The 64,983-nt window shown below is 32.7% G+C and overlaps 5 protein-coding genes and 2 pseudogenes across 6 annotated transcripts in view; 3 read left to right on the top strand and 4 right to left on the bottom strand.

Moving 5' to 3' along the window:
• The window catches only part of LOC129876545 (uridine nucleosidase 1-like), a 3,624-nt gene extending 861 nt beyond the window's left edge, over window positions 1-2,763 (bottom strand). The window contains exons 1-6 of one of the 2 annotated variants that reach the window (XM_055952003.1): window positions 2,573-2,761; window positions 1,266-1,381; window positions 1,108-1,167; window positions 748-930; window positions 558-662; window positions 1-70 (exon numbers count right to left, since the gene is read on the bottom strand). The exon at window positions 1-70 is cut by the window's left edge and continues 27 nt beyond it. In XM_055952003.1, the coding sequence (XP_055807978.1) occupies window positions 1-70; window positions 558-662; window positions 748-930; window positions 1,108-1,167; window positions 1,266-1,381; window positions 2,573-2,654 (616 nt within the window). In that variant the 5' untranslated portion in view covers window positions 2,655-2,761. Of the gene's footprint in view, window positions 71-557; window positions 663-747; window positions 931-1,107; window positions 1,168-1,265; window positions 1,382-2,572 lie in introns of both variants that reach the window. The other variant, XM_055952004.1, reaches the window with a different exon arrangement.
• A 4,694-nt stretch (window positions 2,764-7,457) lies between these two features.
• On the bottom strand, window positions 7,458-8,630 carry LOC129876867 (uncharacterized). Its single transcript, XM_055952347.1, has one exon. It carries the CDS (start codon window positions 8,628-8,630, stop codon window positions 7,458-7,460), a length of 1,173 nt encoding a protein of 390 aa, XP_055808322.1.
• Window positions 8,631-28,154: 19,524 nt separating this feature from the next.
• Window positions 28,155-29,695, top strand: LOC129877426 (anthocyanidin 3-O-glucosyltransferase-like). Its single transcript, XM_055952923.1, has one exon. It carries the CDS (start codon window positions 28,226-28,228, stop codon window positions 29,570-29,572), a length of 1,347 nt encoding a protein of 448 aa, XP_055808898.1. The 5' UTR covers window positions 28,155-28,225; the 3' UTR covers window positions 29,573-29,695.
• Window positions 29,696-30,599: 904 nt separating this feature from the next.
• On the bottom strand, window positions 30,600-32,387 carry LOC129876870 (protein ATAF2-like; annotated as a pseudogene).
• A 3,127-nt stretch (window positions 32,388-35,514) lies between these two features.
• On the top strand, window positions 35,515-36,612 carry LOC129876347 (zinc finger A20 and AN1 domain-containing stress-associated protein 4-like). Its single transcript, XM_055951758.1, has one exon. The coding sequence runs from the start codon at window positions 35,860-35,862 to the stop codon at window positions 36,331-36,333; it is 474 nt and encodes a 157-aa protein (XP_055807733.1). The 5' UTR covers window positions 35,515-35,859; the 3' UTR covers window positions 36,334-36,612.
• Window positions 36,613-46,571: 9,959 nt separating this feature from the next.
• Window positions 46,572-47,051, top strand: LOC129877194 (uncharacterized). Its single transcript, XM_055952676.1, has one exon. The coding sequence runs from the start codon at window positions 46,614-46,616 to the stop codon at window positions 46,926-46,928; it is 315 nt and encodes a 104-aa protein (XP_055808651.1). The 5' UTR covers window positions 46,572-46,613; the 3' UTR covers window positions 46,929-47,051.
• Window positions 47,052-54,006: 6,955 nt separating this feature from the next.
• LOC129876872 (E3 ubiquitin-protein ligase UPL5-like) lies at window positions 54,007-55,325 on the bottom strand (annotated as a pseudogene).
• Window positions 55,326-64,983: the final 9,658 nt, after the last annotated feature.

Here is a 64,983-nt window from a genome sequence, read left to right on the forward strand (position 1 = left end):
TGATGCCAACAACATCAATATTTGCTCCTGAGGTGAATACAATATCTGCAGCTTCTGGATCCCCATATATCTGCATCGTCGAAAACTTTCTAAATGAGATAATCAAATCATACAACTATTTCCGATCTCTCAGTAGAAAAATACTAATTACACTTTCCCACAGACTGATTCTGCATTTGTTTGTAAATGCCAAAAGTGTTGATCAGAGAAAGATGAAACAACTCCAATCGATATTTCATTAAGTATTCTCCAAATGTCATGCCTAAACATTCCACATTCTCAAATTATAAGGAGAAAACTGTGGGGGTCTAGGGAGGGTAGAGTGTACGTAGACCTTTCCCTCACCTCAGAGGTAAAGAGGATGTTTCCAATACACCCTTGGCTCAAGGAAAGCTGAAAATATGCTAAGAAAAAATAATATTATTTTGGAATAGTCCTACACAGAGATATTAGGGGCTAAACAACCATTAAACATATAAACATGCACATTGTCGATATCAGTGTATCATTATACTGATTTCTATGAAGTCAAATCAAAGAGAAAGAAGATCACACACATTTGCTTCTGCAGCGGGATTAACATTTCCCAAAGAAAAGAAGGAACCGCCAAGTATTACCACCCTCTTCACCTTGCTTGCAAAGTTTGAGTCTCGTTTAGCAGCCTAAACCGAAACATAACAATAAAAATGTTGCCAATTCAAGTAATGAGAACTCGAGAAATAAGAAACTTTTGATATTACAACTTACCAGAGCTAGATTTGTCAGTGGTCCTAGTGCAAGTATAGATACTTCACCAGGATATTCAGATACTTTATCCACCAGAAATTCAAATGCAGATTTCTTGATTTTTTTAGAATTTGGAGAAGGTAAGAATAAGTTGCCTAATCCATCTGAACCATGAACAAAGTCTGCAACATGTGGTTCTCCTCTCTACATAATAATATCCAACACACGAGAAAAACATGGACGAGAAATGAAATCAATGGATAAACTCAATAGAATGACATGAAGAGCTCCTGTAGCAAATAATAAGCCCAGAAATTTCTCGAGTATTAACCATCTATTTCTTCGATAACTTAAGTAAACCTTGAAGTTACAAATAATTACCTTCAGAGGTTCAAGGCTGCCTTCTGCCACCGGGATATCTGGATATCCTGCAGTCTCACACTATCCTTTTGCAAATTAAAAAAAAAAGTGATCGATCAAGAGTTTGTTCTAGAAAACATCAAAATGCTGAAATTCTAGATAAGTGAAAACATAGATACCAAAATTAATGCATTTCGTGTAGCATCTTTCGTAGTAGCATTTCCAAATATGGTAGTTAAGCCTAATATCTCAACTTCTGGAGTCTGGAATGCCATTAATATCGCCATGCTGTCATCTAGATATCAACAAAACTCAATTAGATCGATGAGAACACGTGGAACAGGACTACTGTAATCGGCCAAATAAACCACAACCACAATCCAACCAGATCAAAATTAATCCCAAAAGTGACAAAAGCTTCACATTTCAGACAGTGGACAAGTTATTCTCACCATTTTACAGAATAGAAATAAAAGAGTATCTTGAAAGTTATCTAAATTCAGATATCTCCTGATATATATTAAAAAGGCATATAGTTTCTATTTTTTCTAGGATGAAGTGAGTACATTTTCAACATCAAAGTTAGCAAACAAGAACTTCTCCTAAAATTGTTGGCAAACAATTACAGAAATCATAAACAACATTTAGTCAAAAGAGTCATAAATCTGTTGTCTTGTTAAATTGGGTCTTAGGCTTAACTCACATCCCAAAAGCTAGCTCAAAGGGAGAAAGATTGTCCAAGCCTTATAAGGAGTCCACTAGAACTTTTGTCATTTTTCAACTCTCCACCTCACGCCTAGTGCTTAGCATATGGTGCATGGGCAATTTTTAATTTCGGGGCCCAATATTGGGTGAGACGGATCCAGCTCTGATATCATGTTAAATTAGGTCTTAGGTCAAACTCACACTCTAAACGCTTAGCTCAAAGGGAAGAGGATAAGCCTTATAAGGAGTCTACTTGTCTCATTAACCCGTCTCATTAACCCGACTCATTAACCACCGATGTGGAACTTTTGTTTTGTGGTTCTTCAACATGTCCAATTTTGGTAATTGCCTAACATGTCTGCAATATCTCTTTTCTTTACGAAGGCAAAAGCACATCTCTTTACATACATATTATCAAATGTTTGATACTAAAATGGACTATATGGATGGAACCCTCCGAATTTAAGAAGGATCAGTAAAGATCATAGTATAAATAACGAAAATAAACGATTGTTCTTGCAGTGTTAACTTTTTCAAGCATCACTTTAGAGAGATGCAGAGAGCCCCACAATATATGAACTGATCATCTCTGTATCAGAAAATCTCATGGATAAATATTTTTTTAACTTATGTTGCTGGAACTCTTCGAAAATATTTAATCCTTTTGGAGGATCCAACACGAGTAGAGGCTTCGAACAATATACCTCAAATTTGTTATTTACCTCAAATTTTGCTCAGAAATGCTAAAGAACAGAACTTTAAACAGATTGAAAAATCTTACCAATGCCAGGATCAGTATCTATGATGATTTTTTCACGGTATTTAGTCACCAATCCATCAGGCAAACTACCAGAAATCGACATCTTTGTCTTGTTGAGTACTCCACAGATTACAAAAAGAAAGATTGAAATTATTACTAATAAGAAAATGAAGGAACTTTGAAAAATGAGTAATCTTTAGTGCCTCCAAACAATAAAAGACAGCTCTCACGATGAGCTGAATATTTTATAACTCTATTCTTTTATTCCCCACTAATCAGTGGTGACAGAGTTAGGAATTTAGCGGGATTCAAAATATGAACAATAAATAAATACATGAAGTTGAATTATAAAAATATAGTGCGTAAACAAATGGCTTGGTTTTACTGGCAGCTTAGCTCCCAAGTTGAAATTTAAAATTTAAAAATTTGAATTTTTGAAATTATAATATTTTAAATTTTGAAGTTGTGTTTTAGACAAGTTTTTACTTGATTTTAAAAATAAAAAATTATAAGTGAAAAGTACAATTTCTCTTAAAAACTTATCATTTTCAAAATTTAATTCTAAATTTATGATTAAACGTTAATTGAGTATTCTAATTTTATTCACTTATGAATATGTATGATATGTAATTAAATTTTCAGTGAAGTGGTGTCGGTTGACACATTTATCTAAGGGGTGTATTGAAAACTTACATATAATAGATAAGTAAAAATAAAAAATTGTGTATATCCTTGATGGCTTGATTACTTCGTATATTTATTTTTATATTTTGATATCCTTAATAAAATTTTTAGTTCCATTAAAAATAAAAAATTATGTGTATACCGCTTGATTACTTCTCATATTTACTTTTATATTTTGACATTTTTGAATAAAACTTCTAGTTCCATCATTAAATGTATACTATACACTATAGTCTTTATCTTCAGACAACTAGTCAAGTCAAAAGTATTGTAAAATAAATTAACTTGGCAAAATAAAAAGATGAAAATAAAGAGGAGAACGAAAGGTGAAAATAAATTATCTTCAGAGGATTGCCGTGTATGTATTATATTATGTATTCATTATTCATTGTGCATAAATTAGTGCACATTATATAGGCAAATAAAGTAGGCAATTTGAGAGACATCCAATACCTAACACTCCCCCTTGGAAGTTAAAAAAAAATATTATAGTTAAAGAATAAATATATTCTGAACTTTCATAGATGTTGTGCCTCGTTAAAATCTTACTTAGAAAAAACTCAGTAGGAAAAAACCTAGTGAAGGAAAAAGAGTACACACATCTGGTAATACGTCTTGAGTGTTGCTTCATTAAAAACCTTGCCAGAAAAACCCAGTGGAACAAAAACCTTGGTTAAGGGAAAAAGAGTGCAGCGCTTATTTTACTCCCCCTGATGAAAACTTCATTTGATATTTTGGAGACGACGCATTCCAATCTTATTTCTTAGTTTCTCAAAGTTGATGTTGGTAATGTCTTTGTGAATAAATCTGCAAGATTATTACTTGAATGAACTTGTTGTACATCAATATCACCATTCTTCTGAAGATCATGTGTGAAGAATAATTTTGGTGAAATATGTTTCTTTCTATCTCCTTTTATGAAGCCATCTTTCAATTGGGTCATGCATGCAACATTGTCTTCGAATATAACTGTGGGTACTTTGACATCACTTTCCAGGCCACATCTTTCTTTGATGAATTGTATCATCAATCTTAGTCACACACATTCTCTACTTGCTTTATGAATTGTTATTATCTCTACATGATTTGAAGAAGTGGCAACCACGATATAGATGTACCACCACATGTAAATAAATAGCTTGTCTGCGATCGACCTTTATGGGGATCAGACAAATATCCCGCATCTTCTTAACCAATCAATTGTGACATGGATTCATTTGAATAAAAATAATCTCATATCAATGATCCCTCGGAGGTATCTGAATATATGCTTAATTCTATTTCAGTGTCTGCGCATTGGAAAAGAACTAAATCTTGCTAACAAGTTTATTGAGAAAGCTATATCTGATATAGAATTGTTGGCAAGATACATTAATGCACCAATTGCACTAAGGTATGATATTTCAGCACCAACAAGCTCTCTATCATTTTCATGAGGTCGAAATAGATCTTTATTAATATCAAAAGATCTCACAACCATTGGGTACTCAATAGATGTGCTTTATCCATATAAAACCTCTTTAAAATATTTTTACTATATGTTGATTGATGGACAAATATCTCATTTGTAAAATATTCAACTTGTAGACCAAGACAAAATTTTGTCTTTCCGAGGTTTTTCATTTCAAACTCCTTTTTCAGATATTTTACTGCCTTGGAAAGTTCTTCCGGAGTTCCAATAATATTCAAATCATCAACATATACTGCTATTATGACAAATTCAGATACAGACCTTCTCATAAAGACACAAGGGCAAATTGGATCATTTTTATATCCTTCTTTTAGCAAATATTCGCTATGACGATTGTACCACATGCGCCCTGATTGTTTCAACCCATATAAGGATTTCTGAATCTTTATTGAGCAAGTTTCTCGAGAATCCTTGTATGTTTCAGGCATTTTGAACCCTTTGGAAATTTTCATAAAAATATCGTAGTCCAATGAGCCATATAAATAGGCAGTGACCACATCCATTAGGTTCATTTCAAGCTTTTCAAGAACCGCCAAATTCATAAGATACCTGAAGGTAATTGTATCCACCACAGGAGAATATGTTTCCATATAGTCAATGTTAGGCCTCTACGAAAAATCTTGGGCTACAAGTTATGCTTTATATCTTACGACTTCACCTTTTTCATTTTGTTTATGCACAAAAATCCATTTGTACCTTACTGGCTTGACATGTTCAGGTGTTTGGATTATTGATCCAAAAACTTTACGTTTTTCAAGTGAAGTTAACTCTACTTGAATTACATCCTTCCATTTTGGCCAATCATTTCTCTTTCTGCATTCATCGACAGATTTTGGTTCAAGATCCTTATCTTATTGCATTATTTCAATGAAAATATTATAAACAATAATATTATCGACCACAATATCATTTCGGTTCCACCATTTTCCTGTCGAGACATAATTTATTGAGATTTCTTCATTCTCATTATTTTTAGTTACTTGGATTTGCTTGGTGGTATCACCATTTGGTTTCTGGGCTCTTCTTGAGCACTTGCCTCCAAACTATGATCATCTTGATCATTTATTCCTCTCCTTTTCTGAGGATTTTTATCTTTGGAATCAATTGGTCTTCCACGTTTTAAGCGTGGCCTAGACTCATTTGCCTGAACATGTTGTCCTACCGGGACATCAACTCGAACTTGAGCATTAGCAACTGGGATATGCGATTTAGTAACCCATGAAAGGTTAGTAAATGCATCCGGCAGTTGATTTACAATGTTATGTAAATAAATCATCTTTTGAACTTCTTGCTCATATTGATTTGTTCGATGATCTAAATGAGATAGTGATAATGAATTTTGATCTATCTCATTTTTCAATTGCTTATGTGCTTCCTCTAATATTGGGTATACTGATTCATCTAAATGACAATTAGCGAATCTTGCCGTAAATAAATCTCTTATCATAGGTTTCAAATATTTTATAATAGAAGGAGATTCATACCCAATATATATTCCCAACCTTCTTTGGGACCCATCTTTGTGCGGTGTGGTGAGCAATTAGGACATATACCTCACACCCAAATATTCTAAGATGGAATATATTTGGCTTCCTTCCAAACGTCAACTGTAATGGGAAAATCCATAAAAATTTATTGGCCTTATGCGCACAAGTGCATACAAAATAGCATGCCCCCACACTGAAAGAGAAGGTTTTGTCCTCATTAGCAATAGTCTAGCTATCAATTAAAGGCGTTTAATCAATTATTCTGCTAAACCATTTTGAGTATGGACATGAGCGACCGGATGCTCAACTTTTATTCCAACCAACATAAAATAATCATTAAAGGATTGAGATTTAAATTCACCAGCATTATCAAGACAAATTGTCTTTATTGCATAATCTGGAAATTGTGCTCTTAATCTTATAATTTGAGCTAAAAATCTCGCAAAAGCAATGTTGCGAATTGAGAATAAGCATACATGTGACCATATTATAGATTCATCTATCAAGATCATATAATATTTAAATGGTCCACATGAAGGGTGAATTGACCCACATATATCCCCCTATATACATTCCAGAAATGCAGAGGATTTAATCACAACCTTAGTTGTTGATGGTTTAATAATCAGTTTTCCTTGGGAATAAGCAACACAAGGAAAATTGAATTAGTATCACAAGAGAAATACCAAGAAAGAGGAGAAATAGTAGAGAGAAAAATGAGAAAAAACTTTGTATTCCTTAATTTTTGTGTGTTTATATCCATCAAATTACAATGCCTTTTATAGGCCTTAAAAGGGTATTATGGCATTCATAAATTATTTATAACACTTTCCCTTAGATACCTATGTAAAATAAAAGTTCTAGTGAAAGAATAAATATATATAGTTATTCTAATACGCATTGATTGTTACCTCATTAAAAATCTTACAAGAAAAATCCAGTGGGACAAAATCTCGTAAGAAAAAAAAAGTACAGCGTGTATTAACTACCTATTATGAAACATCAATCCAAAGACTTGAATCTTCGCATTTCAAGCTTGTGCACCATCTTCTTGAAGGTTGCATTTGGTAGAGACTTGGTGAATAAATCAACTACATTTTCACTCGAACAAATCTGTTGCACGTTGATATCACCATTTTTTTTGGTAACTAATAGTTTTTATTAATCACCAAGAGATATTTACATAATTATAACAAACTAAATCACAGTTTGTTATCCAACAAGAAATAAAACTCAAAGCAAGACCTCAAACCTACAATTAGTTTCAGAAGAGGAGAGATTGTTGTAGTTGAGTACTAATCGCCAAAGGATCTCTCAAAGTGCACATATATGCTATTTCCTTAGTTATCTCTTCATAGTTTTTTCTTTTTTCTTCAAAAGTTCTCTGGTTTCTTTCCATCCATATTGCATAAGAGCACTCAACATATATTAATTTGAAGAGTTGTGCATTATGAGACTTGCCTTTAGATTGTTTCAGAGTCCATTCCAAATGCATATCCCATGTATCAGCGTGAAAGAGTGGCCATTTAATCAAATTAAGCAGTTTCTTCCAAATAGCTCTAGTAAATTCACATTGAGTAAACAGATGCTTTCTATTTTCCAGCTCTTGTTGACAGAGTTTGCATTGTTGGTTGACATCCATTCCCCAAGAGGTTAATCTGTCTATAGTTGGGAGTTTATTCTGCAGCATGATCCACATTGTAACAATAGCCTTTGGTCTTGCACTGTTGTTAAACATCATATTTTTCCAGGGGGCTGTTGGTCTATTACCCAGCAAATGCACATAAAAATTTGCAGTAGTTGGTGAGTCTCTTTGAGTGTGTATCTGTTCTAGTATCACTCTAGCTGCAAGTATCTTCCTAATCATCCATGAAGCCTGTTGAGGTATAGAAACATTAAAGACAATATGGGATTTTATATAATAAGAATGGATCCATCTAATCCATAGTTTATCAGTTTTATGAGCAAGATCCCAATAGGTCTTAGCAATAGCAACTTGGTTCCATAGGTGTATGTTGATGAGCCTCATTCCTCCAGCAGACTTAGGTAAGCACATCTTCTCCCATGCTATCAGTGCTCTCTTGGTGATGGTGTTGGTACTTGACCATATGAAGCTCCTACAATAAGCCTCAATGAGTTTAAGGACTTTTGTAGGTATAATGAATAATTGGGACCAGTAAGCTTGGATTCCAAAGAGAACTGATTGAACTAATTGCATTCTTCCTGCATACGAAAGTTTCTTGGCAGTCCAGGAGGTAATTCGAGCTATAATTTTATTCACTAGAGGTGTCCATTGCATAAGAGATAACTTTTTAGTGGATAAAGGAATACCAAGATACTTGAAAGGGAACTCCCCATAGTTAAACTGGAACTGATGCAGTATGGTCTCCTTCATCTGATCAGTGACTCCACCAAAATAAATAAAACTCTTATTCATATTTGCTTACAGTACAGAAGCTAGGGAGAACTTGTGGAAACATTGATATATGGTCCCTATTGAGTGCTGATACCCTCTACAGAACAAGAGTAAGTCATCTGCAAAACATAGATGCTTTATTCTCAATTTTGCACATTTAGGATGAAACTTGAATCTTCCATTGTCTTTGACTTCATCTAGGCATCTGCTCAAGTACTCCATAGATATAGCAAATAGATAAGGGGAGATGGGGTCCCCCTGTCTAAGTCCTCTTGCAGCATTAAAAAGAGGAGTGGGTTCTCCATTTATCAAAATTGTATAGTTCATAGTGTGCAAACACTCAAGTATCCAGTCAATGAATTTCCTAGGGAAGCAGAGATTTTCTAGCATTTGTTCCAAGAATACCTATTCCATAGAATCATAAGCTTTTTGCAGGTCTATTTTGATCATACACCTTGGAGAGATGTGTTTCCTAGAATAAGCTTTAACAAGCTCATTTGCTAGGATGATGTTATCTGCAAGTTTCTTTCCTGGAATAAAACCTGATTGTGCTTCACTGATAATATATGTCATAATCCTCTGCAGTCTGGTAGCTAGCACTTTAGCAATGATTTTGTATAAAATGGTGCAGCAAGCTATAGGCCTATACTCTTTAATATTTATTGGACTAGCAGTTTTTGGGATTAGAGTGACCATAGTGCAATTGACTGGTCGATAGAGTTTTCTAGAAATAAAGAACTCTTTGATGGCTATCAGTATCTCATCTTTGGTGATGCTCCAAGTCTTCTTATAAAAATAGGCATTGTATCCATCTACTCCAGGTGATTTATCATCCCCAATAGAAGCTAATGCATTCCAGATTTCTTCATCTGTAATATCTCTACATAATTTAGCTCCTTGTTCATAAGTGAGTGTAGCTTCTCTCCTCATAGTCTTCTTATCAACAACTTGTAATTTTGTACTGCTAGATCCCATGAGAGCTTTATAGAACTGAGTGACTTCCTCCTTAATAGCTGCTGGTGTTTTGAGGCTTATTCCATTGAGCGAAGTGAGTTCTAGCATCATTTTCTTATTCGTTCTCTCCTTGATCATTGCTGAAAAATACTTGTTATTGTTGTCTCCAAGCTTTATCCATTTAGCTCTAGATTTTTGTCTGAGTGCACTTTCTTCCACTAGGTTCCATTTCTCAATATTCATCAGTGCTTGCCTTTCTTTGCTAAGAAGTTCATCTGTGCATTGTTGATTAATCTGCTTCTGTGTTTGGATTAGTTCAAGTCTAGCTTCAGTTATTCTAGTGGAGATGTTTTGGAATTCCTCTTTGTTTAAAGTTTTGGTGAAATGTGCTTCATTCTATCTTCTTTTATGAATCCTCCCTTTAGTTGTGCTATGCATGCTGCATTATCTTCATATATAATTGTAGTTGTTTTGTCACATATCAAACTATATTTTTCTCAAATGATATGTGTCATGGACCTCAACCACAAACATTCTCGGCTTGCTTCATAAATAGCTATTATCTCAGCATGATTTGATGAAGTGGCCATGATAAACTGCTTTATAGATCTCCAAGATATGGCAGCACCCCACATATGAACACATAGCCTGTTTGAGATTGAGTTTTGTGTGGGTCAGATAAATACCCTGCATCAGCATAATCAACAAGATTGGGACTACAATTATAAGGATAAAATAAGCCCATATCGATAGTCCCTTTCAGATACAGTAATATGTGTTTGATCTCATTCCAATGCCTACTAGTAGGAGCAAAACTATATCTTGCAAACAAATTAACCGAAAAGGATATGTCGGGCCTTGTAGTGTTAGCAATATATATTAGTGCACCAATTGCACTAAGATATGGTACTTCAGGATCAAGAATTTTCTCATTCTTTTCTTGAGGTCGGAATGGATCCTTATTCATATCAAGTGATCGAACAACCATCGGAGTGATTAATGGATGTGTTTCATTCATATAAAAAAATTCAACACTTTTTCTATGTAGGCAGATTGATGGACAAAAATACGATTTGTCAAATGCTCAATTTGTAAACCAAGATGCATATCAAGTCTCTCGTGGACCGTGAAACTAATGAGATAACGCAATGTTATTGCATCCATAACTTGTGAGTATGTCTCCTCATAATCTACACCAGGCCTTTGGGAAAATCTTTGTGCAACAAGACGTGCTTTGTACCTTTGTGTTTCATTTTTCTCATTTTTCTTCCTAAAAAGACCCATTTATAACCAACATGTTTAACACCATCAGGTGTTTGAACTATAGGTCCAAAAACCTCACGCTTGACAAGTGAATTCAATTCTGATTGAATTGTTTCTTGCCATTTTGGCCAATCATTTCTTTGTCGATATTCTACAATAGATTGAGTTTCAAGATCCTCACTATCTTGTATGATTCTTGTCGCAATATTGTATGCAAAAACATAATCGACTATTCTTTCTAATTGATTCAAATTTTCTTCAGTATCAATTGAATTTATGGATAGTTCCTTATTTTTTTGAGTCTCAAAATCATTGATTCCTTCAAGGATATCAGAATTATTCACAACTTGAATTTCCATAAAAGATTCTTTCATAGTTTCATCTTGATCTTTTCTTTTTCTTTTTCTAGGATTTTGATCCTTAGAACCTAATGGCCTACCACGTTTCAAACATTCTTTTGACTCATTAGCTATGCCATTAGTAGATGGTACTACAGGAACATCAATCCTAATTGGGACATTATCTGCAGAAATATATGATTGAGTAATCCTTTTCAAATCTGTAAATGCATCTGGCATTTGATTTGTAATTTTTTGCAGGTGAATAATTTTTTGCACTTCTATCTCACAAATAGAAGTATGTGGTTCAAGATGAGACAATGATGGATTTTTCCACAAAATTTCTCTTTTTCTTTCACTATTTTCTCTCCCTAATTTTGAGAAAAGTGTCTCATCAAACCGATAATCTGCAAATCGAGCAGTAAACATATATTCATTTAATGGTTCAAGGTAGCAAATAATGGAGGGCGATTCAAACCCAACATATATTCCTAGCCTTCTTTGGGGCCCCATTTTAGTGCGATGTGGTTGTGCTACAGACATATATACAGCACAATCAAAAATTCTTAAATGGGACATATTAGGTTCTTGACCCAAAACCAATTGTAATGGAGAAAACATATGATAATTAATCGGCTTGAGACAAATAAGTGTTACAGCATGCAAAATTGCATGACCCCACACAGAAGTGGGCAACCTAGTTTTCATAAGCAATGTTCTTGTTATCAACTGCAGCCGTTTAATTAATGACTCGGCAAGACCATTTTGCGTGTGAACATGAGCTACAGGATGTTCTACTCTTATCCCAATCGATAAGCAATAGTCATTAAATGATTGGGATGAAAACTCTACAGCATTATCAAGGCGAATTGTTCTAATTTGATTATCGGGGAAATATGCCCGTAATTGTATAATTTGTGACAACAATTTTGTAAGTGTCAAGTTACGAGATGACAATAGACACACATGATACTATCTAGAAGAAGTATCTATTAGTACCATAAAATATCTAAATGACCCACTAGGTGGGTGAATAAGTCCACAAATATCCCCATGTATACATTCCAAGAACGCAGGAACTCAATCGCAACTTTAGTTGGTGATGGCCTCACAATTAACTTGCTTTGATAACAAGCAGTACAAGAAAATTTACCATTTGAAAAAATCTTTAGGTTCTTTAATAGGTGCCCATTTGAATTTTCAATAATTCGTCTTATCATTATAGATTCACGATGTCCCAAACGATCGTGCCAAAGTACAAAAACATTGGAATTAGTAAACTTTTGATTTACTATAGAATGTGCCTCAATTACACTAATCTTTGTCCAATACAATCCAGAAGATAAGGCCAAGAACCTTTCTATAACACATTTATGCCTGAAGACATTTTTTATTATACCCAGATATTCAAGATCTATTTCATCAATTGTCTTGATATGATAACCATTTTCACGGATATATTTAAAACTCAATAGGTTTCTCCAAAACAGAGGAGAAAACATAGCATTATTTATTATAAGTTTAGTTCCCCTGGGCAAAATTATAATGGCTTTTTCGAAGTCCTCAATCAAATTAGCACTACTAGAAATCGTAGTGACATTTATACTGCCTATAATTAAATGATAAAAATATTTCTCGTTTTTAAATATCGTATGCATTGTACCAGAATCAATCAAGCAAATGTCTTCATAATTATTTTAAAAATTATCCATATCTTCAAAAAGAATGAAATAAAACTTTATTAATACTTTATTTCAAAGTAAAAGCTAGATAATATAATAATATATAAAAATGATGATAATTATATATGTGGATACCCAAGGCACAATGATTAGGTCAAGCAAAACAATATTATTTTCAATTCATTTTTGAAGCCCTGGGTACCAAGCAATCCGTTTAGATCTATTTCAGTTGTTGAGGACCCCGGAGATAGTATTTCTCAAATGTCGATCGATGTGACAATTATGCCTGCTTGACAAAGCCTTTTTCATTCAGTCTCCCAATAAACGAAAAAGAATTTCTGGTGACATGAAAGTTGTGCTCGACGCTCTCTTTCCTATTCCACTGCGCTAAGTGGTCTTTCCCTTTCTTGCTGGATAATTACTATGGAAAAAGAGGACGACTACTCCTAGTCTCTGGTCAATCCATGCTGATGCTAGAAGATCTATTTCCGCCGCCCACCCGAAAGAGACGAGGAAGACTAACCATCATCCTGCTCGAACCTTATATATATATATTAGTCATCATAACAAACTTAAAGTCTTGATTAATTTTTTATCGCAATAGTATATATAAAATCATTACTCCATTTTATTGTAATAAAGAGAATCAAATAATAGACAAATTAGTAGTAACAAATCAATACCACACTTTGCTAAATCATGTATAAAGAAAAGTGAGGAAAGTAAATCCTATCCAAAAAATGATAAATAAAGTGGAGGGGAGACAAAATTTATCAATAATGTGATAAATAAAATAAGTGGACAAATCTTATCAAAAGACTTTAATAAAGTTGAGGGAATAAATTTTATCAAAAAAAATATATTCCATTATTATAAAGAAATATCCATTATCATAAAGAAATTTCCATTATCATAAAAAAATATTTCCATTATCATAAAGAAATTTCCATTATCATGAATAAATTTCCATTATCATAAAAAAAATATTTCCATTATCATAAAAAAAATTCATTATAAAAAAATCTATTATTATTAGTGAAAATTTGTAGATTGCTATCTTTAGCATTATTTTATGTCTATTACTAAAAAGTAAGTTTGTAGTAATGCATGAACAAATATTTATTTAATATATATATATAAATTTTAATATATGTGGACAAGAACAAACATTTATATAATTTATTTCTCAACAGTACAAAAACAACAAACATTAATAATATTATCATTAACAAATATTAACATGATCATTAAATTATCTCATATTCACAGAACCATCACCAATCACATGATCTATCTTTCCTTCAGGGTGGGCAAAGAAATCTGCCACATCCAAGTGTGTGAAGGTATCATGATTTTCGGCCATAAATTATCTTCAGGATTTTTATCCTTCTTTCTTAATGATGCCTGATAAATTTCAACCAAATGTTTGGAGTACGACAATCACCTTTATAGTGGCTCCTTCCGCCACATTGAAAACAGTTTGTTCTAACTGCTTCATATTTTTCATCTTTTTCTTTTTCCTTTTTATATTAATTTTTCTTTGGTGCATAGTTAACACCAGGAAAAGAATTTCTTTCTTGGTCATAATTACGGCCATGACCACATCCACGTCCACATCCATAACTAGGACCATGACCTTTTCCACGTCTAGTGTGGTGGGAGTACACCTCATTCAGTTCAGGAAGTGGTGTAGATCCAGTAGGTCGATTCTCATAATTTTTCATTAACAAATCATTATTTTGTTCAGCCACAAGAAGATGAGAAATCAGTTCATAATACTTTTTGAAACTTTTCTCTCAATATTGCTGTTGTAGAAGCACATTCGACGCATGAAATGTAGAGAATGTTTTTTCTATCATATCAATATCACTAATCGTATCTCCACATAGTTTCAATTGAGAAGTAATTCTGAACATGGCAGAATTGTATTTATAAATTGACTTAAAGTCTTGTAGCATTAAATACATCCAATCATATCATGCCTTTGGATGTATGACCATTTTCAAGTGGTCATATCTTTCTTTCAAGTTATTCCACAGAATGAGTGGATCTTTGATTGTGAGATATTCAATTTTCAAAATTTCGTCAATATGATGACGTAAGAATATCATTGATTTAGCACAATCTTGTTTTGATGCTTTATTTTCAAGTTTAATAGTGTCTCCGAGACCCATTGCATCCAAATAGATTTCATCATCTAGTACCCATGAAAGATAGTTCTTGCTTGAGCTTTGAAGGGCAACGAACTCATGTTTAATCAGATTGGCCATAATAAATAGAATGAAAATTATAATACCTTAGCCTTCAAATTTTGAGACAATAGAGTCTCGTGCTAATAATGTGTTATAAAGTAAAGATTAAATACTAAAATCGAATTAGTATCACAAGAGAAAAATCAAGAAAGGGGAGAAATAGTAGAGAGAAAAATGAGAGAAAACTTTGTATTTCTTAATTTTTATGTGTTTATATCCATCAAATTACAATGTCTATTATAGGTATAAAAAGGATATTATGGACATTCATAAATTGTTTACAATCATTTAAAGATTTTTTCACTCATAATTTCTCACAAATATCACGTGGATGCACGTGCATGCCATTTGTTCACATAAAAAAAAATATTTTTTCATTAATAGTTGAACATTATTTATACAAATAAAATCTCAAGAAACTTTCAAATAAATTAACAAAATAGCAAATGTTTTGATGCTAAAAAAACAATTTCTTTGTAGCATTAGCTAGTAAAATTCACAAATAACCACTTTTTTTAGCCTTTTGTAATTGGAAAATAGACATTAAGAGCTTCAAACTCCATAAGTGATATGAAACTCGAAATACTATTTGACTATCTTTAAAAGATAAGTTGAAATATGATTGCGGAGTCTCAATCCAGTTAATGGGCCAACCACTAGTCCAGACCGCTCAGATATATTTGGTTGTAGATGTAAAGAACAAGGCCCAGTACACCTGAGCCTAGTCCAATGTAGTAACAATATTGGGCTAGTTATGGGCCATCATTAACGGGCTCCTCTGTGAGAGTTCACAGCCCTAACTGATCCACTTGCCATATTTATCGTATACCGTCCACCAAAAAGTCAGGAATTATATACTATATATTATGTAATGCATAATTAGTATATATTTTTAATATATTTAACTAGCAATTGCAATTTGGGATAAATTCAAAAATGGCCTCTAAAATGGTTGGTTTTGAATTTTTGGATTAATTAAGTAAGTGAAAGTTAGTTGGACAAAATTACCGTCCAAACAAACAGTTTCTGAAAGTTATTTTTATAAATAAGCAGTTAAGTGTTTGGATAAAAGTGCTTAAATGAAGAAAATGATGTGAATTTTAGGGTTAAAAGAATAAAAAGGGTAGCTTGGGAATTTAGTTAAAATATAAGGGATATAAAAGTAATTTATATGGTCAAAGAAAATGACTTTAAGCACTTAGGAAAAAAAGTTAGGAATCCTAAATTTTCATTTTTGACTGACTTTAAGAACTTTATGGCTTAAAGTTAGCATTAGACAAATACGTCCAAAAGCTAAAAATGGGCTCGAATTTTGTATTGTAGAATTTTTTTAAAAAAAATCATCATCATAAATTTTAGCTACAATCACCAATAAAAGAGATAATTTACATTTATATTGTTTATATTAATTACTATGAAATTTGTGTTTCTTTAACTTATGTTGTAATTATTATACCATAAGAATCTTTTAAGATTTATCATTATTTTAGTTGATTCATTCATATGTTGATGTGACGTGCTTTGGCCATCCACCACTAAAATTTAGTTCAAAAATCAAAAAATGTTATAAACTAACTAACTTGACAATTTTATAAAGGAAGAAGAGCAAGAGAATATATATATTAAAAGTATTAATATAGAGAGAGTAGTAATATGAAGAGAGTAATAGTAATTCTCTTTTTTATGTGTGTTTTTACATTGAAGTATAAGGCTATATTTATAGCCATATATACAAGTGGAGGAAAATATTAGTGGACAATTTATCCACTTAAAAAGTAAATGGACTATCCATCATTGTAAAGTGGACAACCATTTTACTTGGTTGATAATACTCCCCCGTGGATGTCCACGAGAAATGTGTCTCATTAAAACTTTACAAAAAAAGTAATATACATTGTTATTCTGAACATCTATAGATGTTGTGTCTCGTTAAAACCTTATTAGGAAAAAACCAGTGGGAAAAAGCCTAATGAAGGAAAAAGAGTACACACATCTGATAATACGCCTTGAGTGCTGCCTCATTAAAAACCTTATCAGGAAAACCCAGTGGGACAAAACCTTGACTAAGGAAAAAAGAGTACAGCGCGTATTTTGCTCTCCCTGATGAAAATATCATTTAATATCTCGAAGACGATGCATTCTAATTTTGTATCTCATTTTTTCAAAAGTTGAAGTTGGTAATGCTTTGGTGAACATATCCGTCAAATTGTCACTTGAACGAATTTGTTGGACATCTATTTCACCTTTCTTTTGAAGATCATGAGTGAAAAAGAATTTTGGTGAAATATGTTTTATTCTGTCTCCTTTGATGTATCCTCCATTCAGTTGAGCTATACATGCAGCATTGTCTTCATACAATATTGTTGGAGCGTCTTTTATCAAAGAAAGGCCACATGTTTCTTGAATGTGTTGAGTTATTGATCTTAACCAAACACGTTCTCGACTTGCTTCATCAATGACTATTATCTCTACATGATTTGAGGAAGTGGCAACCATAGTTTGCTTTGTTGAACGCCATGATATAGTTGTACCACAACATATAAATAAATAGCCTATCTGCGACCGACCTTTATGGAGATCAGATAAATATCCCGCATCTGCATAACTGATCAATTGTGACGTGGAATCATTTGAGTAAAACAATCCATATCAATGGTACCTCGAAGATATCTGAATATATGCTTAATTCCATTCCAGTGTCTTCGCGTTGGGGAAGAACTAAATCTTGCTAACAAGTTTACTGAGAAAGCTATATCTGGTCTAGAATTGTTGGCAAGATACATTAATGCACCAATTGCACTAAGATATGGTATTTCAGCACCAACAAGCTCTTCATCATTTTCATGAGGTCGAAATGGATTTTTATTAATATCAAGAGATCTCACAACCATTGGGGTACTCAATAGATGTGCTTTATCCATATAAAACCTCTTTAAAATATTTTCAGTATATGTTGACTGATGGACAAATATCCCATTTAGAAAATGTTCAATTTGTAGACCAAGACAAAATTTTGTATTTCCAAGGTCTTTCCTTTCAAACTCCTGTTTTAGATATTTTACTGCCTTTGAAAGTTCTTCCGGAGTTCCAATAATATTAAAATCATCAACATATAATGCTATTATGACAAATTCAGATTCAGACCTTTTCATAAATACACAAGGGCAAATTAGATCATTTCTGTATCCTTCTTTTAGCAAATATTCGCTAAGACGATTGTACCATATTCGCCCTGATTGTTTCAACCCGTACAAGGATTTCTGAAGCTTTATTGAGCAATTTTTTTAGAATCCTTGTATGCTTCAGGCACTTTGAACCCTTCGGGAATTTTCATAAAAATATCGTGGTCCAATGAGCCATATAAATAAGCAGTGACCATGTACATTAAGTGCATTTCAAGCTCTTCATGAACTGCCAAATTCATTAGATACCTGAAGGTAATTGTATCCACCACAGGAGAATATGTTTCCATATAGTCAATGTTAGGCCTCTACGAAAAACTTTGGGCTACAAGTCATGCTTTATATCTTACAACTTCACCTTTTTCATTTCGTTTACGCACAAAAACCCATTTGTGCCCTACTGGCTTGACACCTTCAGGTGTTCGGACTATTGATCCAAAAACTTCACGGTTTTCAAGTGAAGTTAACTCTGCTTGAATTGCATCCTTCCATCTTGGCCAATTATTTCTCTGTCTGCATTCATCGACAGATTTTGGTTCAAGATCCTTATCTTGTTGCATTATTTCAATGGCAATATTATAAGCAAAAATATTATCGACCACAATATCATTTCGGTTCCACCATTTTCCTGTCGAGACATAACTTATTGAGATTTCTTCATTCTCATTATTTTCAGGTACTTGGACCTCCTGGGTGGTATCACCATTTGTTGTGTCTCTGGGCTCTTCTTGAGCACTCGCCTCCAAATTATGATCATCTTGATCATTTATTCCTCTCCTTTTCTGAGGATTTTTATCTTTGGAATCAATTGGTCTTCCACGTTTTAAGCGTGGCCTAGACTCATTTGCCTGAACATGTTGTCCTACCGGGACATCAACTCGAACTTGAGCATTAACAACTGGGATATGCGATTTAGTAACCCATGGAAGGTTAGTAAATGCATCCGGCAGTTGATTTGCAATATTATGTAAATAAATCATCTTTTGAACTTCTTGCTCATATTGATTTGTTCGATGATCTAAATGAGATAGTGACAATGAATTCCAATCTATCTCATTTTTCAACTGCTTATGTTCTCCCCCTAATGTTGGGTACACGATTCATCAAAATGACAATCAGCGAATCTTGTCGTAAATAAATCTTCAGTCATAGGTTCCAAATATTTTATAATAGAAGGAGATTCATACCCAACATATATTCCCAACCTTCTTTGGGGACCCATTTTTGTGCGGTGCGGTGGAGCAATTGGGACATATACCGCACAACCAAATATTCTAAGATGAGATATATTTGGCTCCCTTCCAAACGCCAACTGTAATGAGGAAAATTCATGATAATTTATTGTTCTTATGCGCACAAGTGTTACTGCATGCAAAATAGCATGCCCCCATATTGAAATAGGAAGTTTTGTCCTTATTAGCAATGGTCTAGCTATTGTTATGCCTTATTTTTAATCGAGGTTAGATAAAGCACAACATACAGACTCTAAAAGGATTAATTATTGTATAGAGTCGCCACCTAATTTATTAAGGAAAATAAGGAAAACCTATTTGATGCATGACCTGTATGACTCACGTTTCAATCTGCGAAAAACCAATTTAGATTCTAGGTAAGGGTTTACATTATTCCAAAGGAAAGGTGTTAGGCATCCTTCGAAACCACAAAATGTGGTACCCAACTAGACTTAATTCATCAAAAAGGGAGGAGATAAAATTATTATTTGCAAATATAACAAACATATATATAAAAATATATACACTAAAATTGTATAAGAATATATCTATAAAAAAAAATATGTACTAAGTAAGTAAAGTATATTATCACCAATTATGTGTAGAAAAATATGAGAAAGGTATATGTATATAAAAAAGGTAGTTTTTATGCAATATTAAAAGAATAGCCATTTATTCATATGAACAAAAAACTCTTTTATCATATGAAAAGAAAAATAATTTTAAATATCATTTGCAGCAAAATATCTCCGAATACATGTATAGACACTTGGTAAAATATTAATAATAAATAAATTATTATCAAAATAATTTTAAAATATGTGTGTATATATACTACAAAAAATAGAATTCTATTTTATAGTAAGCTCAGAGGCATAACTGTAATAAGTGTTACATTCCTATTAGAACGTCATTGTGATTCGTAAAAAAATTAATTCAATTGTTCAAAAGAGATTTTAAAAGAAAATAGTTTAATTTAAGGAGTCATCATAATTTTAGGATAATTAGAAACCAATCAATTATTTAAAAATGTCTACAAATTCAATGGATCCTAAGTAAGGGGTTCAAGTTATTTCAAAGGAAAGGTATCAGCATCCTTCTAAATCCACAACTGCAGGTCCCAGCTAAACTCAGTTTTTAAATTGAGGAGATGAAAATATTGCGCAAATATATAATGAAATATACATAAAAAATAAATTAAAACAATAATATAAGGAACGGCTTAATGTTTGCCTAACGTCAATAATATACACAATAATAAATTAAATATATTATTCGAACTTAATTCGAATAGCTTTCTCAGGAAGCAATTCTGAGTACCTGTAAAAGACTTAATAGAAGTGTTAGTAAGGAATAAATATGATGATGATAATAATAATAATAATAATAATAATAACTAAAAATAAAATTCGTCTTATAAACATGGAAGACCTTGGAAATCGACGGTAATTTCTTCATCGACCTATTAGGTGTAATCTCTATTTAATATGATGAATTACAATAATAATTAAAAATAATAAAATTATTTCAATAAAATGGCGTGAAAGCCACGACAACCAATAATTGATGAAACAATCGACATAATAGAGACAACATATAAGATATTTGAGAAGTAAAACAATAATTGAGTAATTAATAACATAATAAGAAATACACTAGATAAAAGATGTAAAATTCAAACCAACAACAATAATTCAACAAAAATAGTAACATAAATAAAATAACAAAAGAAAAAAAATAACTAGTGAATATTTACATCATCAAGCACCAACACCCACAAAAATAAAGGTACAATATGACAAAAAAAAATAAGTGAGAAGATTTTATCAATTAACTTAAACACATGATAATATAAAAAATAAAATAGTAATACTAAAGTTAATGACAAGTGAATCAACCTAACTTTAGTATATCCTACATAGTCAAAAAGAATAAAAACAAAAATATCAACATCCATTAAATAAGAAATCATGTATTAAAGAAAATAAATTATTACTAATCATCAATTATAATCCTTTGATGAATAAATATAGTCAAAACAAATGAAGTTAAACTATTAGCAAAAGTAGTCAAACAAAGTTAAAAATAGATACAAGATAACTATAAATAAATAAAATATACACTAATCATCAATTATAATCCACCAACAAACAAAAGTGATGAATAAATATAGCCAAAACAAATGAACTTAAACTATTAACAAAAGTAGTCAAATAAAAATAAAATAATAATTTTCACTCAACAAACAATAGATATCACTAATAGAGAGATATAATGAAGACAACAACAATAAAGTAAAAAAAATAATAGAAAAAAAATCACAATAATTATATCTATCATAAAATAAAGTAGATCAAAACTATCATATCTTTTAAATAATCAATTAAAATAATCCAAAGCAAACATATATGACAATAGATATCACTAATAAAGAGATATAATGGAGACAACAATAATAAAGTAAAAAAAATAATAGAAACACATCACAATAATTATATCTATCATAAAACAAAGTAGATCTATAAACAAAAAAAAAAGTAAAATAACAATGAAAAAAAATAAAAAAACAAAGGAGAGATAGAGTTGTGTTACTTGTTAGTTTCTTACCGAATTTACCATCGCGATAGCTATTTGTTGTTTCCCGAAGATGGAGCCACCCCGGAGGTTATTGATTTAACACTATTGGACTTTGTTTTAACTTGCAAAATATAACGTCTAATATAAACTTAAACTAAAATTTCCGTCTTTTTAAAATGGGGAGGCCTCGAAAATCGACGGAAAGATTTTTTTTATTGGCCAATTACAATTTGAACTATATATAAATTTGAAGTAATATTTCATATTATCACTTAAGGCTATACAACAACAACAACAACAACAACAACAAACAACAACACTTAAGGCTATCAAAACAGTAAATCCGACCAAAAATGTACCTCATGTTATACCTAAACTTTGAAAACTGGACTTTATGTCCTTCATGAAAGTTGTAGATATATGTCTTAAGCTTGCAAAAAGAAAAGAATCATCACAAAATACATTTTGTACAAAAATATATGATCAAAATACTAGCGGTTGTACATGCTGGAATTTTAAATAAAAAATCTGGACAAAACTTGTCCTATGTTGCGTCTTTTTTTTTTGACCCAATAACAGCAGATCTAGGCTCCAACATAAATATAAAAGTTGTAGGTACGTGTTTCATATTTCCAAAACATATTTATTTACTAAAAACAAAGATCTATACAATGAGATACGTCAAAATTACTAACAACTATGCAGTTTCAAAAAATCGAATTTGATTTACTTACCACAGGAGAGGAGTTGCTTTGTTCTAGATGAAAGGACAAGCTTCTTTTGAGACTTTTTGAGAGAGAAAAAGAGAAGATAATGGAGAAAGTGGTGTATTTTTTAGGAATAAAAAGAGAAGAGAATGGAGAGAGTGGTGTGTTTGTGAGGGAGGAAAAGAGAAGATAATAGAGAGAGTAGTATGTGTTAGTCTTCTTTTGAAAGAAGAAAAAAAAACAAGATTGTCTTCTTTTTTCTTTAGGTAGGATTAGTCAAAAGGAGATGGATGATTGGAATCAATATTCTAAATTAATAACCAATGAAGTAAATAATAAAATTATTTATATAATAATAACAATAATAAAATTTTAAATATTATACCAAATGTAAGCTCAAATATACAATAAATAATAATTTAAAGAATACACATTTAATTAAATAGCAATCAAAAAATGGGTTATAGGTCGGTCAAAATTAGATGTCAACACTAATTTACGAAATAATTAATTAAAATAAAATATGTTTGAGATTATTTTTGAATACTGATAAAAAGTAATAAATTATTATATATAACTATATATATCATTCAAAAATTATAAAATGACAAAGTTATTTTAAAGTATTTAAAATATATTTTTTTGGATTTTTAAAAGATTAATTATTTCAAATTGTTTAAAATTGGAGAAGCTCGATGATTAATTTGCATTGTGGAGGATCGATGTCAACATGGATAAGAATCCTATTATTTACGAAACTAAGAATGCTTATTCATAAATTATAAAAAAAATGAAAAAACAAATTCATGAAAATGCTAAAAATAAGGATAATTATAAATAAATAAAAAAAACTAAAAAAAATGTGTAAAAAGAAATATTATATTTTGTGTTCTTTAACGATCAAGTAGCCTGAAGACATTAATTTTGAGTACAGAGAGCCAAAATTGGGTGTCAACAGCTATCAATTGGAAGCGTTTAATCAATGATTCTGCTAGACCATTTTGAGTATGGACATGATCGACCGAATGCTCAACTTTTATTCCAACCGACATATAATAATCATTAAATGATTGAGATGTAAATTCACCAGCATTATCTAGACGAATTGTCTTTATTGCATAATCTGGAAATTGTGCTCTTAACCTTATAATTTGAGCTAACAATCTCACAAAAGCCATGTTGCGAGTTGATAATAAGCACACATGTGACCATCTTGTAGATGCATCTATCAAGACCATATAATAATTAAATGGTCCACATGAAGGGTGAATTTGGCCCACATATATAACCTTGTATACGTTCCAGAAACGCAGGGGATTCAATCCCAACCTTAGTTGCTGATGGTTTGATAATCAGTTTTCCTTGAGAACAAGCAACATAAGAGAATTCCTTAGATTGAAGAATCTTCTGATTCTTCAAACTGTGTCCATGTGAATTCTCAATAATTTTGCGCATCATATTATAACCGGGATGGACCAACCGGTCATGCCAAATGATAAAATCATTAGAATTAGTAAACTTTTTGTTTACTATGACTGTGATTCAACAGTACCAATATTTGTATGGTACAACCCAGAAGAAAGTGCAGGTAATTTTTTGTACATAATTTTCTTCTCCATATTTATTGTAGTAATATAAAGGTATTCAACCTTTCCTTCATTGGCAGTCTCAATATGATAGCCATTTTGGCGAATAACCTTGAAACTTAACAAGTTTCTTTGAGACTTATTACAATATAATGCATTATCAATTACCAATATCGTTCCTCCAGATAGTAATAAGGCCGCTTTTCCAGAACCTTCAATCAATTTTGTACTACCAGATATTGTATTGACAGAGGCCTCTTTCATAATTAAATGACAGAAATATTTCTTTTCTTTCAATATCGTATGAGTTGTGGCACTATCCAAATGGCACATATCTCCATTATTCATCTTGAATCAAATTGAAGATTGAGAAATTTATTTATCTTCATAAAATAAAAATATATTGTAAGAAATAAAATAAGTAGCAATTTTGCTAGAAAAACATAAGTCCCTTTTTAAAAAAAAGTTAAATTATGGTAATTTAGAATTTAAAAAAATTTATAGGATTCATAAGTCCCTAACGTACCAAATTATAAGTATTGACAAACTGAGGTGTAACACGTTAATAATAAACATAATTTTATATAAATTAATAATTACTAGTGAATTAATTTAATGAACTTAGAATTCAAAAAGTTTATGACAAAATATACTTATTAACCTTAAATAAATATTATACATAAGTATTAAAGACAAATATAAAATAAATAAAATTATAAAACATTAATATAATATTATTCATCATGTATAGATAATTTATTTATTGGCAAAAATATTACAATCATTATATAATATTAATGTCTAAAACATTAACAAGAATAAATAATTAGTATAATGATATTAAATAAAGCGAATATTATTTTTAGTAACAATATGATATTAAGATTAAATAATAGTACACCAATAGTAATTAATTACAATATTGTAATAAATAACAATATACAATTATCATAAAAATGTGGCCCTGATTTTATTTATTTATTTATTTCAAATACATAAACGTAAAAACACGATGATTCAAAGTACATAAAAATCACAACATATTGAAAAACATGAAATTAAACATCAATTAAGATCCTTAAAAAAATCTTCAACCTCCAAATGAGTAATATCATTGAGGTCATTAAAATCATCATTCCTCAAGGCCAGATTTGCTTCAATATTATCATTATGCAAATGCCTTGCCTCAACATTATTTTCGAACGCCAAGTGTGACTCTATTCGAGCATTAGAAGAAGAGGCACCACCTCTATTTGACTTTCTTTTGAAAGAATTTAGATAAAGCCTTAAAAAATGCTCAGGCGTCCGACATTCATTTTTTCAGTGGTCTTTCATGCCATAACGATGACAGTTACTTTTTGAAGGGCCATTTTGAGAACTGATATTGTTCTCCCTTTTATGTTGACCACCACCACGACGATTATTAAATCGTCTTCTGTCATTGCCACGTCCACGCACATTATTGTGGCCATAATTTTTATTTTGTCTTCTTTCAGACTGGCCATGTGCTTTTACCATATTTACCTCCGGTAACGGAGCAGTTCCAGTGGGACGGGCTTCATGATTTTTCATTAAAAGGGCATTATGTTGCTCAGCCACCAGAAGGCATGAGATCAATTCAGAATATTTTTTAAAACCCTTTTCACGATATTGCTGCTGTAATATTACATTAGAGGCATGAAAAATAGTTAGTGTCTTTTCTAACATGTCCTTATCATTTATAGTTTCCCCACATAATTTTAATTGGGAAGTTATTCTAAATACAGCAAAATTATACTCAATTACGGTTTTAAAATTTTGAAACCGTAAGTGCATCCACTCATAACGAGCCCTTGGCAATACCGTTGCCCTGAGGTGGTCATACCTCCCTTTTAAGTCTTTCCACAATTCAAGTGGATCTTTCACTGTCAAGTATTTCATTTTCAGGCTTTCATCTAGATGATGACGAAGGAAAATCATAGCCTTTGTTTTATCTTGACTTGATGCTGTATTTCCTTCAATTATAGCATCACCAAGACCCTTAGCGGTAAGGTGAATTTCAGCATCAAGTACCCATGACAAATAATTTTTGCCAGAAATATCAAGTGCCACAAATTCCAATTTTGACAAGTTTGACATGATGAAAATTAATTTGAAAGTAACAAAGACAACTTAAAAATTAAATTTCTTTAGTAGATATAACTGATATAGAAGTTAATTTTCTGAAAAATTAGAGCTTCGTGCTGATAACGTGTTATAAACTAACTAACTTGACAATTTTATAAAGGAAGAAGAGCAAGAGAATATATATATATATATATATATAGAAAGTATTAATATAGAGAGAGTAGTAATATGGAGAGAGTAATAGTAATTCTCTTCTTTTATGTGTGTTTTTACATTGAAGTATAAGGCTATATTTATAGCCATATATACAAGTGAAGGAAAATATTAATGGGCAATTTACCCACTTAAAAAGTAAATGGACTATTCACCATTGTAAAGTGGACAATCATTTTACTTGGTTGATAATAAAGAAAAGTAACTTTGCCTATGATTCACATTTGAATACTATCTTATTATATATATATATATATATATAATTTATGAAATACTCTATGAATTCAAGAACTTAAAAAAACAATTTATATCCCATGGACAGTATTTTATATTAATTCATCGTGTTCAACTTATGATATACTCTATAATTAATTGGCGAATCTAGAAAAGATCAATGATATTTATCAGAATCCCTTCAATAATATATAATAAAAATGTAAAATTAAATATTGACTCAATGATTTAGGAGGTTGAAAATTCACCACGCTCAGAAGCAAAACTTTATAAAATGATTGGAATGAATTACATTAAGTGGCAACCAAGTTCCAACGACCAAAATAGGAAGCAATATGTAGTGGTTCGTGTCTGCGATATCTACCGTTCATCCTACCTAACTACTCAAACTTAAGGCAATCTCTACCGTTAATCCTACCTAGCTCAAATGCATGTCACAACCACCACAATAGCTAGTTCCTTGTGCAATACGAGTATTATGCTTCATGACAATATTCATGGTTTAGTGCACCATCAAATGGAGGTAAGCTGATTTATTTATTAGAGACGGATTCAAAATTTGAAATTTGTGAATTTAATTTTTAAGATCTTTTAGTATTGAACTCGTTATAAGTTTAGAATTAGGGGTTTCGATTACTAGTTATTATAATTTGGTTATATTTGTACAAGTAAATTTATGTTTTTCATTAAAAATATTGAATTCTGATGAATTGAATGGGAAAGCACCTACTCACATGAGTCTCAATGCATGAGCTATTTTTTTAGTTTGAGTAATTAAACTAGAGGTTTATTTTTTAACATGATAATGAAGTCAAACTCATTCTTATTTCCTCAATACTGAACCTTCAAGTAATATTGTTTTACGTTTTATATATTTGTTGTTGGATGTGTCGAAGGATGTTAATGATATTTCATATTAATCGAGAAAGTAAACTTACAATCATCTTATACGACTTGCAGATTTTATAACATGAGCTAACTTTTAAGATTAAATTATATGCAAAAATCATTCATTTTTACATCCAACCTTCAGAAAAACAGAATCCTCGTGCATCAACCCCCAAATAATGGTAGGTGGTATCTTTAACCCCCACGAAAAAGTACAACAACAATCTTTAACCCCCAACAAGCAAGTGCAACAACTAGTCAATCTTTTCTACCCCCAACCCCCAACCCCACCATCCCATATGAACCTACAACAAAACTATATTAACGAAGTTGAAAGGAGCCTAAAAACTAAAACACTTAGAACAAACAAAAGAAGAAGAAGAAGAAAAACAATACAAAAGAATGATTACTTCTCAACTTCATATAGCACTTCTTGCTTTTCCTTTTGGAAGTCATGCAGCTCCTTTACTCACACTTGTCCAAAAAATCTCTCCATTTTTACCATCAAACACAATATATTCCTTCTTCAACACATCAAATTCCAACACCTCAATCTTCTCAAAAACTCCAAATCAAGAAAACATCAAGATTTACAATGTTTGGGATGGTGTCAAAGAAGGCAATGACACCCCTATTGGTCGTGAAGCCATTGATCTCTTTATGCAATCAACTCCTACAAATTTCGAAAAATCAATGAAAGAGGCAGAGGATGAAACAGGGGTGAAATTTTCTTGCATATTTAGTGATGCTTTTTTATGGTTTTCTTGTGAATTTGCTAAGAAAATGAATATCCCTTGGATTGCTTTTTGGACTGCTGGTTCCTGTTCATTGTCTGTCCATTTGTACACTGATTTAATTCGATCGAACAACGAAACATTGTTGAAAATCCCTGGATTTTCATCCACTTTGAGAATGAATGACATTCCACCTGAAGTTATAGCAGAGAATTTAAAGGGGCCAATGCCATCTATGTTATACAACATGGCATTAAATTTGCACAAAGCCAATGCAATTGTTCTTAATTCCTTTGAGGAATTGGATCCAATAATCAACAAAGACCTCAAATCAAAGCTACAAAAGGTACTCAACATTGGCCCTTTAGTTCTGCAATCATCAAAGAATGTATTGTTAAATGCCAATTCTGATGAAAGTGGATGCATCCAATGGCTTGACAAACAAAAAGAAAAATCAGTTGTGTATCTAAGTTTTGGTACTGTTACAACATTACCTCCTAATGAAATAATCGCGATAGCAGAAGCATTAGAATCGAAAAAAATGTCTTTTATTTGGTCGTTAAGAGACAATGGGATCAAGATTTTACCTAAAGGATTTCTTGAAAGAACAGAGGAATTTGGGAAAATAGTTCCTTGGGCACCCCAATTGGAAATCTTGTCACATTCATCTGTTGGTGTTTTTGTAACACATTGTGGATGGAACTCTATTTTGGAAGGCATATCATATGGTGTGCCTATGATATGTAGGCCTTTTTTTGGTGACCAAACATTGAATAGTAGAATGCTGGAAAGTGTTTGGGAAGTTGGTTTGCAAATTGAAGGTGGAAATTTTACTAGAAGTGGAACAATTAGAGCATTGGATACTTTTTTCAATGAGGAAAAAGGAAAGGTATTAAGGGAAAATGTTGAAAGGCTAAAAGAAAAAGCATTAGAAGCTGTGAAAACAAATAATGGGAGTTCAATAGAAAATTTCAAGGTTCTAGTTGAGCTAGTTAAATGTCACAAGCCTACTTGATTGTATTAGTATGTTATAATTGCAATAAGTGACATACTATGTATTATTATCTGGAACTTTGCTTCAGTGTATTGTAGAATAAATTCTTGTTGTAGTATTTGGATACTCGTTTTTTCGTTTCAATTTGTTTGATTTTTTTTTTTTGAAATTCGTCTCAAAAAAATTATATAATATCAACTTTTCACGGGACATGTCTTTTAGTTGTTAAACGACAACAACTTTTCAGTCCCAAATAAATTGGAATTGAATATATTGATGCTCACAGATCACTCAAACTATGTTGAAATTGAATATATGAATTCACATATGAAACGAGGTTATCCCGAAAGATTTGCCAATTAATTATGTGTAGAGACTTATTTTAAAATAAAACACAAAAGAAAAAGATTTTTTATATAAATGATGTCTACACTTAGGGTGTGTTTGGTATGAAGAATTTTTTTATGGAACAAATTAGGAGTTGTGAGGTTATAAACATTAATTATGAGGAAGATGTAGTGGGGAAAATTATGACACATCTTATGGTAATTATGGAGCCACCTCCATACTTCCCTTGGCCACATATATATTTTGTCAACAAGAAAGAAACTTCCCCTTTTTGTCGTGCTATCAATCAATAAACTACAGTTCAATTTTGATCAAATTAGTATTTATCGTGAAATTTTAACTTGATACATTTATTAAAAAAATAATTTATTAACTATATTTTTTTTAAAATATTAACTCAATATTAATAAATTAAAAATATAATAAACTAAAAATGATCAGTAAAAATAAAAATATAAAAAAATAATATTTAACAAGAAAATCGAAACAGAGGGGATAATAACAATCATATAAGTTTTCTATATAAATATTTAGAAGATTTATCTAGTTAGATCATTTGGACATTGATCGTCTATCTACTATAACTAGCTATCACTAATATATATAGATATGGAATAATCAATCTTTATAGATCGATGAGTTCTCATCAAGAACACCAATTTCAAGAACATTATGAGATTCAATTCCACCTATGTTGTTGTCATAAGGATCTTGATACAAGTTGTTGAAGTCGAAATTCATTGGGAAAATGTTGCTTTCTTGGTATAATCCTTTGTAATCCGAAAATATGATTCCAGAAGAAGATGATTGAAGGTTCATTCCATAGTTTGACGATCTTGGGAAAATAATTTGGACTAAACTTGCTAAAATCCATGATAAAATTTGGATCATCAAGAGTATTATTATACTGATAAGGTAGCTCGAATTGTTGTCTAGCAAATTCTACACATGAATCTATAGTCCCTTCATAGTCACAATTATCCAACTTATCTACTGAAGTAGGTATCAAAGAAATGCTTTTGCTAGTATCTTTTTGCTTGTACTCCTCCTTTCGAGTACCTTTAGACTTGTCAATTATGTTGTAAATCCTACCTAGAATCCAATCGTCGAGCTATAATAACAAAAAATGATAACTATGAATTCTATCCATATATTTGGATGATAGTAAAATGAAAATATAATTATGTATATCGATACAATATAATAGTTTAAATCATTAGGTTAAGTTTTCTACAATAACATGTAATTATGCTTTATAGGTTTGTTAGCTCCAGTAACCTTCCAATAGCCTGTTCCCGCAGCGCGATTTGGCCTATCACCGTTAGGATATTTCCTATCCCTTGTAGTGAAGAAGTACCATTCTTTTTCTCCCAGGAGTGAATACTTTTCTATTTGCAAGTTAAACAAGAAAAACAAACAATATTATTAACTTACAAATTAGAGAAAAGATATTATGTATGATTTATGTTAGCTAAGAAATGGAGTAAAAATGATTATGAATTAAGTAATGATGAAAAGTCATCAAAGAGCGCATAATTTTGTATAAGAATTAGTGTTGGGTTTTGTTTATTTTTTTACAAAAGATAAAACTCTTTCTCGAAACAAAACATAAGTTTTAACTTTTAGTATCAAGTAGTATACAGTAAAAAAAAAATTAAAAAAAGAAAATCACAATTATGTGTACTTATAGAAATACAAAATTCAAATGGATTAGATAACAAAGAAAACCTGCTAAATAATAAATGAAAACCTAACTAAGAAGGATAACGAACAAGGTTAATTAACAATTAACATTCCTTATTTGAGTATGATTAGGGTCCAAATATGCTATTAAACATTAGATCAACTCAAAACCATATATAATAGAAAAGAACTATTGCAAGTTAAGCAAAATTCACGACCGATTCTAATGTAATAAACCCTAATCACATGTTTTTATATTATACGATGGTGAATCTATAGTAGATATAGTGATTTGTATCAAATTCAAACCTTATATAAGTAATGTACACAAGCGTGTCAAAAGAAATAAAAGTATGTATTTACAGAACAGAATCAACATTCTAAATCTACAATATAACTAGAACAAGTGAAACAACAGGAAAAGATCTAATTTAACATATACATAAACCCTAACAATCGAAAATTATTGTACTTTGATTGAGATTAATGAAAAGAGATTAAGAAAAAACAGAAAATAACCTGAAAGCTCCTGAGGACTATGCTTATAAAGATTAACCTCCTTGATTTTTTCGTGGGGTAAAAGTTCATTCATAATTTTTTTCTTGAGGTAATGAACAGTAAGTTCTTCATCATGTGGACAAAAACGATAACCTGGAGGGAAAACAAAGCTATCGTCCACATAAACTCTTTTTCCATTTGTGTTATTTTTTACATGATCAATTTGGTTTTGTTTATGTATTTCTTGCATTTTAGGGTTTTGAGAAGTCCTCCAAGAACTGGCCTTGTTTTGCTCATCCCACTCCATTGCTAGGCTTCAACTGTTTGACAAACTTATAGCTAATGGACTCTTATAGAGTCCATAATTAATCTAAATCTATAAATAAATTTTTAAAAAATTACAAAATTTGTTTTGAAAATCTTTTTGCGGTAAATATTTAAAAGATACTTTCATCTTATCTAATGGCTTATATAGTTATACTTATTTAAAAGAAGGTGGATAGTTATAATTTTTTATTTTTTTAATTAAGAATGAAGAAGTACTTAATAGTTAGTCGGATAGTAATTATCTGAGAGTGTTTAAAAACTGATTCAAATTAAACATATGAATGCAGCTACTAAGCACACACGTAATTGGAGGATAATACACAATAGGCATAGGACAATAATCACGTTCATCCCCACAACTTAACGTCTTAACCCATCCAACTTAGCGTACCACCTAACCCACCCCATCTCCATGTCCTAATTGTTGTCTCCAAAATAATATATCGACCTCCCTTAAATTTATAAATAAGATTTAGGAAAAATCACACCTAAACATGTGATATATTTATGATAAATTACTATACTTTAAAAGATTACAATTTGTAGCTATATGTGGGGTTTACTAGTAAATATCTCCCTCCTCTCTCCTTTGCCTCTCGATCTCCTCTCTCCACATAAATATGGAAATTGTATTTTGTATTATGTATAAAATGCATTTGTATTTCATATCAATTGTATTTTGTGTATGTATCAATTGTAGACGTATTTTATATGTATTAATTGTAGATGTATTTTATATCAATTGTATTATGACAATTTGTGGTATGTCAATTGTATTTGTCGATACAAATTGTGCTCGTTAATAATTATTTGATTGTTTTTGTATTTTATAATTATTTAATGTATTTGTTTTAAACTGTATTTTGTATTTATTTTGTATTATATTCTGTATTTATTTTCGTATCAATTGTATTCGTAATACAACAAATACAACATGTATTCATTTTGATACAAATAAGTTGTATCAATGTATTCGTGATACAACCTGATACAACGAATACAACAGACATTCAACCTCTCCCACCTCTATCCTCTCTTCCAGATCTCGCTTGCTTCTCTCCTCCCTCTTCTAGTCTCGCTCGCCTCTCTCTTCCCCTTAAAATGTAGCTATAATTCATAATTAAACAAACTATAGCTACAAATTTCTAATTATGCTCAAACTATATTCATTTTTAAAAGTTGCCCTAAAATTTATTTACATATTTGAAGTATCAATTTGGACATGTGTTAAAAATATATTTATTTGACACTTTCAAATACAATTTTGAAAAGATATTTTGTGTGTGTTCTTTAAGTATTTATTGTGTATATAAATTTACTTACATAAGATATGCCACCTCGTTTTATATATATATAAACATCAATTAGGATATGTCAGAACTTTATGACTTATCAAAGCTATTGCTTATTGTTAAACAAAGTGATATATTTTAACGGGTTAAATTATCTATACAATATGTTTAACATTATGCAATAGATTTTTTTTCAAAATTTAAATAAAAAATATCTAATAATTCATTAATTCAATAATATATCAATTCACATAATATCTTGAATGATGAAGAAGAAAAAAATTATGCAATCTCTAGATATTTTTTTGTCCAGTTAAATTCCACAACTAGTATTTCAATTAAGCTTCACATTTTATCTTTTTTATACTGCCTTGTAGCTAGATCCAAAGAAGTCTCTAAAGAATGATAATCAACTATATACAATAAATAGTGCCTTGTAGCTGGATCAAAGAAGTCTCTTAAGGATAATAATCAACTATATATAGTAATTATTAGGCCTGTACATGACAAATCGATAAATCGTACTAAATCGAATGAAATCGGAAAAAAAATCCGACTAGTAATTTGGTTTGACTTGGTTTGGTGTTTGGAAAAAAAATCCGACCATTATAGGGTTGGTTTGGTTTTAACTAAAAAAAATCAAACCGAACCCAAACCGATCCAATTATAGATATACTACTTTTAAATTATGTTATACATAAAAATATTTATTAAAATATAATTTATAAATATTTTTAAAAAAATTTCATAATTTTTGTTTTCTTTCTTACATTTAGATTTGGACTTGAGAAGCCAATCTAAATAGGAAAATTTACATAAATGTATAACATTAAGAAAATATTTACTATTTATAGCAATAATATTTTTTTTTCACTGAACACTTATAATACAATTATAATACAATTTTAATACATATTAGCGAGAATAATTTATAAAACTCATATAATACAAGTTTTATTCATGGATACTTAATTTATCATATACTTTAATACACTTATAATACATTGTGTCAATTTCTTACCAAACAAGTATAATATATTTTAAAACACTTATAATACATTTATATTACATGCATAATTCACTTTTAATACATAGTAGATATATCATAATATTGTTATATATTGCTATAAATGGTAATAAATAAAAAGTATCTCTAAAATCAGTAATTATTTATTAAAAAGTGATTTTTCTAGTAATTTTTCCATCTAAATAATATACAAAAAAGCTCATCTTATAAAGTTATATTATAAATTTAAAACTTCAAACAGTGTTCTGCCTCCAGCTTATATGTTGATATTTTGTACTAGAACTCTTTTTAAGAAGCACTGCTCTGTGCTTTTTAATAGATACTATGAAAACCCCGAGAAACCCGAAAAAACCCGATTTTTATTGGTTTGGTTTGGTTTATAAATTTAATAACCCGGCACAAATAATTTGGTTTGGTTTGTAAAAAATTCGAACCAACCCGATTCATGTACACCCCTAGTAATTATATTGAGTATTTAAATATTGTATATCATTAATTCAATTTTTTGTAAGAACTATCTTAATAATGAATTTGCGAGAATAATCAATGACGAACGATTGTCACTCATATTTTTAATATAATTAAAGATAAAGAGAGGAAGAATTTGCAAAACTCTACTTAACAAAGGAACCAATCATTCATATTGAAACCTTTTTATCATATGTCAATCAAAATATGTTATAGTTTAAGTGTCGTCGTAAATTTAAGAATTTTTTTAAATTTTTTTTTAAAAAACTTCCAATTACCTCTCACCTCAAAGTCTCAAACCACAATTCTCTAGCCACATGTCCTCCCCCACCACCCAATTACTCCTCATAACCAAATTTCTTGGCTTCCCTTCATTTTGCTAAGTTCCTCCCCAATAAAAAAACAAAAATCATCTTCATCCTCTTTTTTTTGCCTCTTCCAGCCTGTTCTTTTCATATTTCTTTATTATCCTTCTCTAATGATTTGCCACCATTTTCATTATTAAATTCTCCTCTCATTTTTTTTTTTTATTGTGCCTCCTTCCTATCATCCTCCCCCCCTCTCTATTTATCTATTCTCCCTTCACCCTATTTGTTTTCCACAATTAAATTTTATCCTCAATAATTGTTTTTAAGCTTTGATATCGAAGAGAAATCGAGATAATTATGGCGGAAGAACATGGATTTGAAGCACCAGAAGGACATAATATATTATGCGCTAACAACTGTGGTTTCTTCGGCAGCCCAACAACCCAAAATTTCTGCTCCAAATGTTACCATGAAGTTTATCTAAAAGGGGGACAACAAAAACCTATTGATTCTCTCTTTCCTCCGCAGCTGCCGGTACCATCGGCGAGCTCATCGGTACTGGTGTTGTCGGAACCGGCAACCGTAGAGGAAAAAATGGAGGTTGTGGCCGCCGCTGCGGTTCAACCGGTGGTTGCGCAGCCAAATCGGTGTTCGATTTGTAGGAAGAAGGTGGGATTAACCGGGTTCAAGTGTAGATGTGGGACAACGTTTTGTGGGACCCATCGGTACCCGGAGATCCATGGCTGCTCGTTTGATTTCAAATCTACGGGGAGAGAAGCCATTGCTAAGGCGAATCCGGTGGTTAAAGCTGAGAAATTGGAGAAGATATAATCACAGCCGTTGGATTTAGATGATGATTTCTCGTCGGAAAATGACGTCATGTGGATTAATTTTATCAATCATGGGGACCAAATTGAAAAGAGAGAAAAATCTTGGGAGTGTCCCATTGTTGACAAAAAAAAAAGTGAATTAATTAGTGTATATTTCTTTTTGACCCTTTTTTTTTTGTTGTTATTTTGATATTTTTAACTTTTGCTTGAGAAAATAATTTATGGTTTGGCTTGTTCTGTAGATTCAACTTTACCATCTTTGGAATTTGGATATTCTCCATTGAGGTTTTCACCATGCATTATTGATTAAATAAAAACAGACGATGAAAGTTTATATAAATTTCCCAATATTCTTATTTTTAAATGGTACTCTATGAACTTATCATTTTCTAAAGTCTCTCGATACTTATTTACTATTTCTAGGGTAATTTAGTTCAACAACAACATATTTAGTGTGATTTTATAAGTAAAGTTTAAAGATAAAAAAATATATATAGATTTTATCTTTGATTCAAATTGTTTCTTATATATTTTTGGCTCAAATAAAACATTTTAAAGCATTATAAAAAAGAGAACATAGAAATGAAAGTAATGGAAGGACGGAAAATACATATGGTAACAATTGGAACTTAATTTAGTGCTACTAAGTAATTTTTGATGAATATGTCAAAATCATAGTTGATGTGTGATTTGATTAAAAAATATTAAAAATTGGAACTTTGGCACCATGCATATCAAGAAATTCTTTAAAGTTCCGTATAAAATGATGACCAATTTAATTATCATAATAAAATAAAATAAAATAAAAACATTCAATTTGTATGTTTTGTATTTTAATTTATAAACATAACAATCCAGTGATTTAATTCAAATAAAGGTCAACATTACTCACTCGCTTCATCAAATTATATAATAATTTTAGTACTCCATCAATTTCAATGTAAGTGGCAACATTATATAGTACTTTTTTCATGTAATTTTCAAAAAAGATTTTCTTTCAAAAAAAATTTAAAAATTCATATTTGAATATAATTAAGTCCTTCAACTCTAGAACCATATACCTTCCACATAATTAAGTGAAATGAAGAGAAAACATAATTACTATTAACTCAACCCTATCTAAACCTTGGTACAAAATTTCACTAGATTATTCGTTGAGACTAGTGATGGAATTTAAATCATTAATTTATCTTAATCGTAAAAGACAAAAAGTTCAGCAAGTAAGCTAACCTTTAACCTCGCGATTATAAATTACTTTGACCTACACTTAGGGTATTTGCTTTCACTTTTACTATAAGGACATACTAAAAGGTTCTTTATTTTTTTTAATTTCTTTTAATTAGCAATAACAATTGAATACCTAACAATTTATGGTGTGGACACATACGTGACATATTTATGACATATGTCCTTATCCTTTGCCTAAGAAAAAATTACAAAGATTTAGGATAAAACCTTCTATAAGTGGTCATATGCTAGTATGAGGTGAGCACTTCCTCTTCCATGTGACAAAGGAAAAAAAATGATAAATTGGTATATTCAAATGGTAGAGGAATGAAAATGACTTTTATTTTTTGTTGGCATCTATCAATTGGTAGCAATTTTATTTATGGCTTTCTCAAATTAAGTTCTATTTGGTGATGGCATTATGTGGTTCATCTTATGTGGCTATGATAAATAAAAGATAATAATAAAGAATCACAAACACAACACGTAGTTTCTTCTCATTTCAAGTAAAAAAACAAAAAATACGAAAATAAAATCAAATATATCCTTGTACGTACTATTAAAAATAATTTTAAAATATCTTTCGTTTGAATATCCGTTCAATTATGATCCTCTATTTGAGGATGTTTTTAAAGTTTTTCTAATAGTATATAGGGATGACAATGGCACGGACGGAACAAGGCGATACAAACTTAAACCTAAACAGGATGATCCGATTTTAGACATGTATGAGGCGGTCTAGGTTTAGACATGTGCGAGTGTGGAACGGGACGAAGCTATATAATTTTTTAAATTATATGCAGGTGCGGGATGAATGCGTAGATTGCACATTTGCACTTCCAATTCAATATCAATTGTGGATTTACTTATAATTTGCTTTTTCACCTATTTACAGAAAAGTTTGGTTTTTAAGTAGCATTGGCCTTTATAATTTTAGGTAAAAATATTCGTAGTTTAGTTTTGTTAAGATCATAACTTTAATAAAAATTATCTCAAGTTAGCCTTAGGTAAGTTAAGGTAAAATTTTAATAAAAAATATTAGATGTTTGATCTTGTCAAATTTATAACTTTAATAAAAACGTTTGAATAAGTAAACTTACTTATTCAACTTCAGTCATATACCTATAAAGTTATTCTCGAAATAAGTAAACTTACTAAAACAAGTATGCATAAGTTAAATGACAATCTCAAAAACAAATATTTGAGCACTTTCAAAATGTATTAGTGACTACGAAATCCTTAGAAAGATAACAAATATTGAGATTAAATTCACAAATGCCTCCAATTATTTTGACCCCACTTAATAATCTTCTTAAAAAATGGCCTTCACTTCAAAAACTTTGCTACAAAAAACTTTTGTTTGCCTATCAAACATAAGACGTGGAAATAAATTAGTTTTAACTCTACGGCAGAAATCTTATATATATATATATAAAAGAGAATCCTAATCTCACTTACATAGCGTCCTTAAGAATTAAGATAATTATTTTTTTTTCTCTTTCATATTTTTAGGTTTTATTTAAAGCCGTAACTTCAACAACGACGACAATAAAAATCGAGAAAATCACAACCGATGCTTTCTCTTATTTTTGTTAAGGCGTTCCTTCGACGACGAGCGTAATAACTAGGAAAATCACAATCGCCACTGTCTTTTCTTCTTCATGAAAAAATTATTTTCATTCCTAATTTCTGTGGAAGTACCTGAATTCCTTGAAAGTTGTACTTTAGATCTTCAACAATCAACAAAAGAAATGAAACGAAACTACAATTCCCTAATTTCTTTTTGTAAACTTTTTCCTTGATTCATTCTGTCACAATCAATTGGCAACTGAAGTCACAGGTACATGTTCAGGCATGATTACATGTTAGAAAAGTGGATTAAGATTTCATATAGATACGGGGAGAGGGGGGAAAGTGGAGGAACGAATCAGAGAAGGTTTGTAACTGATTGGGTTTTTCAAGTGTTTTTTAGTCCCTATAATGCATTTCTTTTTCTTTTGAAAGTTGAAAAGATTTGTGGAAAAAGATAGATGAATTTTCTATTTTTAAGGGGCTCCCCGCAAGTAAGAATATTATCCGAGCTTCTTTTAACTATAAGGATCTTGAATAAAATTATTTTTTTGCAGTAAATTCCTTCCTTGCTAATTAACCATGAATCATCTTTTAAGACCAGTTTTTCAATGGTTGAGAAATTTGCACCAAACTCTCCTCCAACACGTGATCCTAGGTACTTCATATAGATATAGTGTTATTCTTTTGGAATTTCTTCTTTCAGTGCTTATAATTTTAGATTTTCCTATTATTCTTAGAGGGTAACTATATCAAATTTAGTTATGGCTGTCTTCTTTAATCCATACTAGTCAGTAGTCAGACTCATTTTATGATATTAATTAGATCATCCTTGTGAATTTAATATCCTATTATTTGAGAATGGCTTTTATAATTCATTATTTGAAAAAGCATCTGGCTACCAACTCATCAATAATAATACATATATCATCAGCAAGGAGTTGTGTAATTATAGAATGTCCCTCTGAGAGCAGGTCTTCTTTATTGCCAAAACTGAAACTCTATGTTCTTCTTGATTTCCTAAGGAACAAAATGCCAAAATGCTTCTTCTTATCTTATAATTATTATTAATGGTTAGGCTATTATCTGATGAAACTGCAGACGCTTAACTTTTGAAATTGTATATATAAAAGAAAATCCTTAGCTTGATGATTGATGTGTCACTCTCCTAAGCCAAAATTTCTATTTATTTAATTTTCCAGGTTTTTTCATTAGTTTACATCGAATTTCTCTATTAATATAAATATAAATTTATTCCCTCATTAATCAATGGTTTGTACACCGTTTCTAAACCACCTCTATTTATTCATAAAGAACACACCCATTTCTTTCTTTGTCAGTTTCGTTACTTCCCTTCATTACTTTCACTTTCTTTTCTTATTGTGACATGCATATCTTTTCTTCCTTTAAACACTTTTTTGTCGTTCCTTTAAATAATAATTATCCTTCTTCCTATCTCTACGGTTTCCCCACATAGATAACATATGTATGCACATATATTTAAAAGGTCACCTCTTCGATCTCCTGATCTCTGCACATATATTCTTGGATTAGATGGGTTTTAACCATGATTGCAATATATCCACCTATTATTGAATCATTCACTTGCAATTTGCATGATACATACATTAAGAGGCATTTGGAAAGATTAGGGTGATCTGGCGATCTGAAAAAATATTTCAGATCGTGCGGTTGTTTGAGAAGATATAACACTAAAAAATATTGTCGCTCGAATATTATGTCAAGAGTACCAATACCTAAAAATTAAGGAAAAATGATGACTTTTCAATACCTTAATTTTTAGGAAAAAATGAGGACTTTTCTTTAATTAATTAAGAAACGATCATAGTTGTGTGACTTTTGAGTTATAAAATAAAATCAAATGACTTTCTGAGATAACCATCCATAATTGAGTGACTTTGAAATTATAAAATAAATTGAGTAACTTTCTAATTGAACTACATAGTTGACTAACCAGTTTTATTTCTTTCATCTTAGTTTGTGGCTTTCATTTTTTAACACGAGAAACAAAATGTTACAATCATTTAGATTTTTTCATGTTTTTATTATGCATGTTTGTAGAAATTGGCTCTCTAGGAAATTGTAAGTGATTTTAGAGTGTCAATAGAAATACCATTAAATTGTCAAGCACTATTCCTAAAGTGTAAGCTCTATATTATCTTTTGCCTTTATAAATATTTGAAGTTTTTTTCTTGAATGATGGCCCATTCATATCTTAACTCGAAACCAAATTCACTTCTTTCATCATAGTTGTTGCGGAGGACAAGCCGATGTCTACAAGCCAGATTTATGGTAAAAATTAAGATTATTACTAGGGGTGTACATAGACCGGGTTGGTTCGGATTTTTTACAAACCAAACCAAACCATTTGTGTTGGGTTATTAAATCTATAAATCAAACCAAACCAATAAAAGTCGGGTTTTTCAATATCAATTTTTCTCGGTTTTTTCGGGTTTATCGGGTTTCTCGGGTTTTTTGGATTTTTTCGGATTTTTCGGGTTTCTCATAGTATCTAATAAAAAGCACAGAGCAGTGCTTCTTAAAAAGAGTTCTAGTACAAAATATCAACATATAAGATGGAGGCACAACACTGTTTGAAGTTTTAATTTTATAATATAACTTTATAAGATAAGTTTTTTTTGTATATAATTTAGATGGGCTACTCAAGTCCAAATCTAAATGTAAGAAAGAAAACAAAAATTATGAAAAAATTTTAAAAAATATTTATAAATTACATTTTAATAAGTATTTTTATGTATAACATAATTTAAAAGTAGTATATCTATAATCGGGTCGGTTTGGGTTCGGTTTGACTTTTTTTAGTTAAAACCAAACCAACCCTATAATGGTCGGTTTTTTTTTTTCAAACACCAAACCAAGTCAAACCAAACCACTAGTCGGGTTTTTTTCCGGTTTGGTTCGGTTTGTCGATTTGGTGCGATTTATCGATTTGTCCTGTACATCCCTAATTATTACGATGTGAATTTTATGAAAATTAGAAAGAATAATTTTATTAATTTTCTTCACATCTAAACTATATACAAGAATTAAATGTACTTTAGGAACTAACTTTTGAATTATTATATATATATATATATATATATATAGTCATTGTGCTTTATAGAAAAGTATGACCTTCTCCTGTCTTTTTTGTCTATTAGAATTTAGAAGTAAAAACTTTGAGAAAATTGACTATTTGTATACTCATTCAACATTTATTTTAATAGTAAATTGATAAGGAACTAGGATTAGAGATTTTAACTTCTCAATTTTTTTAAATATTAGTCATTTACTTTTCTACATGTTTTTTTAAAAATAATAATAAATCATTATCCACTCATCCCCCCTCCTCCCCTTTAATCAGAGAAATGTTTGTTAGAACTCACTAAATATATCTCTTCCAAACATCTTTAATAGAAATTAGAAGTATAAATGATAATACATTAATATTATACAATGAGTAATTAATTTTTTTGAAATCTTTAAATATGCTCATAAAAAATAAAAATAAAAGGTAACTATAGGAGACATTTGGTGATGTATTTACTCAAATTATTATTGATGTGATATCAATACATATAATTTTTATAAATGACAATGTAATTTAATATTCATTTTTTCAATGCATTTTAGTTTTATAAATGCAGTAATATTATTTTACAAGATAATCGCACGAAGCACGGTAACATTTACTAGTTTAGAATATTTCAAGATAGTGAACTTGTTCAATTGACCACAAGTTCTGTCTAATGAACAAAAGTTAGAACTTATGTCTTGCTTCTAGTTGCTCAAATGAATATCAGGAATAGTAGAATCTAGTAGAAGCTTGCTACAAGGCAAAACTTTTATTGTCCATCATACACGAGTTCTAGTTTTTACTCGTAAATAATATCTCAAGACAATAAAATTGATCAATTCACCATGAGTTAGACAAAAGCTAGAATTACGCCTAATAGACAACAAAGTTCTTCCCAACAATTTTTCTCAAATTAAGATCATTTTTCAAAATGTTTTGCTAAGTAAAGACAAAAGGGAAAATTACACCCAATGGCCATTCGGCCAAAGTAATTATCAAAAAAATAGTCATTCACTGTATAGGCATGTACAATCAGTATATATTTCTAGCTATATTCAATTTTTGAATGTATCATAATATATATTCAGTGTATAACTCATGTATAAGTTATCTATATTGTATAGTCAGTGTATAGTCACTGTATATTTTTTATGATTTTGACTATTTTTTATATAAATAAAATATAGCTATATTTGTTATAAACTAATTAGTTTATTGTATATATTACGTCACATGACCATTCGGCAAAAGTAATTACCAAAAAAAAGGTCATTCTCTATATAGGCAAGTATGCGGGGAATCTTCCTACAAGTGAGCACCAAGTCAAATGTATTCAAAAAAGGCTATACCTCTGACTTAGTCAGTGTATATTTCATGTATAGTCAAGCTATATTCAGTTTTTGAGTATATCATAATGTATATTCAGTGTATAGCTCATGTATAAGTAATTTATATTGTATAGTCACTGTATATTTTCTATAATTTTAGCTATTTTTTTTATGTAAATAAAATATGACTATATTTATTGTAAACTAATTAGTTTATTGTATATATTTGAAAATTGTATCAATAAACTTCGAGATGGAATTTCCTCCCAAGCCCAATTTGCATAGATTGACCCAAAAAGAATGAGAATACTGGTCCAATTCAAACCAATGACCAAAGAGATGAAATAACTTTACAGAGTCTTAATTGGATGCACCTAATTATATATGAGGAAACGTTCTTTCTTCTTGAATTTATGGATACCCATTCATTATATTTTTTTCTAATGAATTTTCAATTCTATCGACTTCTTAAAATAATAGTAAGTATTACTATTATTTATCACATAAATATTTCTTATATTACGATCTCTGCACAGGACATATACTAATCAAACGATCCTTATGAGTGGTTGGGTGGCAAGACACAAGAAAAATTCTTGTATAACATACAAATTACAATAGTCAATTGTAGGGATGTCAAACGGTTTTTAAAAAACCGACTTAATCAATCGAATTGAACCATATCGAATTAATTTTTAGGTTTATTTTTATAAAATCAACGGTTTTTATATAAATTTATAACCATATCGAATAATTGGGTAAGTTTTTTATTTTATAAAAATTAATCGAAAAAATATCGAATTGTACCGAATAATATATATGTAACATATATTTTATATATTAAGTTTAAAAATAATAAAACATTAATTTTTGGGAAACTTACATAAATATACAATATTAAGAAAATATTTACCATTTATAGCAATAAAAAAAATTCACTGAACACTTATAATACATTTATAATACAGTTTTAATACATATTGCAGAGAACTATTTATAAAACACATATAATACAAGTTTTATAGATGGATAATACATTTATCACATATTTTAATAGACTTATAATACATTATGTCAGTTTTTTACTATACACACATAATATATATTTTAAAATTTTTATAATACATTTATATTATATGCATAATTCACTTTTAATATAAGTGTAGATTTATCATAATATTGCTATGTATTGCTATAAATGGTAATAAATAAAAAATATCGCTAAAATCAGTAATTAATTTTTAAAAAACACTCAATCAAGTAATTTTTCCTTATTTTTTTTGCTTTAGGCCCAAGATAATAGAAGTGACTACAAGCGACACCACAATTAACACTCAAAGTTATAACACTAAAACTTCTCATACTACTCCAATTGAAACTAAGTTAATTCTAACATTTCAACTCTCGGGTAGTAATTAGTAAACTACAAGGTATTCCAACGATCTTGGATAATAAGCTACAAGTTATTAGACATTTTTTCTCTCTTATAGTTTAAATTTTTAAATCAAGTAAATTCAGTTTTTGAGTTTTATCTTTTTCTGTGATGTAAATTATATATTTTTTTGTCTTTGATTAATATTTTACACTGCCATAATATAATGGGATGGTAGCGTGTTCTAACTTTTATATTATTTTAAAAAAAATATAAAAAATTAACCGTATCGATACCGAAGAAAAATCGAGAATGAAACGGTTTTTAAAAAATTAGTTTTGGTTATATAAAATAAAATAACTGAAAAAATAGTATGGTATAAATTTTATAAAATAACCGTTTGAACCGTATCATTGACACCCCTAGTCTCTTGTATAATAAGTATCAACACTTATAGTTTAATGATATCGATAAAAGTCTCTCGTACAACAAATATGAGTTCAATTCTCACTATTTTTCCCATCTAATAAAATTACACTAAATATATTGTTGTTATTGTTATATAATCATGCAATATAATAGGGGGGATTTTTTATTTAAAAGTTCTAGTGACGTCGCTCTGACGTATCAGTTCATTGTCTTTTTTTTTACTATTAATAATCAGGAAATGTGTGATAAAAATCTTCCAATATGGTTGTTACTGTTAGCTCTACTTCTGCTGACCTTTGCTGGTTTAGGTGGAAGCAAATTATTACGTGTTGTTTCAATTTGTTTTCCATAGTATGATCTGTTATAAAAAGAAAATATAATAAAAAAAAGTTACTTGTAAACTTATGATTTTAAACTAAAAATATGTAATATAAGAATAAAAAAATATGTAAAACAACATATCATTGGTTAAAAGTTAAAATATACTAATTAAATAAAAATTATTTATTCTATCAACATAAATCATATATATGAATTAATTAAATTCATATATACATTTCATGGGGAAATAATGCATCACACGAGGGTGATGATTAACTAGTACTAGTTTCATTTGCTTCTTTGATAAATAAAACGGTTTAATTTATATAGGGGAAGTATAATGATTTTTCACATTATTAATGAATTTTAACTTGTGATAACATGTAAGTTAATATTTTTATTAGATTATCAATTAATATTTATCAAGAGATTGATTGTGCAAATTTTTATTTTTATAAGTACATCAAACTTGAACTCTAAATAAAATATTAGTATAGTAGTCCTCCCTCCGTTCTATATTAGTTATCCACTTTTTCCTTTAAATGTTGATCCTTAAGAAATCAAAAATAAGAAGAGTAATTTTACTAATTACTCTTTAAATTATTTTTTTGGAACTTTATAAATTTGTTACACATTCAGAAAGAATTAATTATAAGGGTACAATTGAAAAAAAAATTAATTAATTATATTTTAAATATATAAACTGACAAGTAATTTGAGTAACTAGGCAACTAATTATATAAAACGGAGAGAGTAAATAGTACTTAAGTTGCATTAAGATATAACTACCAAAAAATATCTAATTAGTTTCCAAGATAGTTGAAGATTTGTTGAAGAGCGTTCTACTAATTAACCTATCTTCCACCAACCAAACACACAAATCCATAATATAAATAACTATATTATTCTTAAATGACCAAACTAAGACACAAAACAATATGGCTCTAGTTTCCAATCAAGAACTCAAAGAAGAAATCAAAATTCTTATTGATCAAATGCCAAAAGAAGAAGAAGAAGAGGAAGAGGAATTTTTTGAGATAGATTTGGAATTGGTGAATAATTATTTTTCAGCATCCCATAATTATAATTGGGAAAGCTATTTTACAGCATCAACAAGTAGTACTTGTACTCTTCTGGCTAATTGTTTGTTGCCTATTGCTGATGTTTCATGTGCCATTCCTACCTCAACCAAAGCTTGTGATGCCTTCATTTCATTGACACCAAGTGGTGGTTCCCCATTTTTGGGATTTTAAGTTTATGGGTTTTAGAAATCAGACGTATTTACTTGATTCTTGACAAGTGATTTATATGTGTATTGAGTGAATTTCTTAATATAAAATATTGAATTTGAACCAAAATTATTGTGTTCTGCAGAACATGTTGCTTCTACTATGGATTCACCCATGATGCTAATAACATTGTTTGTTCCCATTTTTTTTTGGCTACTATAGTAGCATACTGTTATAGAAAACATAGGAGTATAATATAACATGACTTGAGAGATCGATTCTGTAGAAAATTATAGAAAGATCTGACTTTATTAATTTTAGTTTCTTCTTTAGACACATTGAGAATACCATAAGTGAAACTCCAACTTTAGACAAAAATGTATGAAGTTTGAGAGGGAGGGAGTAGAAAAGTTAATATACCAAAGTGAAGAAAGTTGTTAGCTTTTACGCAGAAAACAAATAAATGTCTTTATGGAACTCAAATATCAAACCTGAGGTAGCTAAAAGATGTTGAAATCACGAGGTACCAAAGCTACTAGCAGAGACAAGAATCATGTGTTGGGTTTAATTGATAGGTTGAATGGGAAATTGAGGGAAAAAGAAGTGGAGAGGAAATGATATGTTCTCTCTTGCTTTATTAAATAAGCTTTGGTCCCACATAGGTGGTGGAAATAAAAAGTCTCCTACTTAAAAGTAGAAGCACTCATTCATGTTGCTAAAGGGTCAAGAAGAGGATCTCCCCTCGCGCCGTCGTCGTCGTCGTTCGCTCGGCTTCTGCTTCGGCTACGGCTACGGCTACGGCTACGGCTACGGCTACGGCTACGGCTACGGCTACGGCTACGGCTACGGCATATGTTGCTAAAGGGTCAAGAAGAGGGTCTCCCCTCGCGCCGTCGTCGTCGTCGTCGCTCGCTCGGCTCGGCTCGGCTTCGGATTTGGATTTGGTCAATTGATTTGATTGATAATATTTTTGGACCAAATTTTCTTTAAATTTTTAATTAATTAATATTATTTATTTAATTAATTAATTAATTGATTGAATCTGCGGCTACGGCTACGGCTACGGCTACGGATTCGGATTCGGATATGTTGCTAAAGGGTCAAGAAGAGGGTCTCCCCTCGCGCCGTCGTCGTCGTCGCTCGCTCGGCTCGGCTCGGCTTCGGATTTCGGATTCGGATATGTTGCTAAAGGGTCAAGAAGAGGGTCTCCCCTCGCGCCGTCGTCGTCGTCGCTCGCTCGGCTCGGCTCGGCTTCGGATTTGGATTTGGTCAATTGATTTGATTGATAATATTTTTGGACCAAATTTTCTTTAAATTTTTAATTAATTAATATTATTTATTTAATTAATTAATTAATTAATTGAATCTGCATTAATTTTTCAGATTCTGTGTTTTATTACCTTTAGTTGTTGTTACTGGTTTTAATATTTACAATACAGTTTACTAACAATCTTAAGGAAATTAACGTTATTTTGTTTTTTTTTATTAAACTGTATTCTGCTTTTGGAGACTAAAACCTGTGTGGTTTTCTACTCCGTATGAAATAAATATTTTGACTTGAAGAGTATAAAAACTTCGTTGGAATATTAAAGTTCATACTTGTACAACGATTGGAAGAATATAAAAACTTCATTGTTGTTTTTTGTAAAAGGTCTGATATTCTGAAATATTAAGACAGTTTGTCTATTTTGACAGTGAAAAGAAATGACAAGTGATACTCCTACTACTTCTGCGACTGTTGCTGCAACAAGCCGCACCTCTGTACCACCGGCAGAAAAACTAGGAAAATTTTCTGGAGCCAACTTCAAAGGATGGCAGCAAAGGGTGTTCTTTTGGCTTACCACTCTTGGTATGCAGAAGTTCACAAATGAAGACCCTCCTGTGCCCGCTGCTGATATGCCGGCCAATGAAAAATTTATGATTACTGAGGCATGGACACAGGCAGATTTTCTATGCAAGGGCTATATCCTAAGTGCTTTGGATGATGATTTGTACAATGTCTACAGTGCTGTGAAAACTTTTAAAGAATTGTGGGATGCACTTGAGAAGAAGTACAAGACTGAAGACGCATGCTTGAAAAATTTTGTGGTTGCTAAGTTCTTAGACTATAAAATGATAGATAGCAGAACTGTTGGAACCCAAGTTCAAGAACTATAACTTATTTTTCATGACCTTATTGCTGAAGGTATGATAGTTAATGAAGCATTTCAAGTGGCTGCGATGATAGAAAAGTTGCCTCCTTCGTGGAGAGATTTCAAAAAATATCTAAAGCACAAGCGTAAGGAAATGAAGTTGGAAGATCTTGTTATTCGTCTCAAGATTGAGGAAGATAACAAAACAACAGAAAAGAAGTCACGTGGAAATTCAACAATTATGGGAGCGAACATCGTTGAAGATGCTGCCCCAAAGAATAAGAAAAGAAAGCAACCTTTTGGAAAGAATCAGGAGCAGAACAAGAAAAAGTTCAAGGGCAATTGTTATAATTGTGGGAAAGTTGGCCACAAAGCTCCAGATTGTCGTCTTCCAAAAAAGGATAAGAGAAAGGGACAAGCCAATATGGTGGAAAATAAAGAAGGTATCGATGATCTGTGTGCAATGCTATCAGAATGCAACCTAGTAGGTAATCCCAAAGAATGGTGGCTTGATTCGGGAGCTACTTCGCATGTGTGTGCAGTCCGAGAAGCCTTCTCTACTTATTCCCCTGCAGCACCTGATGCGACGATTTATATGGGAAATTCTGCAACTGCTAATATTGAAGGATATGGGAGAGTATTTCTGAAAATGACATCCGGCAAGGTGGTGACGCTGAACAAAGTGTATCATGTTCCAGAAATATGAAAGAATTTGGTGTCTGCCGGCTTCTTATCAAGGATGGATTCAAGTGTGTTCTAGTTTCAGACAAAGTAGTTGTCAGTAAGAATGAAATGTATCTAGGAAAAGGCTACCTCACTGAGGGTCTTTTCAAACTAAATGTAATGGTTGTTGATGATAATAAAGTTCAAGCTTCTTCTTACTTACTTGAGTTAAATAATTTATGGCATTCACGTTTAGGACATGTCAATCATAAAACCTTGCGAAAACTGATTAATTTAAATATATTGCCTAACTTTGATTGCAATAAATCAAAATGTCAAGTATGTGTTGAATCTAAGTATGTTAAGCATCCTTATAAATCTATTGAAAGGAATTCTAGTCCCTTAGAATTGATTCACACAGACATTTGTGATATGAAGTCTACACCAACTCGTGGTGGAAAGAAGTATTTTATAACTTTTATTGATGATTGCACTCGATATTGTTATGTGTATTTGCTTAATAGTAAGGATGAAGCAATTGATGCATTTAAACAATACAAAAATGAAGTGGAAAATCAATTGAATAAAAAGATAAAAATGATTAGAAGTGATAGGGGTGGAGAATATGAATCTCCTTTTGAAAAGATATGTTTAGAATATGGAATTATTCATCAAACTACTGCCCCCTACACACCTCAATCAAATGGAATTGCGGAAAGGAAAAATAGAACATTAAAAGAAATGATGAATGTTTTATTAATAAGTTCCGGTTTACCGCAGAACTTGTGGGGGGAAGCTATCCTTACAGCTAATCGAATACTCAACAGAGTACCCCACAGCAAAACACAAACTATTCCATATGAACTATGGAAAGGAAGAAAACCCAACTTGAAATATTTCAAAGTGTGGGGGTGTTTAGCAAAGGTCCAAGTTCCTTTGCCCAAAAGGGTAAAAATTGGACCAAAGACCGTGGATTGTGTTTTTATTGGCTATGCTACAAACAGCAAAGCTTGTCGATTTTTGGTTCACAAATCGGACATTCCTGAAATTAATATTAATACGGTAATTGAATTAGATAATGCTGAATTTTTTGAAAATATTTATCCGTATAAAACTAAAAGTGAATCCTCAAGTGAAAAATCTAAACGACCAAGAGAAGTTCAAAAGAAAAGTAAACCAACCGAAGAGGATCCAAGGCGTAGCAAACGTCAAAAGATATCTACTTCCTTTTGACCAGATTTTGTGACATTCTTGCTTGAAAATGAGCCTCAAACATTTAAAGCTGCAATGGCTTCTTCTGATTCAGCATTTTGGAAAGAGGCAATCAATAGAGAGATTCAATCAATTTTGAATAACCATACATGGGAATTGGTTGATCTTCCTCCTGGAAATAAACCTTTAGGATCAAAATGGATATTTAAAAGGAAAATGAAAGCTGATGGCACTATTGATAAATATAAGGCAAGACTTGTGGTCAAAGGTTATAGACAAAAAGAAGGATTTGATTACTTTGACACATACTCGCCGGTAACAAGAATAACATCTATTCGGGTGTTAGTGGCACTTGCAGCTGTATATGGTCTTGAAATTCATTAAATGGATGTTAAGACGGCTTTCTTAAATGGAGAATTGGAGGAAGAAATTTACATGGAACAACCTGAGGGTTTCGTAGTTCCAGGTAAAGAAAGGAAAGTGTGTAAACTTGTTAAGTCACTTTATGGACTTAAACAAGCACCTAAACAATGGCATGCAAAATTTGACCAAACAATGTTGGCAAATGGATTTAAGATTAATGAGTGTGACAAATGTGTTTACATTAAAAATACTCCAAATCATGAAGTCATTGTTTGTTTATATGTTGATGACATGTTGATAATGAGTAAAGACATTGCCGATGTAAATGCTACAAAGCGTATGCTTGCTAGCAAATTTGACATGAAAGACTTAGGGGTTGCTGACTTAATCTTAGGAATTAGAATCCATAAAACTCCACAAGGTCTAGCATTATCACAGTCACATTATATTGAAACTATTCTTGATAAGTTCAAGTATTTAAATTTTAATGTTGCAAAAACTCCAATTGATGTAAGTTTTGCACTTCAAAAGAATGAAGGTAAAAGTGACTCACAATTGGACTATGCACGAGTTTTGGGAAGTTTGATGTATATTATGAATTGTACACGACCAGATATAGCATGTGCTATTAGCAAGTTAAGTCGATTAACGAATAACCCTAATCAAACTCATTGGATGGCAATGAAACGAGTCTTGGGGTATTTGAAACACACCCAAAACTATGCTTTGCATTATAATAAATATCCCTCAGTAATTGAGGGATATAGTGATGCAAACTGGATCACCGGATCATCTGAAGTTAAATCCACAAGTGGCTATGTTTTCACCGTTGGTGGAGGAGCAGTGTCTTGGAAATCATCAAAACAGACATGCATCGCCCGCTCTACAATGGAGTCTGAATTTATAGCTTTAGACAAGGCTGGTGAAGAAGCTGAATGGCTTCGAAATTTTTTGGAAGATATTCCATTTTGGCCCAAACCTTTGGCACCCATATGTATACATTGTGATAGCCAAGCGGCAATAGGGAGGGCAGGAAATGTTATGTATAATGGAAAATCGCGTCACATTCGACGGCGATACAATACTGTTAGAGAACTACTCTCTAGTGGTGTTATCACTATTGACTACGTAAAGTCAAGAGATAATATATCGGATCCACTAACAAAAGGCTTATCTAGAGAGGCTGTTGAAAGATCATCGAGGGGAATGGGGTTAAGGCCTAGGACAAGTCAACATGGCGGTAACTCTACCTAGTAGACTGGAGATCCCAAGAACTAGGTTCAAAGAGATCAAACAAAGTTATGATTGACGGTTCAACATTGTCAAATAACTCAACCCATTCTCGTGATGATGACAATGTTCAGAAACAAAGGATAAAACCTTAAGGCTTTTAATGAGTTAATAAAGCTTTAAAGGTTTTTTAATGATTATCTAAATCTGACGAAAAAATGATTAGATAGTGTGTCTATAGGACTACACATTTAGAAATCACATATGTGAATGTGAAGTATAAGCCGCTTCAAGGGGAATGACGGTAAAGGCCCATTCTTTATGCATTCACGAAACCAGGCGGTGTTCATGGCTGAAATGAACACAACCGTGAGAACCATAGATGGTTGATGATTGATTGTGTGACTTATGTTGTCTAGTTATACAAAAAAGTTCGACGGTTCAAAAAATATCGCATCTACCGATTGATCGAGTATATCCTATATAAGTTTACTATGGAAAGTTCAAAGGGAAACCTACTTATCCAGATGCAATTAATCTTCGCTTGTATATCACACACTTATCCGTGTATTCCTTTATCTTGTAGACATTCCCCATTCATGTGGGGGATTGTTGGGTTTAATTGATAGGTTTAATGGAAAATTGAGGGAAAAAGAAGTGGAGAGGAAATGATATGTTCTCTCTTGCTTTATTAAATAAGCTTTGGTCCCACATAGGTGGTGGAAATGAAAAGTCTCCTACTTAAAAGTAGAAGCACTCCTTCATGTTGCTAAAGGGTCAAGAAGAGGGTCTCCCCTCGCGTCGTCGTCGTCGTCGCTCACTCGGCTCGGCTCGGCTTCGGCTTCGGCTACGGCTACGGCTTCGGCTTCGGATTTGGATTTGGATTTGGATTTGGATTTGGATTTGGATTTGGATTTGGATTTGGTCAATTGATATGATTGATTGATAATCTTTTTGGACCAAATTTTCTTTAAATTTTTAATTAATTAATATTATTTAATTAATTAATTAATTAAGTGGAAAAAATCCTGACCCGCGACCCATTTCTTCCCGAATTAATTTAAAATTTCCCTCCGTTTTTTCCAACGGATTTTTGAAAGGTTGCAACCTTGTCCGAAAAGTTGCAAACCTTTTCTCAACAGGCAAACATTTTCCCAACAGGTGCCTTTTCTTAAAAGGTGTAAACAGTCTATATATATCTGTTAATCCTCAGAATGCTATATATGAAATTCTGAATATACCATCTTCTTCTTCTTCTTTCTGCACTTCCTAAAATCGTGTGATATACATTCTTCAAGTGGTTCGCAGTCATCAAAGATTTGCAGTACCTCTACTTTGGTGAGTAAATCGTTCTATCCTGGGAGGAAAGATTCCAAAACCTCGGGTACTTTGAAGGGAATAATTTCCTTAAGAACATGCTGTGCATTCAGTGGGCTCGATTTTGTTTCTGCATTAATTTTTTAGATTCTGTGTTTTATTACCTTTAGTTATTGTTACTGGTTTTAATATTTACAATACAGTTTACTAACATCATGTACCTTCCAGAACCAGGATATTTGACTATCACTTTTTTTGTAGCCAGAGTAATTAGTATGTGCTTTCCAATTTCCACAGAACTATCACTTCCACTACCATCAAGCATTAAGTCGAGATCCTCAAGATTAAAACATTGGAAAAAGGACTGGTGCCTAGATGTGGTTGTAATATCAATAAAACCTTTGGCAAAACGCGCAACCTGCTTTGCAATTGATGTTACAAAGTAATGTTGAATTAGAAGATAAATATATGTCTCCCGATTCTTACTGTCCATGATGATATGTTTCATGTTGGCACAAAGCTCGATCCCTTTCATGGAGCCCATCGACTCAACATCACAAAAGAACCTCAAGCCTAGATTATCTCCATCGACCATCTCTGGATCCATTTCTAGTATTTCCTTACTGCTTTTGTACAAGGGTGGATCTGCATCCCTAAAATCTTGCAATGTTATGTCTTTCCCAGCCAATTGCAAAAAGAAGGTGCGATCAAACACAACGCCAATTTGTACTTTATGCATTAAAGCCAATGCAATCATCCTACTAGAGAAGCAGAAATCATTATGGTGTAATGGATTCACCTTAGATGCTGCAAACACAAATTATATATGTGTGTTAATTTTAACGACGATATTTATTATAGCTTCTTGAATATCCTCGAATACTAGAAAATGTAAAAACACATTTATTTTTATAAGAAAGGTGCATTTGGAGGGATGTTACTACCGGAGGTTTGTGGTTGCTCCATTTCCTGAAATTTGACTTTACACCTATCCTTATCGAAAAACACCCATTCATAAACGCAGCAAAATCGCACACAAGACTAGACCATAAGGACAAATCAGTTGATTCCATAGTCGAATTTAAGTTATCGTATAATTGAGCAGCTATCTCACAAACAAATGGAAAAACATCCTGCAACGATACCCACTTCTTTGTATCAGCCTTGCACCTCGCTATCCCTATGGGGCTTTATGATAGCCCCTAAGCTACTAAAAGGGCAGTCCGGTGCACTAAAACTTTCACTATGCACAGGGTTCGGAAAAGGTTCCGACCACAAGGGTCTATTGTACGCAGCCTTACTTTGCATTTCTGCCAGAGGCTGTTTTCAAGGCTTAAACCCGTGTGACCTCCTGATCACATGGCAGAAACTTACCAGTTACTCCAAGGCTCCCCTTCGTAGCCCCTAAGCTACTCTGACAAAAAATATACAAATCATCTAAAATCCCTACCTCCCTTAAAATCTTACAAAATTCTAACAGTATGATAGCATATCGTGGGTGCATTGGTTTTCTCGTGAATTACTTCCACTCGATCGGCTTGAATAACTAGAGTTTTTCCGCCAGAAAATAAATGGACGAAGAAATTAATCTGATTAGATGATTTTTCATTGAATGAGGAGGAAACAGACGCTGAAACAATCGATAGGAATTCAGAAGAGACTGTTTGAAATCAGTGAACGATTTGTTCTAAATTCACTAGCTTAGAACTACAAAAGAATATTTTGTCCATACTTTTCTTCTCTTATGATTTTTGCTACTTTCTTTTTGATAGTATTGGTCTCGAGTAATCTAAATATTTTTCTCTTGCATTCTTCTTTAAAAAACTATTTTAGGTTACTTCAGACGGACAAATTATTATTTTTAGTTCTAAGCTAGTGAATTTAGTATATTTGTTAGTTATATTTTATTTTTTATTAATCCTTCAACTTCTTTTTGTATAGTTTAAAAATATTTTAATTAATATTTTTATAATTATATTCTTTACCTTATAAAAAGGAAAAAATTACACGAGATGACAAACATTACTAGTTTATTATGTTATATGTGTACAGTTTCATTTTATTACAATTCGTGGGTATATTTTGCTGAGATTTGCTATAATTTATTTGTATATTTCACTATACAATTCGTGTATTGCATTTGTATAATTCGCTATATAATTTGCAGTTTTGTATAGCGTTTGTATATTTCGCTATACAATTTGTGTACGGCGTTTGTATAATTCGCTATACAATTCGTAGTATTTGTATATTTCGATATTCAAATAACTCGTGGGTATAGCGTTTGTATAATTCGCTACAGTGTTTGTTTAATTCACTACAACGCTTGTATAATGACAAATTTATATTTGTCATTATAAGTAATTAGAGAAACTATACTCATATTGGGCTATTATGCTTAAACGGTTTGCCATATATGAATTTTTTCCTAAAAAAGGAGGAGAATAAGAGCCCGTTTGAATTGACTTATAAGTTGCTGAAAAGAGCTTACAGTTTTTTTTAGTGTTTAGCTGAACAACTTAAAGCCATTTTATGTTTAAAATAAGCCCAAAAAATAATTGGGCCTGTTTAAATATAATTAGTTGCTTGTCAAGTTATTTTTGACTCCTCCGAATACAGATCAACTGCAAATGTGATACAAATATTTACTATTTCATATAGTTCAACACACAATTACTTGAAGCCTATTGAACTGTGGAATCCAACAGGCTCTCTGTTGTTCATGCACAATCTCTTAAATTATGTACTACTAGTTTTTAATCTCCAATTTGTTGGAAATCTTGCCGAAAATATTTCATCACGAACATTTATAGGGGATTCTCATAGTTTGAGTCATGACTCTCAAAATGAGTTCAAATATAGATAAACCATCCAGAATTTTATGGGTTGAGCTCAAGATAATTTAAATTAGGTCAATCTCCACTCATTGAAGTCTTAACTTATTTTAAAATGATGCTCATAAGTGCATCAGATTTGATTCCCTGTTCTGTATTGGTTGATATGTTGTAGTTTGATTAAGTGAATTTGTGAGTAAATTAATTAAAACAGCGAAGAGGTTTTACTATTGAAAATTGAAATGAAGAATTGGTTTTAGCTTTAAGTTGAAGACTTCTTTGATTTGGCTATTTTGCTTGGATTTTGTCACGACCCAAAAATTGAAGTCATGATGGCACACATCCCAAAACCCAACCTGATGTGTAAGCCTAAAAATAAAACTCATACAAGACTCCTAAAGGGAAAATCATGTCATGATTTAAGTGAAAAGAAAAACAATGAAGAAAATATCCCAAAACCTGGTGTCATAAGTATAAAGAGCATCTAATACAAGGTTTGAATCTGAAGATACAACATAAGTCTCTGAATGATACAAAAGACTGAAAAATAAAGACAGACTAGTGACGATCCGAATTCTGGGACCTCACCACTAATCTGAGAATACACAATCCGCTAGAATATTAACTGCCACATGAGGTACCCCGACTAGTATCTGCATCAAAAAGTGTCACAGAAGTAGGGATGAGTACAATTCACATGTACTCAGTAGGTTTTAGCTGACTGAGTATAAGGAATTAATCAAACCTATGAAATAAACTAAGGAACGCTTCCACCTGCATACAGAAAAGTCTCACTTCGGCATCGGTGCCGCCAGTTTATATATATATTGGCGCGAGTAAAGTAAACCCATAATAACAGCTCATAATCACAATTAATCAGATAATTCAAGCAGCACAGATATTAATGCAATGCAATGTAATATGATGATGCAATGATGTGGTGGTATGGTGGAATCAAGACTATTGCACAGCCTGTCGTATACACCTGCCGAGCTGTGCTACCAAGCAGGACCCATGGGGGTCTCACAGACCATATACCTCAATCACAATATCTCATTATCCTTGCCACCTCCTCGTGGTCAAGGGATCACAATGCATCCACTACCCTGCCGGAAAACTGCCTCGGTCAGGGACTCAAGATAAAAAGGTTAGGATCACAATGCATCGACTACCCTGCCAGAAAACTGCCTCGGTCAGGGACTCAAGATACAAAGGTTGGGATCACAATGCATCCACTACCCTGCCGGAAAACTGCCTCGGTCAGGGACTCAAGATACAAAGGTTTAAAGGTGTTTCATTTTCTTTCTCAAAAAGAATTTCCATATTTCTCAACTTCCCAGGTTTCATGATATGATGAATGAGGATGAATGCATCAAAACACATATGCATGGAAGTAATAATCAACTCACATGTGGTATAAGGTTCAAAGTTCTCAAAACTTAACCTACACATGATATTCACCCTCAATAAATAGTAATGGGAAGAACACACTTTCATTTAAATATTCACCCCTTTCTCAACAATATTTCAATATTCAAGTATGCTCAAAACCCCCAACTCAATCTCTCAGGCGGCATCACAAGTCAAATAATATACTCAAGCCTCTCTCTTAGGCAAATCATAATTCACATGCTCTCAAAGCAAATAAGATAACAAATAAGGCCCCCACACGGGCTATGTAATACAAATAAACCCCATCACGGCAACACATTAATAAATAAGCCTCCACACGGACATCACAATATATATAACATTCTCAACTCATACTACAACCCCATCCCAAAGTCTAGAACATATGAATGACTAATTACCCCATCTCAATCTCAAAGAAAGATAGCCAAACCTACCTCAATTGCCGAAACCGCACTCGAATACCTCCACCGGACAAGCAACTCTCGAATTCAGCGCTCGGAATGACAACCCACTATCAACAATGAAACATACACGTCACAAGGAGTCCAATGACACCCTTATTGATCCAAAAATTAACTATTTTCGAAATGGGTCAAATCTGGAAATTTATTGAACAATCCCATTCTATTGGTAATAAGGAACTCATGGTTGAAAAACCCATAAAAATAGAGCTCAAAACGAGTTGGAAATCACAATTTTCCTTAAATTCGGATTAGGGAAGAAACAAAGATTTTTGGGGTTTGAAACTAAAATTTAAGAGTTAAAATCGTCAAAAACTTAATGAAAAAGGAAGGTTTTAGGTCAAAAATCACTTACCCAACACTTTGCCTCGACAATCTCTTCTCAAATCACCTCAAGGAGTTCAAGAACTCAAACAAATGATGAAAAATATTAAAATGGGAAGAAAGGGGCATTTTCTGCCCAAAAAGTTACTGTTCACGCGTGTTACTGTTCACGCGTGTTACTGTTCACGCGTGTTTTGTACAAATTTTCAAAAATCACCCTCAAGGTCATTACAATATCCACCACTAAAAAGGATGTTCGTCCTCGAACATAAGATAAAATAAAGTACCTGGGGTCTCAAAAAGCTGAGGGTACCGAGCCTGCATATCAGACTCTAACTCCCAAGTCGCCTCCTCAGCAGGCCGATGCTGCCACTGCACCTTGACCGAAGCGACCTCTTTGGTCCTGAGTCTACGAAGTCGCCTATCTAGAATAACTGTCGGCTCCTCCTCATAAGTCAAATCCGGACTCAACTCTACCGCATCATAAGAAATCACATGAGACTCATCCGGTATGTACTTGCGAAGCATGGAAACATGAAACACCGGAAGGACAACTGACAATTTAGGGGGTAAGGCCAACTTATACGCCACTCCACCTACTTTCCTCAGGATTTCAAACGGGCCAACAAACCTTGGGCTAAGCTTGCCCTTCTTTCCGAACCTCATCACACCCTTCATGGGCGATATTTTAAGCCACACGCAATCACCCACCATGAACTCTAAGGGACGAACCCTCCTATCAGCATAACTCTTCTGACGACTCTGAGCTGTCAATAGTCTACCCTGAATCAAACGTACCTGCTCCACAGCATCCCTAAGTAAGTCAGTATCCAATGCATCAACCACAACAGAATCAAACCATCCAATGGGTGATCGACACCTACGACCATACAATGCCTCAAATGGTGCCATTTGAATGCTGGAGTGATAACTGTTATTATAGGCAAACTCTGCTAAGGGCAAGTATTGGTCCCATCGGACACCAAAATCAATCACACAGGCCCTAAGCATATCCTCCAACACCTGAATAGTCCGCTCGGACTGACCATCGGTTTGGGGATGAAATGCTGAACTCATCTCTAGCCGCGTACCCAAACCACGCTGTAATGCCTTCTAAAAGTGAGAGGTGAACACTGAACCTCGATCCGATACAATAGAGATAGGCACCCCATGCAGCCTAACAATCTCACGAAGATAGATCCTAGCTAACTGATCCACATTATAGCTAGTCTTTACCGGAAGGAAATGGGCTGATTTGGTCAATCGATCCACAATCACCTAGACAGAGTCATACTTACCCAATGCCATGGGTAATCCAGACACGAAGTCCATAGTGATACGCTCCCATTTCCACTCAGGAATGGGCATCCTTTGCATAGGACCACCCGGTTTCTGATGCTCATACTTCACTTGTTGGCAATTTAGACACTTAGCCACAAAATTAATAATGTCTCTCTTCATGCCACACCACCAATAGTGTTGTTTCAAGTCATGAAACATCTTTGCCACTCCCGGGTGAATCGAATACTTGGAACAATGAGCCTCCTCCAATATCATACGTACCCATTCACTAACCTTGGGCACACAAATGCCACCATTAATCCTCAAAACTCCTTCCGAATCAAGAGAGGCTGATTTTGCTTCACCACTTAACACTTTGTCTCGAATGGCCCTCAACTTTTCATCTTCAAACTGGTGTGTACGAATCTGGTCCATCAAAGTAGACCTAGCCTCCACAAAGGCCAAAATACCATGATGTGTAGAAATATCAAGTCGGACCAACTGTCTAGCCAATGACTGAACCTCCAATGCCAAAGGCCTCTCCACAGCCTTAAGAAAGGCCAAACTACCCATGCTAGATGCTTTGCGACTCAGGGCATCCGCTACTACATTAGCTTTTTCCGGATGATAAAGTATGGTGATGTCATAGTCTTTCAATAACTCTAACCACCTACGCTGCCGCATGTTCAGATTCGGCTGAGAAAAGATATACTTAAGGCTACGGTGGTCAGTATAGACCTCGCAATGCACTCCATAGAGATAATGCCTCCACAACTTCAGAACAAACACCACCGCTGCTAACTCTAAGTCGTGGGTAGGATAGTTCTTCTCATGTACCTTCAACTGTCGAGAAGCATAAGCTATAACTCTACATTTTTGCATCAATACACCACCCAAGCCGACTCCCGAAGCATCACAAAACACAATAAATGCCACGCCCTCCTCGGGTAAGGCTAGAATAGGTGCTGAAGTCAATAATTCCTTGAGCTTTTGAAAGCTCGCCTCACACTCATCAGTCCACTGAAATGCCACGGTCTTTTGAGTTAGCCTAGTCAATGGGGCTGCAATAGAAGAGAATCCTTGAACAAACCGACGATAGTAGCCTGCCAACCCAATAAAACTCCGAATCTCGGTAACCGAAGTAGGCCTAACCCAATCACGAACCGCTGCAACTTTGGTTGGATCAACCATAATACCATCCTTGGTCACTATATGACCCAAGAATGTCACGGACTCAAGCCAAAACTCACATTTGGAGAATTTTGCATACAACTTCTCCTCTCTCAATCTCTGAAGGACTGTCCTCAGGTGCCTAACATGATCCGCCTCATTCTTGGAATAAACCAAGATGTCATCAATAAACATGATCACAAACGAGTCTAAATAAGGTCGAAATACCCGGTTCATCAACTCCATAAAAGCAGTCGGGGCATTAGTCAACCTGAAGGACATAACCACAAACTCATAATGCCCATAACGAGTCCTGAATGCAGTCTTTGGGATATCAGATTCCCGAACTCTCAACTGATGGTAACCCAACCTCAAATCAATCTTTGAGAACACCGATGCACCTTGAAGCTGGTCAAATAAATCATCAATGCGAGGGAGAGGATACTTGTTCTTGATAGTGACTTTGTTCAACTGTCGATAGTCAATACACATCCTCATAGTACCATCTTTCTTCTTCACAAATAAAACCGGTGCACCCCACGGTGATACGCTAGGTCTAATAAACCCTTTCTTCAATAAATCTTCCAATTGTTCTTTCAACTCTTTCAATTCTACCGGAGCCATTCGATAAGGAGAAATAGAGATGGGTTTAGTGTCATGCTCTAAATCAATCACAAAATCGATATCACGATCAGGAGGAACTTCCGGCAAGTCTGTAGGAAATACATCCATAAACTTTCTCACCACCCTCGTAGTCTCTATATGAGATGACTCCGTGGTGAGATCACGTACATGAGCCAAATAAGATAAACAACCCTTATCCATCAAGCAACGAGCACGAATATAAGATATCACCCCCTTAGGATACGAACTCGGATTACCCTTCCATACTAAGCTAGGTAAACCGGGATAAGCTAAGGTCACGGTCTTTGCATAACAATCTAATATAGCATGATAAGGAGATAACCAGTCCATACCCAGTATCACATCAAAATCAAGCATGTCTAATAAAATCAAGTCTGCACGGGTCTCTCTACCCGAAAATATCACCAAACATCCCTTGTATACCCGATCCACTACTAAAGATTCACCTATTGGGGTAGAAATAGTAATAGGCACAATAAGGGACTCACTCACATAATCAATACCCACATCAAAATAAGTCGACACATAAGAATAGGTAGACCCTGGGTCAAATAATACTGAAGAAGAACGATGGCAAACTGGAACAATACCTGTAATAACTGCATCAGAGGCTTCTGCCTCATATCTACCCGGTATAGCATAGCATAACTGACGGTCACCCTTAGCCTGTGAACCACCACGAGCACCACCTCGTACTCTACCCCTAGCACCATGGGTGCCACCTCTAGTATTCTACGAAGAACCTCGAACAGTTGGAGCATCTATAGAACGAACAACTGGTGCCCCAGGCCGTCCATTAGAAGGAGCACGTTTGGGGCAATCTTGGGCCTTATGCCCAAACTCATCACACACATAACAACCTCGAGGACCTGAACTCCGTGGGGAATAACTAGAAGTGTTAAAACGACCTCCGGAGCTCGAAGAACCCTGAATAGCTGCCTGGACTGGTCTGCCCTGATAACCATGGGTTCCTGAACCCGAATATTCTCTACCCTTGGAGGAATGATCGTTGAATTGACCCTGCCGACGAAACCTCTTGGCCCCGCCCTGTCTAGCACATCGGATACTCTCTATCATCCTGGCATGATCAATAATACTCTGAAACGTACCCCTAGATAATACAAGAGAGGTTGTAGCCTCCTGGAGATAACCGACGAATCCCTTCACTAGTTTGCGAATCCGCTCGAACTCGATGGGAATACTCGACATAGCATAACGAGATAACTCATGGAAGCAAGTCTCGTACTCAGATACAGATAGGGAGCCCTGCTCCAGTCTGTCAAACTCATCCCTACGCTGATCACGAAGGCTATAAGGCATAAATCTCTCAAGAAACACCTCAGTAAACTATTCCCAACTCATCATAGGAGAACCAATAGGTCTACGAGCAAGAACTGACCTCCACCATTCTATGTCCACTCCCGCAAATTGATATGAAGTGTAAGCAACTCCATGTGCCTCTAAAATGCCTAGGTTGAACAACCTGTCTTGGCACTCAGTCAAAAAGTCATAGGCTTTCTCTCCGGCTTTACCATCAAACCTTGGAGGTGCCAATCGAACGAACCTCTCGAAACTCTTTTGCTCAGCTACCGACATGGCAGCATTAGCAGAAACTGGCGGAGCTGCAAATCTCGGAAGTGCAATAGAAGGCATTGAAGATGAACCAAGAGTCTGAAATCCTACACTAGGCCCCTGAACTGACGGTGTAGCACCAACTGTGATAGGAGAACCTACAGTACCTGAAACAATACTAGAGGTAGGAGCACTATCCAGTCTAGCCAATAATCGAACCAGTAGCTCCTGAAGAATTGGAGCACTATCGAGAACCACAGGAGGCTGGGATGGCCTCTGCTCCTCAGTCTTCTACTCTAAGTCATCCTCATGCTCATACATAGGCTCAGGTGATAGCTCTCTAGCTCGTCCACGAGCAGGTGCCGCTCCCCTTGCTCGGCCTCGTCCCCTGACTCCACCACGTCCTCTACCTCGCCCGCGTACTGGGGCTCGAGCAGCAGGTGCAGCCTCACCCTCAGTAATTGTGGCTCTAGTCCTCACCATCTGCGCAGAAGGAATAGATCAGAGGTATACAACACTTGATATGAATAAATCGCACGAAGAGAGTAAAAAGAAAGAAATTCTCCTATTAAGTATCTTGTAGCCTCTCGAAGATAAGTACAGACGTCTACGTACCGATCCGCAAGACTCTACTAGACACCCTGCTCTTTAACTTATAAGACCGATGAACCTAGTGCTCTGATACCAATTTGTCACGACCCAAAAATCGAAGTCATGATGGCACACATCCCAAAACCCAACCTTATGTGTAAGCCTAAAAATAAAACTCATACAAGACTCCTAAAGGGAAAATCATGTCATGATTTAAGTGAAAATAAAAACAATGAAGAAAATATTCCAAAACCTGGTGTCATAAGTATAAAGAGCATCTAATACAAGGTTTGAATCTGAAGATACAACATAAGTCTCTGAATGATACAAAAGACTGAAAAATAAAGACAGACTAGTGACGATCCGAATTCTGGGACCTCACCACTAATCTGAGAATACACAATCCGCTAGAATATTAACTGCCACATGAGGTACCCCGACTAGTATCTGCATCAAAAAGTGTCACAGAAGTAGGGATGAGTACAATTCACATGTACTCAGTAGGTTTTAGCTGACTGAGTATAAGGAATTAATCAAACCTATGAAATAAACTAAGGAACGCTTCCACCTGCATACAGAAAAGTCTCACTTCGGCATCGGTGCCGCCAGTTTATATATATATTGGCGCGAGTAAAGTAAACCCATAATAACAGCTCATAATCACAATTAATCAGATAATTCAAGCAGCACAGATATCAATGCAATGCAATGTAATATGATGATGCAATGATGTGGTGGTACGGTGGAATCAAGACTATTGCACAGCCTGTCGTATACACCTGCCGAGCTGTGCTACCAAGCAGGATCCATGGGGGTCTCACAGACCATATACCTCAATCACAATATCTCATTATCCTTGCCACCTCCTCGT

Source organism: Solanum dulcamara, chromosome 12 (genome assembly GCF_947179165.1).
Source record: "Solanum dulcamara chromosome 12, daSolDulc1.2, whole genome shotgun sequence".
NCBI lineage: Eukaryota > Viridiplantae > Streptophyta > Magnoliopsida > Solanales > Solanaceae > Solanum > Solanum dulcamara.

Excerpts from the sequence above, each read along its gene's own strand:
- LOC129877194 (XM_055952676.1), top strand. The coding sequence starts at position 46,614 with ATGGCTCTAGTTTCCAATCAAGAACTCAAAGAAGAAATCAAAATTCTT.
- LOC129877426 (XM_055952923.1), top strand. The coding sequence starts at position 28,226 with ATGATTACTTCTCAACTTCATATAGCACTTCTTGCTTTTCCTTTTGGA.
- LOC129876347 (XM_055951758.1), top strand. The coding sequence starts at position 35,860 with ATGGCGGAAGAACATGGATTTGAAGCACCAGAAGGACATAATATATTA.
- LOC129876867 (XM_055952347.1), bottom strand. The coding sequence starts at position 8,630 with ATGAATAAGAGTTTTATTTATTTTGGTGGAGTCACTGATCAGATGAAG.